We start from the raw sequence: 72,089 nt of genomic DNA, 5'->3' as shown, positions 1-72,089 counted from the left end.
AACAATAAACGTTGCGTGACCCAAAGTGCACGAGAAAACGACAATGCCGGGCAATTTGGATTGACTTATTTATACCTAATAAAGTTGACAGCAACTCGGATGTGGGTGTCGTTTCCATCCAAGAACCATCCTCTGCAGTCGTGTCTCTGGTGGTTTCGTCCGATGCTACACTGGATACCAATGATGCTGTAGTCATTTCGTCTGTGGTTAATACCGTACTCAGTAGCGGCAAAGTCGTGGAAGAATTACACATAAAATTACCTGTATATGTAAAGACAGCCTGATATTAATATTAAAAAATAGCTCGCTATTTTGTGCACTGCACTGCAATCATTCATTCTCTCTCTCTCTCTCTCTCTCTCTCTCTCTCTCTCTCTCTCTCTCTCTCTCTCTCTCTCTCTCTCTCTCTCTCTCTCTCAAAGTACACGTATGTAGATGTCCTCGTGGGAAATTACAGTCCTTGATGCCCAAAGCAGATCTTTATAAATAATAGCACAAACTACTTCATTCACAAAGTTATCTGGTAATTAGGTTTCATCCTCAGAAGGACAGCACAAAATTTCCTCGGGTCTTTACTCTCATTTATTTTTATATGGTTTGGACGTACATTATACTGTGTAATGAGGTGTTGAAATTCGGTTAACAATACTTGTCTTAGTGGCGTCACTATGAAAACAATTCAGAGTGCTCTGTCTGTCTTTCTCTCTGTCTCTCAATATAATATCAGGGCTCGAAATTAACTTCTTACCCTGGTAGTCCACTTCGGCTACCATTTTCTGAAGTTGGTAGCCAAGTGACAATGGCTGGTAGTCCATAAATATTTTAGTTTAGGGATACTGTACTCGTCCGAGTATAAGCCCCGGTTCAGCAACACAAAATAGCAGTAAAACTAGGGGCTTCCACTCGAGAAACCCCATGCTATGTGCCACGAGCGCTTAATTTATGCTAATTTATGTACATTTTAAACTCTTTCTATCACTTTCGAAATCGGCTTATACATCCAAAGAACTTGTAACTTGAGTAAACAAAAGCAAAAAAAATATTCTGATGATCTTTATGAACATTCCTTGTTACACCCGAGTCTCTCCATACAGACCGTAATACATTGATACTGATCGATAACTATAGATAAAAGACAGCGAAAGTCAGCCACGATTTCCGAGCTTAACTGACACAGTGTTTTATATCACTATTTCAAATCAAACTGATAACACAATCTCTGGATACAGAAGTGACAGTTTTGTGAAATTTCAGCATCTGGAAATACGTCTTGTATACTGCCGATCAACAGCACAGTGTGAACTGGCATGCAAAGACTGCACAGGGAAAAGCAACTCAGCATTCTAGTATCAAACGCTCTGCATCTTGTGAAAACAATAACATAGCAGTGAAAATTGTAATAGTCATCAGAAAAAAACTCTTCACAGATGAAAGGGTAATTGCTTCAAACAAATGAAACTGCATGTTGACTGCATTTGGCTCGTCCCTAAGTGACGGACATCGCACGCCAAGTATTTCATGTCTCAGGATTTGGTAGTCCGCATGGGCTACCATTTCATGGACTTTGGTAGCCCAGGGAAAAGTTGGTAGTCTGTGGACGCAGGACTACCGTTAATTTCGAGCTCTGAATATATATATATATATATATATATATATATACATACATATATACATACATACACATTTTATGTACATATGTACATACGTACATTATATATATATACGGTATATATATACGGTATATATATATATATATATATATATAAATACATACATATATATGCATATATACACATATTGTATGTATGTATGTATGTATGTATGTATGTATGTATGTATGTATGTATGTAAGTATGTATGTCTTCAAAACCGTTGCGATGAAATCACAAAAAAGCAGAGCAATGTGGTCATAAACTGGACACTTCTTACCAGTGTATGGTTGCATTTCACATATGTACGAAGAGTTTGCTGAACAAGACGTAAGAGTCCACTTCCAGCCACTACCACGATTCAGTTGCATGCACTCGGTATCGTTTCCAGACGGTATCCAGTTAACGTAACTTTCATTGGTTAGTTTCCCTCTATTTACCCAATAAAAACCCAGGCCTGTGTGTAGGAGACCAATCCAGTAGTTTCTACTATCAACCACACTTTCGATAAACTCTTGTTCTAATTGGTCGTCAATCTTCAAAAGCGACCAGTTTTCACGACCACAATCTACGTGGGCCTGGAACGCGGTTTTCATGTCATCATAGATGATGTAACAAGTGTCTCCGAAGGTGTACATTGACGGTTCGTTGCCTTGTGTAGATAAAGAAGAAATAAATCTTTTATTGCACATTAGAATTAAAGGTTGCTTAAATTTGAAAGGCAACCGTTTCGTATAACCGAACTGCAATTGTATATTACTCACCTAAACTAGAAATATGACTGATACAATTTCAGGTTGATTTGGTTCATTTATATTGTTTGAAATGGAAAATATTTTCTTAGGCAACGATAGTTGTTTATTTAGACAGTCCGGAGCAAGGGCATTTAAATAACTGAAAACTTGACAAAGTTTTTACTTTGTGTTGTTTACCAAGTGTGGTGAAAGAGGATAGGAACGTGCTAGCATGCTGGCACATACTATTATCCGATTCTTTTTTTTTCAATATGGTCTGTACATCTGTCTGCTTAATGCGGTAATTGTGCTAAAAGCATAAAAATTCCAGTGTTTTGACACAGTCGATAAAATCTACTCGTCGGGTTTGTATTCTGATGCGGCAGTTGCATCAAAATAGTTATTCTGTTTACGCGGGAGTATTTTTCTCGTATACAGTCGTCTTGACACCGTGGTTCCGAACAATGACCCTTTTGACACCATGCCGGCAAATATTCAACCCCAACTAGAAATCCGTGCGTAGAAAGCGAGTAACTTGATGAAATAAATGCATCGGGTTAAAAGTACAGTATCTTGCAAGAGTATTCCGATCGTCTCGGAAGTTTGCTGGTGAATATTGGCATTATTGAGTGAATTATAGAAAATCGTATTTACCTTGGTGCCCCGTAGAGTTTGTTTTGAAATTGAGGCAAGTGTTGTCAGGTATACATGGTGTATCTATGTGAAACGAGAAAACGAAAGTTATCGGTATTAATATCAAAATATAAAATACAATATGTTGTTGCTTTGAGGATTTTGTCGCATATACCAGGCCAAAAAGCTGCGCCGCAACTTTAATATAAGACACCCGGATATTATTGGCTTGTTCAAACTCGCTTATGCCCTTATGCTGACCTCGTCAGTGTTTTAAAGGGACAAAGTCGCTCTTTTTACGTTTTTGTGGTGTTAAGAATACATGTAATACTTGCATAAAGTCACTCAGTGTACAACATGATGTCAATGCATAAATTCAACATGAATTCACAGATTTTCTGACAAGCACACAACATGCTCTTCTCACACTCCAGCTCGGTTTCCTGTGACAATTATTCATTTCTGTAATGTAAGTGAAAGACACTATATAAAAGGTATCGCATGCATGGAGTCTTAACTCTATGTAACAATGTAAACTCTATGTAACAATGTAAAATCAGGCATGCATGGACTGGAATTCCTAAAATGTTTCAATGAATGTTTAATCGTATCTGAGAACTAGAGTGAGTGCAGCTGACAAGTATTTGAGAATGTTTCTAGTACCCAAACTGCACAAACATCTTTCCGTGTCAAACAAAATTCATGAAAACTAGTTAAAAAGGCGACTTTGTCCCCTTAATACATTTGTATTATTCACTGATTTAGTTTGAGTTTGAGAATGGAGAACATAGCGCAAAACAGTTGCAGTTGATGGATTTTTATTGAATTTCGAACTAGGTGACCTATGCCAGATAATTTAAAATGGGCTGTATCATAACTTTAATGTTAGGTTTCAGTGTTATGTCACATACCGTAGTACATAACTTTATCAAACTGTGAAAACGGAGGTAGGCATACTTTTGCCTAACCTACCTTGATATTCGCATATGAAGCCAATTTTGTAATAACAGGAACGGGCACCCCACTTCCTCAGGAAATGCCTCATGTCGACGCACCAGCCATAGTCATTCGGTTCTGGAGGGGATGATCCACCACCGTACCAGTTGCTCCAACCGTCCTCAACGGGGGAACCGCTTCCGCCCAACCACGCAAACCCGCCGTTGAACTTAAACAACCCTAGCCAGTAGTCTACACCAGTCATGGCATGCCCTTCGATGAACGTCTGTTCCTCTGGACTGGAAACTTCCAGCATTGTACCACCTGTGTCATGGCATATTTCATAAGCCTTGAAGGCATTGACCACGGGCCACTCCACGAACCAATAACAGGTGGCAGACTGATCAAGGTAAAGAGTGCCGTAAGGACATTCTGTTAAGACAAATGTCATGCCATTGATAATTTGCAGGGTTTTTTGCGAACATACAGTTGAACATTCAAACGCCAACTCGACCGTCAAAATTGAAAGCATTCTAAAGTCAACAAGAGTGGAAGAAAGGAACTCAGACAGACAAATGGCGTAATCCGCCAAAACCTTCTCCAAGAAATACAGCTCTCACGCAAGGAGTAACCATGAAATCTTACTTAATAAATCAGCTTTTTTGTTTTTACTCACCGCTAACGGTTGTATTTACACGTAAGATGTGCACAACTAGAATCAGCAATGAAGTATCCTTCCTGACGTCGATTTTTCTGAACATTTCTACTTTAGTAAACTGCTTTAATTCATCCGGCTATACCTAGCAACTTTGCAATGCTGAAAATGTTGTTTTGTCGTCTAATGACATCCTTTATCAAATCCTATACTTTTTTCTATTGGTCAAATGATCTATTGGCAGTATTGATCAAAGAGAGAAAAAACAGACAGAAAAAAGCGATATTGTATTATATTGTACAAATAAGGTTCGGAGATCGCTGATTCCTGGAACGCCGATCGACCGCGGCGCAGCGAATTCTTCGACTAGAATGACAGAGAGCGTGCGCAGTTTAATTGACCAACTTTTGGGAAAAGTGTGTCGAACACAATAAGAGCGAGATTCAAAAAAGTGAAACACACAAACAACCAGTTATTAATTAGTATACACTGTGTGCAATAAAAACTGGCACTCATGAAAGCAAAAGCACAGGTAGACAAAGTTTTATGCAGACAAACGGTTTATGATTGCGGTAGACAGAGAGAGAGAGACAGATGTGTGAAGCAGTGTACACACATACACATTTTATTAGACTTGGTTCAAGTCGGTGAATTTAAAAAAAATAAAATCATTTATAATAGTTTCTCTTGCGTCTCTCCTATTTTGTACAAACCTATCCGGAATTTGGCAGCTCACGCCAGGTTTTCCCGGCGATTGAATGCGTCAAGTTTGAGTCTGCGCAGTAGTGAGTTAGTTTCTGCCGGATTCAGGTGAAACTCCGCTGTATAGCGTTCACTCCACTCATCGCGTCCAAGCACGCGCGCGTTTCACATGAAAGCAGAATACTAATCATTGCGTTCACTCCACTCAAACATTCACAAATCACAGACTTGAACCAAGTCTAACATTTTATGTATGTATGTATGTATGTATGTATGTATGTATGTATGTATGTATGTATGTATGTATGTATGTACATGCATGTATGTATGTATGTATGTGTGTGTGTGTATGTATGTATGTATGTATGTATGTATGTATGTATGTATGTATGTATGTATGTATGTATGTATGTATGTATGTATGTATGTATGTATGTATGTATGCATGTATATGACTATCTATGTATGCATGTATCTATGTGTACCTATACCTACCTATACCCCTACCCACCTACCTGTCTGCCTGCCGTAAGTTCGTACGTACGTACGTACGTGCAATGATCTGACTGGGTTTTTTTTTCAGAGTTTTGTAGTTACCTGTACATTTTTAACTTTTCTTACGGTCTACTTTCCTTTTTCCATTATTCTATATACATACTCCACAAAATTTAAGAATTAATGAAACAGAAATTGATTGAAGCCCTGTGAACTACTTTATTTTTAACCAAAACCTGAGGGTGCATAATGTAATTGATTTGGCTGCCTTAAGATTCTCTTGTATATTGATTGAAGTGCAACGTCTTAATGGCTCTCCACAGTGTTTGTTCCTGTTATTTTCTTTTTGATTCGGATGCTATAATACAATCAGCAAACAGGTGGAAATTTTCGATTGCACCACTTTAAACGTGTCTAACCATTTCACCGAATCATTCGCATCCGTGTTTTTATGAATATCGATTCCGCTTTCTAGCCTGGCCATTCCTCGTCGGAGAAGACGTCTGGAGTAGATGCACGTGACCTGTCGGTGTTATGAAGAGAGATAGTGACCAATCAGTCCCCAGCACATTACTTTCACGACAATGTTAAAAGTAGGACAGATGGGCGTAACAAGTGACCCATGCATACGACAGCTGTAATGTAACGACAAAGAGATGATTTTGTAATGAACGGATGATGTTACAGACTAGCAACTGAGCAAAATTTTGCTACACAAATCAAATTACATTCATTTCACGATTTCACCATTCATCCATCCAGGGGCCTTCGGTAACGATTACGGACACGTTCGATATTGCCTCTTTCCTGCTCGATTCCATCAATAGTTGAGTGCTTTGGGTAATGATCTCGACAAAGTAACGTGGATCAAATCCGAGATACCACTACCACGTGACGGTTGCCTTTATTCATGAACGCAAGGTGGTAACTCCACCTTCTTTACCTACCCTACGTAAACTTGGTGCTTGGCGAAGTGGGTTCGGCACATCGTCCTGACGAACTTTATGTTTTTTATGTACACCAGTTTGACGTCACCATCTACCAATATCCGTACTACATCGTCGGGATCAAAGATATTCTTCTCCCTCTCGTCTAAATTGTCATATACTTTCACAATGTTAGTATCTTCGCGCCAATCTTCAGTCTATAAATTAGATACATTTAAAAAAAATCAAAACTCTTATTCTTATACCAAAAGAAAATGGCTACCAAATAAGTTACAGGAGATTTAATATGTAGCATCTAAAATTATAATATAATTCAACCCAAAGGACATTTTTATCGAGAAATGCAAATGTTTCTTCACAACAACCTTGACTTATAGCGCCACTCTGTAGTCTAAGCCCACACAAGTATGTGTCATTTTCAACGAAAGTTCCATGTATGAGAAAAAAAGTTTGCGAAATTTCTCAGACAAAGACGACTCCGTATCGTCAGGGAATTTGTCAGACTCAGTTTTTACTATAAACGAGAAAAATGCGCGCGCCTCTTGCAAGGCATTGTGGGATCGTGAGACAATCCTTCTGCACTATTCACCTTCCTAGAGTTGACGACATCTCTTCCTTCGGCCTTTCTAACTTTTCTGCGTCGTTTATGGTCGGAGACGATCTGAGGGTATGCGGTGAAGTTTCCGTCACTGTGATGGTTGCTCCATTTGCGTTTACGCTCAAACTCAGTCCCTCGTTCACTGTTAACTGAAGCACGAAGGCCTTGACTAGATGGGTATTTACCAACCTTTGATTCAGGTGCACGCTGTCGTGTTTGAAATAACATACCATATTATTATTTAAATTTAACCGGCATGTCTTTGAACTAAAAAAAACAATAAACAGCATAACAAAAGAAATTACTTCGGTTTCTGAGCATTGGTCGTCTTCTTTAGTCGTCATTTCATTATTGATGGCACTGTGCTTATTGACACAAGTGTGGACGTCAGAACGCCTGTCCAATCACGTGGAAAACAATGAATTTAAATTAATAAATCGTTTCCAAAACGAGAACCTTGGCCTAATTAAAAAAAAAAGCCTCGGAAAGATTATACTACAATATCTCAAAATCAAATTGCTAAGTTACAGAACGGAAATAGGGAATAAATGTTGCACATTGGAAGTTTGACCAACCGTATCAAATTTTTCATGCTGCGAAAATAGTTCTATCTTTTATTCGTATGTAAGCCAACATCATTAAACGATTCGATACAGATTTGACGTGAAATGTGTTGCGATTTGCCCTATCTACAATATCAATGTGATGAAAAGTATCATTAGAAACATAATATCGTCTGAATCATTTCAAATGATGCAATATCGCAAAAAAGTTAAATTACCGTTACTGCGCTATCTACTCACATGGCCCAAGAAAGGAGGCTTGATTTGGTTGTAACTGCGCACTCTTGGAGGAACCAGACTTTTGACAGTTGAGGCTTCGCGTGAACCCGCGACAGCTGTTGGACCAGTGCAATATGGTAGTGCTTCAACTTGGCGATGCTGTTGTCGGATTTGATGTTGGAAATTTTGTCCACTGGATCCTTGAAATAGTGCTGACCTGACCAGAGGGCGCTGTTCGTTTGATACAAGCGGAATCGATTTGGACTCCGTATGTCGTGCATGATACTGCTGTTGCTCTTTACTATACTTTGGTCCCGAATAATGACACATTTGTATCAAATTGTTCATTGTCTGACCTGATACAAGCTTTCTCAGTCGTCGTTCTTGAAGTTGCTGGTCGGAGGGCGCACCCATTTGCGCCATTTTCTGACCATTGGGAAGACGATGGCTTACAGTAAAGAGCGGAGCAGGATTCAGAGGTCGTTGCAGCATTTCATCCTTGCTATCTTGTCCATATCCTCGAATCTTAAAGACTTCTGAGCCAGGCACTTGCAAATTTGACGTTTCACTTGGCCACGCCTTTTGTTTCGGCCGATGCGAGGCGCAGTTGTTTTCCGGGATGATTACATAGTAATTATTGTCATACTGAATCTGTGAACATGTTATCTGTTGCCTCCAGTCGTGCCATTGAGCTTGGACATGGTTGCAATCTTGTGTGTGCTGCTGGTCAAAAAAGTGCCCGCTTTTTTCTTTATTCAGTCCATAGGGCAGTTGGGAGAGAGTATTACAGTGATTTGACTGAGGATCAACTTGAATTTCTCTTTGTTTTGGCCCACTGTCCCTCTGTTGTCGCAATTGAAGCTGATTTTGGTGATACTTTTTCAAAAGCCATAGATACTGCTGTTGATGTTGTCTTCCGTTATAGGCGGCAAAAGTCGGTCGATATTTTCTTTGTTGTTGCTGCTGTTGTTTTTGTAGCCGGTAATGGTTCAGTTGTTGTTGTTGGTGTTGTTGTTGTGTTTGTTGTTGTTGTTGTTGTTGTTGTTGTTGTTGTTGTTGATAGACTTGATGAAATATCGGTGCCTTGTTGGACCATTCCTCTGCGGAATGAACATTTCCTATTCTTGAGTCGTTGCGTTCATTTCTCGGATATTGTCGATACGGCATTTTCATCCTTCGAATGGGTCTCTCAATCACTTGCTTATTTATGACAAGACCTCTTGACAAAGTATGTATCCGTTGGGGATGCGTTCCATACGAACGGTTAGTTTGCTCTAGCCGATGTTCCCTGGCGTTATGTTGAAGCAGTTCGCCACCTTTGTCAACTTTTTTTACTACTTGCAGCGGCCGGCGACGCAAGAGCTTGGCCCTGGCTTCTTTCCTTTGCTTTCGTTTCAACTCCAGGTACTGCTGGGAGTCGGTCCACGACTGCGGTTTGCGATCCCGTGGGATCTCGAGACCATCTTCGACGTTGATGGCAACCGCCGGCTGCCGCTGACTCAGTCGAAGCCAGAACGTCTTCGGGCGCTTGCTGGGAGTGTATGCTTGTATTAGAGTGCCATTCTTTACTCTCTCGTACGGTTTCTTCTTGCGTCTGCGCACGATGACATTGATTTGATGGATACTTGCAGATTTTATGGGTTTTGGTGATTTTTTCTCAGTATCCGACTTAGTGAGGCTCTCTTGGTCTTTTCTCGTTTTAAGCTTTGGATCCAAAGGACTTGAAGGCGTCTCGTTTTCTCCAGACGACACTTTTTCTGAAGTTTTATTTTCCCCTACACTTCTATCATGTTCAGTCTCCAGTGGGTCGGCCTCGCCTACTCCCATTTTCGCGTCTCTCTGACACTTGGCTGTTCCGATGTTTTGACCTTCTCCTCGGCCTTGTCTATTTGTTTCGTTTGCCTTTGTTGAGCAGACCCACCGATGAGACCATGATACCCTCCGTCGAGCGAGGCTGGTCGGGAACGTCCTGATGAATTCGTAAGGCGTTGTCTTTTTCGGCAAGTCTCGGTACTTTGACGCCAACACCTTCAGTTCTGACAGAGCGTCTAGGTAAAACTGCAGATGGGCAGAGAAATTTGCAAAATGTGAGGTGATGCGAAGAACGTTTGTATCTTTGTTCGTATGCAGCTTCGAACGTAAACAAAGTTTGTGTTCATTAGAAAGTGGGAACATTGACGATTACTCAGCAGACACTAAATGAGCGAAACCAAAACAGATGAAGCATATTTTCTATAATTTTAACTTACACCCAGCCAATAGTGTGTAATAGAAAAGATACCAAAAATTATCCGAAGTATCTCATGACACTGATCTATACGCGACACAAGTGAGATTATTTTTGAAAACTTCTAAGGATATCGCCATGTTATATTATATGTAATTTATCACAAACATACCCGGCTTAAGAGAGGAAACAGTAAGCGCTGCTTTTGTGATGGTTCACGCAAGAAGGCGGCGTCGGGATTTTCCACGATGCACCATGACACAGCAATATTTTTGTTACGTCGATTGAGACCTTCAGCATGCGGTTGGTTCTCAGTGTTGGCTGCTGCCCCCTGCAAGACTATCGGCATGTTGCATTCTCCGTCGCCGCCGAAATTCTCTTTCGAGACGGCTATGTCGAGACTCTTCGTGAGGCTGCTCTGAGCTGGCATGGAGCATTGTTTCTGTGATGTAGACAGACATTGGAATTGAACTTTAAACTATGGGAGGCAAGAAAACCAGTTGGGGATAATTTTTCGAAGAAAATAAGTCACCCTGAGCTTGCTGATCATTTCGGTAAATCAGAGCTGTTTGCAGTAATTTCAAAATCAAAAGCAAGTAAGAAGTCAAGGATACCGCATAGGGCAATGTAAACTAATGTCACCGTAAAATTAAGTCGTTCTTCTTTAATGAAAACTTTAAAAATTTGCTGTCTTCTCTTAATGACAAAAGACGCTCAGGCATTTCCTTGAAACGCACTGACAGTCACCCGAGAAGTACACAGATTTTGTCTTTACTTCCATGAACCTACCACAGAGTGTTTGTGTAATCACCCTGACTATTCAGACAAGAAGTTAGAAACCACAGTGTTAAGACCCGGATGATAAAACTTGGTCTGGCTGCAGCAGCAATGTGGGGATGGTTGCTTCATGACTATATGGGTGTGACTAGAAACAGGGTGACATTACTCTGCCGCAGTAATTTTAACTGTTCATTTTTTTCAGGCGTTTGTCAATAAACAGTATCATCGTGACTTATTACTAGAAATAAAAATGTATGAGATCATGTTTCATCCGACTTCTAATGAATTCTCTGCCGTTAATATCAAAGGTTGAAGTTTCCAGTTAGAAAGCCTGCTTCGACACGTTTCTTTGCAATGAGAAAAAAAATCGACCCGGGTCTGCAATTATTGCGACTGATTTCTAACGAAATCAAATAAAAGAAATCACGATGTTTACGAGTTCTGTGATCGATCAGCATTATCCTGATATACTTACAGTGATATGACGCGAACTTGACGACAACAATGACGATTCGCCTTGACAAAGTGACGGCTGTCCATCGCCTTGACCGTCCGGAAGCAAACTACTGTTGATGCATGACATTGTCCTTCTTAAACTTCATCATTTAAGTTTCGTCGCTGCGGTTTTTCAGTCCAAACGCGCAAGTTATGGCATCTTCCGAACATGTTCGGCGCTCGAAAGATGCAGATGTCATGGCGACCGGAGACCAATACGCGACCTTCAAATACGCGACCTTAGCAACGTAAGAACACAGGACGCCCCTCTTTCTCTATAGAACATAATCCATTTAAGAATAGTCGTTCGAAATAACCAGGCCCTTTGTTCCAAAGGAGGCGATATACTCTAAAAATAAATTTTTATTAGAAGGAGTTTTATTCTGTACTTCAACCGTCTTTAGGGAGAGGAATAGGAAAATACTAAAATACCATCTTAAGCTAGAATGCGCTGCGGGGACAAATATTAGGATCATAAATTTTTGAAATATTTTCTACTCTACCACTTTTGGGGACTCATGTTGAAAATGAAATTTACTTTTCCTCAATAGAGTTGACAAAGGGGTGGCAGCCAGTTTGAATGTGAAATTAGCAATTACCTATTAATAGGTAGGGTGAATCGGTTTGCAATTCTCACCTCTTATTACGATCAGTCAAAATTGCATTCTTTCTCTTTCTGATAAACACTATTCAACTGATTACTTTCTCTATTAATTCGTGTGCACGTTTACTATGAATACGCTTTCTCACTATATACTGTCGTTACAGAAGCAGTTGTACTGTAAACTTCGATCGCAGCGTACGGTGCAATGTCCGGGCAGCTTAAAGTGAACAGGTTTACTGAATAAGTCAAGGTAGTGCAGTGCATTTTTGAACCCTGCTGTGAATCGAAAACTGTTGTTTCCAAATGCAATGTTCAAACATATACTTGCTGACATGATTACCTTGGTAAGGATGTTTTTGTTTATCTCCTTATCGCACCAATTTAGCGGCATTCATTCATTTTGCTTCATTTCGGCGATGGTCTTCACAGGCAGTGGTTAGGGTCGACTCGAATTATAATTCCAAGCCCAGAATTTGTGACAAGTCTATAAATAAAGAGAAGCTGCTTAGCGGACGATCAGTCACTTTTATCTTTTTATCTATTAAGGTAGTATGCGCCTCGAAAGTGAAAGGCTTAAACTTTTGCTCAAACTTTCCTTAAGGAATCTTTCAACCATTCTCTTTCAAAATTGAGAATAAAATTCGGGGTCACCTGGTGCCAGAGAAACAAGTAACCCAAGATTTACCGATATTTAGAATTCAAGATGGCCGCCACCCCTGTGTTAACTCGATGGAAAAAAATTCTAATTTTGAGAAACTAATTTTATAAAAAGTTTTCGTACACCAATAGCTTAAAAATGAACCCCTACAAGTGGTATATCAGAAAAGAATTGTAAAAGTTTGACAGTCCGAATATCTGTCACCGAGGCGCGTTCTGCCTTAAGGCCATTTGACCTTGGTAAGGCAAAGCTGGGACTCAAGCAGCCCATCATAAGATCAAGGTGAACGCTTGCGCAGTAGGGTTGCTAGCGGCCCGATGCAGGATATCGAGTATCATTCAGCCCCCTTCATCACATTTAAAATAGATACAAAGGCCTCGACAAAATTTCTAGCATGTACCAAAATATACCCGCCTATCAAATACGCATGACATTAAATTACACTTGGGTTACGTTTCACACTGTCATACTGTGAAGTCGGCATTATTATATTTTAATGCTAATTTTTTCAGAATTTTTGTCGCAATAATCTCAACATAAAAGCGTTACAAGAACGTTGACTGGTGAGGAAGCGCGCCAACCGTTTTTACCCATAGCATTGAACTTCAGAGAATTCAGAGGACTGATGGAGTATTTGCTGTTTCTGTGACACTAAAGTAAACATCTCCTAAGTTACTTACTACAGATCGCCTTCCCTGAACACACACGCGCGTATGCGCAGCACGTATACCCACATATCTAGGATACAGAGACATTGACGATGCCAATAGTGCTTTAACATCGATCAATTAGCATTACAGGGTTTGTCGCTCAAAAGCAAAAAAAAAAAATCAAAGGAAAATAATAGTTCGGTATGCTATCGTTGTAAAGGCTATTAGGATGTAGATATTTTAATTTTTTTCATTCCATTAGTAACTTTATGTTCGGAAAGCCGAAATAAAGCAGTTTTTTATGCTCTGTTTTAATTTTCACTTTGCTTTCATTTGACTTTAGCGATCATTGTTCACATCGATCGATATCCTTAAATGTGTTCAAATTAATCAGCGAAAGCGATACCAGCGATTTCCGAGTTTGAACGCGGTACTTGTCGAGAATAATCGTTTAGAATTTCTCTAATTCAATAAATTTCCAAGCTGCTATGGGGAAGTTGTTGTTAGTTAGTCGCATATCGAATGACATCGTGACTTTCTTTTATGTTTTATGAGACCAACGTTGCGACGACAAATTTAATAGTAAACGCAAAACGGAGGGATATCAAGGGGCTTCTAATTGGCGGTACGGGAGCATGAAATTGTCACTCAAACACCACACTTCCGTAGTTGTCGCGCAGGGCTTCGAAATTCGTTCACTATGTCACGAACACAGCGGTATATCGACGTCTGCTTGCTACTTTTTCTGTGTATACCACGGCTGTCTCATGTGCAGGCATTGGAAGGTGAGCTATTGGATAGGTCTCGTTTCTTGATCTCATAACTTTTGACTGTGATTTCGTAGCCGGAAAGCTATAATGTGTCGTGTAATACAAATTTGGCGCTGAGTATAATGTATTTTGCCATTTTTTGTGTGCACTGTTCGTGTCTTTATAATATATACACGACTTGACTACATTCATAATGGCAAGAAAATGCGCGGATGTCGCCACCACCTTCGCGAAAAGCAATCGTACACGATGATGTTAAACACAGGTAAACACCTTGGCATATTATATATATATATATATATATATATATATATATATATATATATATATATATATATATATATATATATATATATATATATATGACTCGATGTTTGAGATAACCACGTCAACCATGCAGTCAGAAAATGATGTTGATCCTTTTCAAAGGGTTTACAGAAAATACGAGAGAGAGAGAGAGAGAGAGAGAGAGAGAGAGAGAGAGAGAGAGAGGAGGAGAGGAGAGAGAGAGAGAGAGAGAGAGAGAGAGAGAGAGAGAGATGGTGCAACTCAATATGTGCATGAGATCAAGGTTATCGTTTGTTGGAGCCATCATATATGTTAATATCTTATTAACATTCAACTTGAATAATTAATCAATGCAAATTTCTTAGCTGGATGAATGAAATATAAATATTATATTCTGTTATTTTTGACAATTTTACAATCATGCAGCTTGTCCCACTGGAAGCGTTGTATTCTTTGATGGGTACATTTTACAAATCTTCGACGGGCAAAATTTTCATCTCTACGATGGACACTGCTATATGGTAATCAACAATAACCCTATTGAAGCATTACTGTGTCGCGGAGTCTGTGACGAGCTTGGTGGATATCTGCTGATACTTAATGACGGGGACGAAGAAGCGTACATAAGCTCGATTATCATTCCTGATGCCAACTACTGGCTCGGTATGTTCCGGGATACTAGTACGAATGAGTTTGTGTGGCTTGACGGCAGACAGGTCGATACCGGTTACACAAATTGGCACTCATTTTTGCTCTATAGTGAGCCAAGTGGTGACGGTGACTGCGTAGAGAAAAGACAATCGACTGCCATCTTTCAGAAGAGGTGGAATGATCAACCCTGCGAAGATACTCGTAACTACATATGTGAGTTCTCAGGTAAGTGTTCACAGAGGCATGAAGTTTGTGCCCGACTTATTTTGTTGATAACGTTGTCCGATAGAATAAGTGCTTTTATATACGACAGTTGACTTTGCGGTCGAAAACAACCATGTGATAGCATAGTATTGAACGAAATGTAAGGAAGAACATTTAAATAAAAGATAACGCAAATCTCATCTGCTGTCGGCCAAACGCGCGCGTGCGCACACGCGAAATTTAATAATTGACCGTTTCGTCGCTAACAGTCTTTCGCGCTATATCAATTGTTAAGCGCACAAACCTTCTATATGTCACGCCTTCGCCATGGAAACAGACTATAGGCTTGATTCGCAGTCATCGCTCAGATTTTGCAGTTGAAACTACCAAAAATCTATTTCACGAAATTACCTTGTCTTGGAGGGTTGAAATCACAATTTCCTTGTCTGAGTTTCCCCACAGACAAAGTTGCGCTTATGGGAGGTTGAGAGATTTTGGGGTCAAATTCATTTATAGTTCGGTTATGATTTGCCGCCAGCGTGTGTTAATTATCCACTGAGTTATGTGAGTTGACGAAAACACCAGGAAAGGCCCGGATTTCCCCTTGAAAACTTAGGGCACTATTTCCCTCGTCCTGGATATTTCAGTCGACGAGACTATACAAAATAATGATCCCTCCTCGGGCTGACTATTTTATACATCCAGTTAGTAAAGTTGTGTGTTGCCGATTATACTGAAGTTGTATTATTTAGTACAGCAACTTGTAATTTTAGCCTGGACAGACTTAGCATGACATTTCTGTGAACGTTGTTGGCCATGCTAAGCCATATTTAACTACTTTACGGTAATTTTATCACGTTAATGTCTGAAATTGTATTATATCGATCACGCCTGTATATTGATAGCGTAGTTTATTACACCTCACTCATTAAGCATGCACTGCCATTGGTTAAACATGGCTAACGTGACATGTAAAAGAACGTGATGATGCCCTCTGCAAACGTGATAATGCCCTCTGCGAACTTGATGATGCCCTCTGCATTTGATATTACATGGATGACGTCATTTTACTTACTGCGCGTCCTTTCTGCGCATACAAAATGGCGTTCGCTTGTATTAAGCAGTCAGCAACTATGGCTTCGAAACGTCATGCACAGCTGTCACCGGCACAGTTAGACGATATTTTGATGCAAGTAAACAGCAAACGAACGAAAATGGCAACAAGGAATGCAGTTTCTGTGTTCAGCGACTATGCAAACAACAAATGTGGATACGCCACCGAGGAGATCGGCAAATTTTCAGCGGCAACCCTAGACTCGGCACTGACAACATTTTACGCTGAGGTCTGGGGACTCAGAAAGGCGAACTGTACTCGAAGAAGTCCTTGTGTTTTTGTGTCTTTGCATGTTTGCTTGTTCGGTGTAATAAAATTAATAACACACGCCAGCACGGGCAAGATCGCGATTTGTTGCCTGCCCTCGGGCTGGTGCTCATGACGGTAATATTACTTTACTTTACTTTACTTTACTTTATTGCTCAACAACACACTCAAGGAGTGCGGTAAGGCAAAAATTACAAAACTCAGCAAATAATAATATTAATAATAATAATAATAATAATAATAATAATAATAATAAAAATATTGATGATACCCTCGCCTTCGGCTCGGGCATCATCAATATTACCGTCATGAGCACCATCCCTTGGGCGGGCAACAAATCGTGATCTTGCCCTTGCTGGCGTGTGTTATTATTTAAATATCACACATACATATTAAAGCGTAAATAAAGTGATCTGATCGGTCGAGATGTAAATATAACCGGGCTATATTCGCCATTAGCACGGTTGCAACACGCGCGGGCCCGTATCTAAGAGATTGTTTCCTTCTTGAACGTTTCACGCCGGAAGTTCAATATACTGTTATGATATAATAGCAATAACCCAGCCATGGGTGTACCACTAGGTTTATATGGATATCACGAACTGGTCAAAATCTCTTCATATACTGTCGCTCAGTGTGGTTTATCGCTTAATCATATCCTCTATTTTGTTGTTATCATTTCAGAAGATTCAACACTTTTATTGTATGTGATTCCTGAAGCAACAACTATGACACCTACCACCGCCCAGCCGACCACTACAGTAATAGCGACCACCGATCCTGAGACCATGGCCACTACACCTCAAACGACCCGAACGCCGAGCACAATGAGTCGTTCAACCTGGTTTCATTTGGCGGCAAACGGGAAAACGACCACGTCTGTCTCTCCGTTTCGTGTTGAGCTGAACACGACTATTCTCCGGTGTGCTATGGTTTGTGCCAGATATCCCGTATGTCAGGGTTATATTTACACTGATGACCCAGACGATAACAATACTGGCGTTTGCAAAACGTTTGACATTTCCTTGCCAAGTAGCGTCCTAATTGTTCAGCTTAATTCAAAATACTTTGCAGTTGACGCTCCATAATATTGTTTTAGACTTTCTGAGGTAGGGAGCCTTCAGTAATTACAGGGGGGGGGGGGGGGCCGGGGGAATGGGGGGGGGGGTCACTTTTTAGAAAACAGTTCAAGGGGGAGGGTCACTTTTTATAAACCTATCTTGGGGGGAGGGTCACTTTTTACAGAAGCTGATATTATGGCCAAAACTTTGATTGTCCTTGTGATATTTCCTGAATAGGAAATCAGCAACAAAATACGCACACACTTATAGACCGCCATGCATAGTGAATTGACATTTGGTGAGATTCCAAATCAAATTTCTTACACAACCATAGACTTGTAACCACTCTAGTCTAATCAAGAACAATAATCTTAATAATCAAGCATACATAAATGCACAGATTTATCTAACTTTGTACTGAAAAAAAATTATTCATAGTTTCATCATAGACCCCTGCATAGTGAATCGACATTTTGGTGAAATTCCAAAATCAAATTTCTTGCACAACCATAGACTTGTAACCACTCTAGTCTAATCAAGAAAATTAATATCAATAATCAAGTGTACACAAATGCAAAGATTTACCTATTTTTGTATTGGAAAAAACTATTCATAATTTCATCATAAACACCATGGATAGTGAACCAACTTTTTAGATGAAATTCAGAAATCAATTTCTTGTACACAAATGTTCATTTTACTTCCCTATTCAAGCAAAGTATATTTAAATACATTATCAAACATATATAAAATACAGATATAGCATGTTTTGTGGAGGTACATTGTAAATAATTTGCCTGACAGACTCCATGTATTATGATTTGATATTTTTGGATGAAGCACTAAATCAGCTACATCTTGCCTTCGTATAGTTGCACAAAATATGGTAACCCTCCCTAAACTGTATGAAATACCATATCTCTTCAAAAATTCTTGCGTGATAAATTGCGACTGTCCCTCCAAAAACACCAGCCCTCCCCTCTGTAATTTGTCCCTAACATAACAATTGAACCAATTGTTATGTAAATTAGCTGATACTGTTTTAGTTATTTCCGGGGAGAATACCGCAGTGGCTGGGGGGGGGAGGGTCAAGTTTTAGAATGTCGGACAAGGGGGAGGGTCACATTTTAGACAGGAGGATTGGGGGGAGGGTCACATTTTACGGTACAGGTGTTCGCGAAATTCTCCCGGCCCACCCCCTGTAATTACTGAAGGCTCCCTTATACAGTTTGTTTCCAGTTGGTTTGTATCCAGGTATACAAACATACAATTACACAATACGTAGGCCTAGTACATACATACATACATACATACATACATACATACATACATACATACATACATACATACATACATACATACATACATACATACATACATACATACATACATACATACATACATACATACATACATACATACATACATACATACATACATACATACATACATACATACATACATACATACATACATACATACATACATACATACATACATACGTACGTACGTACGTACATACGTACGTACATACATACATACATACATACATACATACATACATACATACATACATACATACATACAGACATATATACAGACATAAATACATACACACATACATACATACATACATACATACATACATACATACATACATACATACATACATACATACATACACATACATACATACATACATACATACATACATACATACATACATACATACATACATACATACATACATCAGAATTGAGTAGTTGCCTGTATATTTTAATCCTTCTCTACGGTATGTGTTCGTTTTTTCATTTATTTCATGTTCTTATTCAACAAATTAAGGAATTAACGCAATAGAGATTGATTGAAACCCTGCGAACTACTTTACTTATGACAAAAACCTAAGGGTGCATAATGTAATTGATGTCGATGCTTTAAGATTCTCTTGTATATGACTGAAGTGTGCTTCATGTATATTTATGTACACATAACATATTTATCTCTGGAACATATGAATCTTATCATAGATAAGTACTCATGGATGTGTGCGGCTACGTCCTTCATTAGAGAAAATATCATTTTACTGATATACCTAGTAATACGTACTGACGTACATGTATAAACACACTTAAACATGCAAACATATTCATGTACAAGACTAAGAGTTTATCGACGAAGATTCTTTTTGTACTGTAAAGCTTTCTTTGATAACCCGACTCCGTGTAGAGCCAATAGAACATAGATGAACTCATTGAACAATAAAGTTTGGAAACCCATCCTGTGGTTTGAATAACTCTACATTTGAATACGAACGATAGAACACAACCAGAAAACTATAATTACCGTTTTGTACATAAACATTGTAGACGAAAAAGTATTATTTTTCAAAATATCATATTATACGATTGATGTCGCGTGGAAACCTTGACTTTTGATAGTGTCCTGTCAACACTGTTGTCACGTGACTTCATTCCGACTGTCATCATCATTAATTGTCCAGAATACTTAAAGGTCATGTGCAGTTTGTGTTGACACTTTATTAACGAAAGCGGATTGCTGTACGCAGTTTGGCACTGTGAGTCTGCTATGAATTTGGCAATAAATAATATGAATGTGAGAAAGGTATGCCTGATTTCATGATTGAACAGTAAAACGGATGTAGATCAGAAATGGTGGACATCATTCCTTTTTCCCCAAATAAGACTCGGTATAATGTTTAAATAATAATAATTCTTTTATCGAATCGGCCACTTAAAGATCTTTTATTAAACTTAAGTGTCAGCCAAAGAATAACAAAAGGTATTTCGTTGGAAAAATCCCTTGTGAGATGTCAATAATCCTGGCTCCGGTAATCTTTTGCAGACGGGCTATCGCGGGTGTGCTTAATATCCTGTGTATATGATAAAAACACTACCTTATCCAATTTGTGCAGATTTACCCGTTTTTAGGGATTAGTTATGCAAATGAGTAGAACACATTGGTGGTATGACTGTGGTAGTATGAATCCATGATCAATATTACATGACTGCAATAATGACGAGTTCCTGATAGTAAAATAATAGGAAACAGCGCCAAGATGGTGTTTTTAACGGTCAGGTCGCGACGCCACGACGTGAAATGAATATTTAAAATTAAAAAAAAAAATCGTGTCTTTTACACCAGTTTTAGATATTTGCAAACAGCAGATTACGCACACATCGTCTTCCGTGGAAGCACAGAAGCCAAGGAAATATATTGTAATCCCAGTAAGGAACTATGAGCCCAAGGCCAGATGACCATTTGCCTAACGTCCCGTCAGGAGGGTAAATGGTCACAAGCCCTCTAGTTTCTCGTTTGGGCTATAATATTTTTATCATATGCCTCCCCCCACATTTGCAAATAAAATCGTTAGAATGATTTCAACGATAGAGGAGAATTTGTTAAAGAAAAATAAAAGCTTTTTCTTCATCAGCATCGAACGGCGAATGAATATATTGAATCACTGTTCTGCAGTTAATCGAATTTATTGTAGAATATTAAGGATCGCCTACGTCAATTAAAGGGAATAACGTTACGTGATGGCTTTCGTTCATGTAAAATTGTGTAATTTGATCATTTTATATTCCGAAATTATAGTTAACTTGAAAAAAGTTCCAGGTCAGTTTCATTCAGTGATGACTTTACTGCCTATACTACGTCATCATCAAGATACCATTGAATACTCTTTTGTTTGTGACGTTCGACATATAAGGAATGTTATAATTGCCGAGGCGGGGCCAATCGAGGTACAACTAGTCCCTATATAGGGCGGAGACTGATATCCACAAAATTAAAACTGTGAAGAATTTACTCACTCCAAAGGCTTCAAAATGAGCCTAAAACTATACTAGCGATAGACCTTAAAAATCTAAAATTTGAGACTCCGAATATGTGTCCCCCAGGGCGCATTCTACCTATGAACTTGAAAGCGTAAACATTACCAATTGTAGGTTTTACCGGCGTCAAACGCGACCGTTGCAATTGAGTTCATGAACTTTGTAGAATATTGATCAGACTGTTCCCTTATGGTGTTGTCATAGAATACATCTGAAACCCACGTACAGGTAACTGAGTTACCGCTTGACGCTACAGACAATCGTCGCAAGAACAATATTTCATTGTGGCTAGACAGCCCTATAGTTTTTGAACAGGACAGATGTGGCACGTCAGACCAATATTCTTACAACAAGTACTTAATGTATTTATGATCTTCCCTACTAATTAAAAGCACCAAGGGTAAAGGTATGATAAACGCCCTTTATCTAAGGGTGAAAGATGCGATTTTTTATGTATTGACCCCTAGTTTTGTCGAGGACACCACTAAGGCTCATGTGATCGCAAGCTGATTTGTTTATTTTTCATTTTCAACCACTTAATCCCCGCAACATACCTTGAGCAATAGCTTGTATACTTTATCGTATCATTATCTTTACGCCCCTTTAGTATATTAAAGCTACTATTTTATATGCATCTATGGAATATGCGTATTTGTGGTAAACTGAACAGCGATATTGATTTATTGTCACGTGTAGGAATTTGCTTGAAAGACAGTATTTCACTCAATCGTCACATCTTTGACCAGCCGTCTTCGCTCTCAATGTTTAAAAAGTATGAAGGGTTTATCTGTAGCAGATGAGATGACAGACAATGTTCATCATCTTCTATTGGCAAGATGTACTCAACTGCCATATCCTGAATATGCTGTTTATGCCGCTATAACATCACTCTGTATGATTAATGTCTTTATTGTATGTTTTCACTCTTTTTTCAGTGTTGTGTGTAATGTGCTTTCTTCTTCTAAAGGCTTATGGTCTTCAAGATCCGCATTTGCAACTCAATTCGGGCTTATCCTTGTCATTTACAGGATATTAAACATCGGTACAGTCATTGTTGGTTCGATTGAAATACCATTGTACTTGCCGAGTTATCAGGACAAGTTTTTTGAATTTCCTTGTTCTATTTGATATTGTATTGGTAAAGTTTGAATTAAAGTGGGTCTTATGTTTACCTCGTATACCATGATTACTTTACGTAATTGTTGTAGACACTGTACATCGATTCAATTTATTTGATGAATATAAAGTCAAAGAAATTAAAATTATGCAATTACACACATTTTTGTCTCGGAATAATCCAATCGATTATTAATCACCTATCATACGCTGCTCCTGAAACCTTTTTAATTTAAAAAAATACATTGCGTGATGTCGTCAATAAGCCAACCAGAAGACTACAAGACTCGTTATTTTGCGTTCATAACGAAAAGTGTTCACATTTTGGTCTAGTTGTAGCTATAGATCAGGTCCAATGCTGTCTTTCATCATGGCACTTTCACATAAGTACATCAAGCTGTGTTGGTCCATTTTTTTCTGTTTACCGATTCTAGCACGCGCTCAACTCTCAGGTAAGTTAGCTTTCTTGTTTCATCGCCGCACCTTGTTCGATGATCCTGTGCAGCCTTCTACTTCAAATTTACCGAGTATTCGATGGACCCTGCGAAAGGCCATTAGCACTCATTCGGGAACCCGACCAACCAGTATGTAGAAATAATGTCGTTTGGTATTTTAAAGTACTTAATTCCAGATTCGATTCGACAATGCTAAATCACATAATCTAGTTTGACTCAAATCGTCGATATTTTGAAACAGTGCCTTACATGTATATTCATGTTTTCGTTTATTTTGCAAATGACATATATATTACCAAATATATGAGTAGATTACAGTCATTGTTAGCTCATTCAACTGATTGGCATGATTTTGCCAAATGTCTTTGTACACTATTACAGCTTTGATATATCAACATCTTTACCAAGTTCATCATATTGGATTCAGTATTTCTTGCAAATAAGCACTAATTTTGCACGCATCTCATAAACGATTGCTTAGAGTTCGTCTTTTGAATTTAATTGTAACGACTGAAAATGACTCTGAATGACAGTAACCCTACACGTGATGCATAGTAAGAATTATCTCCGCTTGTTTAGTTTCCGGAACTCTGAATTAACCGTTCATCCTCCTTGGTGAATGAATTGTTTGAACAACTGCTTACGTCGTTAGCGATGACGACAGATCGTTTCATCATGTTTGACATTATACTTAGATGGGAAAGATGTTCCTTATGATAGATGCATATCAAAGTCATGACAATCTGTAGATTTGGAGACGAACTTTTTCTACAGAGGCACACTCTTTCTTTGCAGTCCACTTCTACGCACTTCACGCTTAACAGACTAAGAGAGATAGACGCTCTGGGACTTCGAATTACTGACTTCAGAGAGAAGGCCCAGTCTGTTTGACTGTGGTAGACCACGCCTTCGTAGATAGCTGACCTTTCTAGATATTAAGTATGTCGAAGTATCGTGATTAAACTATCTGATCATGGTGCACAACTCGCCTGTATGTAAGTTTTACCGGCCTTTATACGAGCAAGCGCGGGATAGCACGACCATCACGGACAATATACGTACCGAACCCCTTTATTTTTACATAAATATGAAACAAATGTGACATATAGTGAGGTGGACAGGAGAGCAGAGAGACCGAAAAAGAAATGAACTCATAGGGTAAGGTCCGATAAGTTTTAGACCATTTTAACAATATGTTACTGCTGTAAGGTGATCAATGTTATCTTCATTATATGGACATATCGTGTTAAACCGTTATTCTACTTTATTGCGATCACACAGACTGTCCCGTCGGAAACTTTCAATTCTTCATCGAAGGGAACGTGGTAATCTTCGAAGGACAGAACTTTCATCTGTACAATGAACACTGTTACATGGTTGTCAATTCTCACCCACTTGAAGGATTCGGATGTCGTGACGTCTGTGACATGCTTGGTGGATACCTGCTGATATTAGATGACGGGGATGAAGAGGCGTTCGTAAGTTCGATTATCATTCCCAGTGACGATTATTGGCTGGGCATGTTCCGCGATAATAGCACGGATAACTTCTTTTGGTTGGATGGGAGGCGTCAGGATACCGGCTACACAAACTGGAACGTATTCTTGTTAAACGTCGAGCCGAGTGGTGACGGTGACTGCGTCGAGAAGAGACAATCGGCGGGCACATTTCAAAGAAGGTGGAATGATCGAAGTTGTACATTCACGCATAAGTTTGTGTGTGAGTTCTCTGGTTAGTGTATCATATTCGTATCAATATCATTTTGCCTTGTTCTCTAAAGAGTGACAGTTTGCCGATCTTTGTCTAATATGTTTGCATATTTGGTATTAGTCCTTGTGAATGCTGCTTCGTTGCCAGAAATTGTTTGGCGGGACAATAAGTAGCTTTCATTTAATTTACCCTTGAAAGTGAACAATTCTCTCTGCGCTCATGTACGCGCGTTTTCAAACATTTGTGTCGTCAGAGGTGAAATTTGTTGACAGAAGCAAAGATTTTATGATTTTGTTTTAAACTTTAGGATGAAACGTTGTGGATATCCTTGTAGGTGTGGATCCAAAGATCAAAAGTGTTGCTCTGGTCATCCGTAGACCCGAGAAAGATTAAGCCACGCTGATTGCTGATTCCTGTCTATTCGGCTTGAACAAACGAACTATGATCTTAATGAGAGTGTTTGATGATTTTGCAAGTGACAATTTTTCACAATGTTTTGCATGATTTCATTTCAGATGTGTCTTCAATTTTGGGCTTTTTGATTCCTGGATCAACAACAACAGCGCCATCTACCACCACCCAGCCCGTAACAACTGTAATGGTGGCCAACACCCCAACAACCACACTACCACCAACAACCCAGACACTAATGACTGTTTCGACGACCACTACCCATGCAACAACCCTACAATCTGCTACAATTGCAGCCTCAACATCCAGGGTACCTTTGATAACCCCACTTTTCAGCGCTATGATTCGTTCAACCTGGTTTCACCTTGAGGCAAGCCACAAAACCACTACTTCTGTCGCGCCACTTCAAGTCAGAATAAGGATATCCAACATCGCTTGTGCAATGACTTGCGCTAGCCATCCATTATGTCAATCTTTCATATATGCTGTGAACGTAGCAAATAGCGACGACATCACCTGCAAAACTTTTGACATTTTTCTGTCAAACAATGAACTGATCGCCAACGATAATTCTGAGTACTTCGTTGTTAGATCTCTGTAAGCTGTTTTTCGCAAACGATTACTTGCAGCTTGGGTTCGTAGATTATTATCGTGGCTATGACGTGTTTATCACATACCTTGACTTCATATGTTTAAACCAATTTATATTTGATAATATGCTTGATTTCTATGATTTTCGTAGAGGAGAATCCGTGAAAGAAAAATAAAAGTTTTTTTAACATTGAACAGCGAATGAATATATTTGAATCGTTGTTATAATGTTTATAGATTTATGTTTCAAATTTTACTATTCCTATGTAATCAAGGTAGGTGACGTTACGCGATAGCTTTCATTCATGAAAAACTGTGTAATTTGATCAATTTTCACATTCATAAATAACTTTCAAGTTGAAAATAGTTCCGGTTCAGTTTAAGTCAGTGATGACTTCACTGCCCGCTACGTCATCAACAAATTAGAAATGAATACCCTGGGGCTCACGACATTCATTGTTTAAGGAATGTAATAAATACCAGAGCTGTGCCAGTCAGTGTACAACTATTCCCTATGGAGGGCACATACACAGTAAGTGAGATTACATAGAATGCTGCCGGATTTTTGCAGCCAAACATTTGCTGAAGGCTCATACAGTTTTATTCATTTTTGAACAATTTAAAACCTAAAATTTTATGTCATGGTAATTTGTTAAAGGTATACTCCTAAATAATCCATTATGTTACACATTCCCGAGTTAGGTGAATTGAAAGCCATATTTGTAGGTTAAAAATTATTCATTCTTCGAGGTACAGTTATCAGCAACTAAGATGATCTTATCATGCTACCTGCCCGGCATGTAAATTTTCCTCGTGAGAGAAAATTAAAAACAAAATCAATATCTGTTCTTTTGGAAACGTAGGTGCAGTTCATTATTCAAAATGGGGATTCAGACAGAAGACATTTGTATCAGTTCGAAATGAGTGATTTCAGTGTGTATGAATCAAAGGGAATTGTGGGTAACATCGCTTACTGTGAGATGTGGCTGATTAATGGTACAAGAGTGTCCATCTCGGTCCCTGTCATTTGCCGGAAGCATGTGGCTATAGTAAATTGTTGTTGAGGATGATGGCATGTAGAATTAATGCCGTCGACTTGGCGTGTTTGTACCCTATATTTCAGGCACATAGTTTCAAATTTGGTTTAAATGTATTAAGTCTGGCATTTGGAACATTCCAGTGCTGTACTGGTGTGAGTATCTTTTTAACAATATCCTTATTCAAGATGTTGATACTTTTCATATGCAATTTTTTGTCACTTTTCGCTTTTGTATTAAGCGCATTGAGATATTTTATCATGCAAAGCGCAACTGAAGTAATACAGATTAGGATATTATATAGAATATTTGATCATATATTTCATCATTATTTGCTTATGTTTTATAGATGTTTTACAGTATCCATTTGCAGTGATTTGATGGTGTTCTTTGTTATTATTTTTGTTTAAGTATTTTGAAACTTTCAAACAAACTATAATGTACATATTTTACAGTCATTTTGTACATTTTCATCATTATTCTTTGTTTCTTGTAATTTTGCAATGAATTCATTAATACCTATTTTTTCAAAATTGTGATGAAATAACGTAACACAATAAATGAATGATAAAAATGATAAAAATAATGATGAAATGGTATTTTTGGTGATCTGTTCTTATTAAATAGTCTGCTAGACTGTATTTTACTGCGAGTGATAGAAAGACGATTTTCCATCATATAGACATTAAAGTTATTCTAATTCCAATTCTAATTCCAGTCGTATATTGCAATGTCGCTAAAAAATTTCAAAGTTGCCTACATAGAGATGTGCCATTCCTTGAGAGGAAGCTGCGAAATAGGTTGATTCTTTGATTTAAGTTCCCGCACTTGTATGTCAATCATCATAGGCTAAGGATAGGGAATTCCAAATGTCTCGAACGACATTAAATTGGAATTTCTGCCGCTCAGAAATTTGCTGGCCACTATGTGAATCTTACAACCCCATTAAAGAATGTAGACATTCGTCGCGAGGGGCTCAATTTTTGCCACTCCCATATGTTCTAAACCTGCAGTTAGTACCTGCATGACTATCAAAAGGACTTTACTAAACATTACCAATTGTAAGTTTCTTGTGATCAACGCGACGGTTGCACACTTTGTAGAATACCATTCACTGGTTCACCGAATCGCATTATTATCAAATACAACTGAAACTCATGTTCAACAAGATGGGTTACCATTTGGCCGTACAGACAATCAAGCAAGAAAGAACCCTCTAGGTTTTGAACAGGACCGCTGCATCACATGTCAGGTTAACATCTTTACAGCAAGTTAGTGCTTAAAGTGTTTATGATCTGCCACATTAAGTAAAACTAACATGGGCGAATGCATAACATGCTTTTCATCTCTCTAAAGCTTAAGATTCTAGTTTATGATTAAATCAGCCCCAATTGTTTCGAGGAGACTACAAAGATTCATGTAAATTTTAATGATCAACTCTTCAATCTCAGCAATATTCCTTTATAAAATAGCTTGCTTACTCCATTTTTGTTCTTGTTTATGTCTGTTTATTATATTAACGTGATTATTATGTATTCACAATAGTCAATGGGTTTGTTCTCTGTAGTGGTCCAGATAATTTGCTGCGTTTCTTTTGCCAAAACTGCTCGACTGTACCATGACGATCCGAAACTTAGCCAGCATTTTGGAAGAGAAAGTAAACACCCTTGCCTTGTATCTTCCGATGCCGACGTCTGTCAGATAAGTCCCTTTTTGTACAACGGCCAAAATACTCATTGCCTTCAGCGACAATCATGTTGATTTTTAATCTGAAAAACTACCAAAAGTTGTTTGCATGGCAACATCAGGTCACCGAATGGATCGCACAGTACACAGTGAACATGGTCGCTTAAGGTACCATAATAATGAAACGTTTTCAATTCTGGCATTGAATTATCATTGTACTTGCTGACGTATTATGAAAAATGTTTTCAATATCCTTGTTCGATTTGATATCGTAGTAGTGAAACTTGGAATTAAAGCGGACTTCATGTTTACCTTGTACGCCACGGTTATTTCACTTGGATACTATACATCGATTTGCGTCTATTTTTCGAATAAAAAGAAACGAACTTGCCACCATGATTGTGCTCGATTTCGTTATTAAACGTAACCATTTTGTTGCCACAGTGACTGAATAATCTAATCGATAATGTATCAACTATCTTAAGTCGTTCTGGAGACCTCTTTGATGCAAAGTAAAACACGAATCAATGTTGCAATGTCGTGATGTATGTAAATCAACCAAATAGAGGACTTTGGAATCCATTGTACTGTGTGCTCAACTAAAGTGTACATGTTTGGGTATTGCTGTAGTTATAAGTCAGGTCTCTTGCTGTCGTTCATGATGGCAGTTTCGGGCAAGTACATCCAGCTCTGTTACATCCAGCTCTGTTGGTTCTTTTTAGGTTGTTTACCAATTCTATCCAGCGCTCAATTGTCAGGTAAGTTTGCTTTCTAATAAGTTACTCGCATAATCTTGTTTGATGATCCTACGCACATAACGTTGTAAACTGGGGAACATATTTTTCGCAGTAAAAATATGAATCATTTTATGTTGCCCAGTTTATCCTGTTGTTTTTTGCCTTGTCCATATCAGACTAAACTTATTAATTGCGTGTCTTCTGTGTGGCTTTTATATTCCAAAACTTCGATGAATCTGCAAAATGTTACAAGTCCTCATCTAATACCAGCATAAATATCGCTGCCGCCTGGTATGAGGAGATGCAAGCAGTAAGTGTGTATCTTACAATGGAAAATTAATTGACGGTGGTTCTTGGGAATTGTTAATTTAAAAGTACAAGAATCTAGATTCAGTTCGACGATATGACTTCACATAGACTAGTTTGAGTTAGGTCATTGATGTTTTGTTGTCTATTATTTTAAAAGCCTAAATGGGAAGCTCGTAGTCTTTTATTGAATAACGCATAAACTACAGCTTGACGTTGCCAAAGTATACACACAAAGTTAAACGCAAAGTCAATGCAGTTCTGCTACTTTTCCGGGAATGCTTCGATACCAATTACTGCTAATACTTATGCAAGGCACTTGACAAAATAAAAGGGTTCGTCATTTTGAAATAGCTCAACATGACATTTTCATGTAATGCAGAGGACGTTGATCACCTTAGGGCGTTACAATAAGTAAACATTATCTAAAAACAGCCGTCGTTATCCTTGGTGTGTCTGTTCCTGTTTTCGTCTATCTGTCCGCTCTCTCATCCCGCCAACCTACCTGTCTGTCTCTGTATCAAATCTGTTACATTTCGAAGTCAATAATACTGGGTTTTTGTGTCAAGAAACCTGGTATACACATACAATATGACTTTAACTTGCCAGCAGCCCGGTGTTCACATGCGATCGACGTTTATGTGTGCCAATGTTTGTCTGACTGCCTGTGTATATCTGATGAAATGAACTTGTACTGATAAAACCGGGTCTAAATTTTACATTCACATAAATATATCTAGTAAAGAAATATTTCCATGAAGTTTTCATAGTTGAAATTCACGTGCATGGATAGTAAATTGATCACCTTTCAAGGGTATCACATTTCAAAGGGCAAATTGACCACAGCGAATATGGAAACATATAATTTGCATACAGGCAAAACTTTAAAGATATGCGTGACAAGTTTTCTAGCCATTGGTTTCCACTAGATGTATGTGCTATCCATCAAATGATGACACAAGCGTCTCCAAAATGAAATGACAACCAGAAGGCACTGTATTTACTCACATGTTTGAAGTGTATATCTCACTTACGGCCTGTTGCATGCGATCAGCCACAGACTGTCCGCTGGAAACTTTCAATTCTTAATTGGAGAGAACGTGGTAATCTTCGAGGGACAGGACTTTCATCTGTACAATGAACACTGTTACATGGTTGTCAGTTCTCACCCACTCCATGGATTCGGATGTCGTGACGTCTGTGACATGCTTGGTGGATACCTGCTGATATTAGATAACGGGAATGAAGAGGCGTTCATAAGTTCGATTATCATTCCTAGTGACGATTATTGGCTGGGCATGTTCCGCGATACTGGCACGAATAAGTTCTTTTGGTTGGACGGGAGGCTTGTGGATGCCGGCTACAAAAACTGGCACAAATTTTTGGCTCACGTCGAGCCGAGTGGTGACGGTGACTGCGTTGAGAAGAGACAGTCGTCGGGCATATTTCAAAGAAGGTGGAATGATCGAAGTTGTTCATTCACGCATAAGTTTGTGTGTGAGTTCTCAGGTGTGTGGACCATATCTTATCAAAACCATTTTCCGTTATTATAAAAGCTGACAATCCGTGATCACATATCCTGGTTTAAAATCTTTGTAATGTTTGGCATTAACCCTTGTGAATGCTGCCAAGCTTTCACCGAACTTTCATTATTTCTCAAAACTGAACATACCTTTTCTCATTTTCACGGATGCCTGTTTGGAAACATTTTCGTCTTCAAAGACAAAGTTTGTTGTCAAAAGTCGAAGATTAGTGGTGATGACGGGGATTTAAGTAAAGAACTTTCATGTTTTTGTTCTTGCACGAGGAATAAATAAATAATAAGGAAGGGCAAATTTACTATGAAACTTAACACGCGCTAGAAATATAACGGGTGCACTTACGAACAACAATCGTCCTGCTGTAGTCGCCAAGATTTTCAAGAAAGATTAAACCAAACTAGCAACGACGGGAATAGAAGAACAGATATGTTCTTTCGAATAATTTGTTAAAGTGCCCACTTTCAAAGGCTGATTCTTGTTTATCCTGCTTAAACTAATGAATGAAATGAAGTGAATGGTTGCAAGGTAGTACGCATCTCTTTTAGAAGAGAATTAATCATTTGCCAAAACTTTCCTTGGAAGATTAAAGTCACTACTTTTCAAAATCAGGAATAAAATCAGGGGTCACCGCGCAAATTCGCTACGAGTAAAACATATCACCAGATATTCATTTGAAATTCAAAGTAGCCGCCATCCTTGAATTAAAATTTGAGGGAAAATAAAACCTCCAATTTTCTAGAATATAAAGCCGGTGAATATTGTATTTACTCCTTGAGCTCAAAAATGAGCACAAGTGTTAAACCAAAATGTAAAAAGTTTTGGAGTCCGAATATCTTTCTCCGAGGAGCATTCTGCCTATGCGAAGATTTTCCGCTTGACAATGTGCAAACTTTTTTTGATAATTTTGCGTCAGATGTGTCTACACTTGTGGGCTTTCTTATTCCTGGAACAACAACCGCGCCCCCTACCACCACACAGTCGACGACAACTGTCTTGGCGACCACTACCCCAAGGACGTCACAACCTGCAACAACTCAGTCCACACCAACTATGCCGGTGACCACGACCCAGACAACCACACAACTTCCGACAACCCAGACACCAACGACCGTTCCGGGGACTTCAATCCAGACAACAACCCAGCAATCTACTACGATGAAAGCCTCCACATCCACAGTACCCTCAACAACCCAACTGTTCAGCACGCTGAGTCGTTCAACATTGTTCCATCTCGAAGCAAGCCACAAAACGACTACTTCTGTCGCTCCACTTCAAGTCAGGACAAGTATATCCAACATCGCATGTGCGATAACTTGTGCTAGCCATCCATTATGTCAATCTTTTATCTATGCCATGGACGTACCAAATAACGACGACATCACGTGCAAAACATTTGACAGTTTTCTTTCGAATAACGACCTTATCGTAAATTATAACTCGGAATACTTCGTTGTTGGGTCTGTGTAAACGTTTTTAGGCAAACAGCAGTGACCTGAAGCTCAGTTTATTGATGGGCTATAACGTCTTTATCTCATGCCTTGCCTTCATAGTTTTGAAAAAGAAATTTTTAGTTTTTTCTCATATGCTTGATTTCAATTACGGAGGAGAATCCGTTGGAAGAAAAGTAAACGAGCCTTCATCATCGAACGGCGAATGAATATATTTGAATCACTGTCAAGACGTATACCTATTTTTCTTGCTGAACTTTAGTACTTCCTATATTAATCAAGGCTGATGATGTGTCAGAGTGGCTTTCATTCAAGAAACAATGTGTAATTTGATCATCATCATAACTTAGCTTCAATTATAATCTGTAGTTGCCGGCAAATTTAAGTCAGTGATGACTACTGTCCATTACGTCATCAATAAGGGTTTATGACGCTTGATAAACAATTTGAAAGGATACCACACTTGGGAAATCGAGGTACAACTATTCCTCATGCATGGAGAGCGGAGATGGCTGATTACCAGGACAGAAGCGCCTATTGCTCTATGCATTGTGTTCATGAAAAATCTGCCCACCGTAAAATTTGGTCAGAGTGGGCTTGTAGACTTAATGTAATAGACATGGCGTGGTTGAACACGGTATTTCGGGCAAATAGTTTCATAGTTGATTAAGATCACTCGAATCTTTACTTCCTGAAATCTTTGAGAAACCCAACTGTTCAGTTTGCGCTGGCGAAATTTTGTCCCATCTTGTTATGTAGCAGGTTCCGCGAAACTTTTGTCATTCTGTGGGAATAGAAAACACACAAAGACAGAAATTCCAACTGTATCATAGTAGTCGTATTCCATGCAACGCGAGTCCTACCTATCCTTGTAGCTTTGCCTGACATATGCGGCGTGTAAAAGTAGGAAAATGCAGTTAAATGCATTGAGATGGGAAAAACGATACAGGCTTGATTGAATGCAAGGTTTTTGAATTTTCCTTTCATCAACAGGAATGAATTAAATACAAGTCTATAAATCTAATAATGGGTCGGAATTAGTGTGACATCACTGCAAAATATCACTTTAGTCGTTATTCGGGTTGAGTTTAATAATTTGTATGATTATTTAGATTACATATTTTACAATGATTTAAGGATTATTTAGAATGTTTTAATTTTATTATTATTTGCATATTTTACAGTGATCTTGTGTTTACGTTATCATTATTGCCTTAGTTTGTCATGATTATGTATCAATTTAATTTCGTCGTGACTTATTTTAGAATCAGTTTTAAGAAAAGACATTACAAATAAAAGAACCGCTATTACAGATTTTATAAGATAACAAATTAGAATTGAAATACGGTGGTATTAAATGATAAAATATTCATGATAAAAAATATTAAAACGAAATTACATTTTTGTAATCTTATCTCATCTAATCATCTGAGACTCATATATTTAAATCTCGCTCAAATAAACGCCAAAGTAGCCTTACTCCAGATTAGCCATTCTAAGACTGAGTCAAGATGGGAAGTCTGGAAATAGGACGTCGAATCCGGTGATCACAATGTATTTTTACTTGTCAGTTATCATCGTAAACTAGGGACACGAGAAATATAAATGGCGTCATATGACTTAAGTTGGGTTCACTACTCGTATAAACACAATCTGGTCATTTTCTTACTCTTAAAAACCAATTCATCTCATGAATTAAGGGTTTACAACAGTTGTCGTAAGGGGCTCATGTTTCATCCCTTAATTTTATGTTACCATCATTATTGCCTTAGTTTGTCATGATTTCGTATCAATTTTATTTCGTCGTCCCTGAACTTACGACTAAACTACTGAAGGTAGTACTTGCCTCGACACTGAAAGATTTAAACCTTTTCTCAAACTATCCCTAAAAATCATTTTATTTACATACTACCAGAATAAAGATAAAACATTGGTAACCGTGCAAATGTCGGTACTAGAGAAACAAATTATTTAAAATTAACGATCGATGTTTGAAATTCAAAATGAGCACATCCGTGTGTTAAATCTATGAGAAAAAAAATCAAATGTCTTATTTCTACAAAACTAAGGCAGTAAAGACTTTACTTGATCAACGAACTTCAAAAGAAGCATCCATAATGCACGTATAAACCAGAAAAATATGAAAAGTTTGAGAGTCCGAATATCTGTTCCCGAGGCACATTCTACCTTATCAAGAAACGACTTAAACATTACCAATTTGCAGTTTGACTTGGGTCCAATGCGATGTTTGAAATCGAGTTCGTGAACTTTGTAGAATTACCGATCAGACTCAATTTTCCAAATGGCAATGATTATGTGTCTTTAATCTATCTAAGGTTATGATTTATTCAGCCTTAGTTGTATGAGGAGATTTCAAAGGCACATGTGATCGCAAGCTATTTGTTCATGTTTTAGTTTTTAATACATTTATTCTCCGCAACAAACTTCAGCAAAGAGCTGGCCTACTTTATATTTTTCAATTATCTGTTTGTCCATTTAGTATGTTAAAGTGACAATTGTGTTTATAGGATTCGTCAAGTTCTCTGTGCTGGTGCTGATGATTTGCCGTGCTTCTATTGCCAAAAGGTTTGCCCAAAATGCTCCTGACACTCCAAAACTTTACCTGTATTTTTGACAAGAAAGTCAACGCCTCGCCTTTCATCTTTCAGTTTCGCTGTATGAGTCATAGGTATCCCTCTAATCATACGATCGGCCAAAGTAGCCATTGCTTTCAGCGACATCGTCGTTTTGTTTTCATAAATAGCCAACGCAGAAACATTTAACACACTGAGAAACTTCAGAAAATAATTTGCATAGCAACATCAGATGCAAATCATTCCAAACAAGGTCGCCGAAGGGACCATATAGCACACGGTGAACATGGTCACTTGAGGTACCACGAATCAATGCATCGTTTTCAATTCGGGAATATCCTATTTTGTCTGCAGGATATTGCACTTCGATACGGTTATGGTTCGATGGTATTACCATTGTACTTTCTGACAAATTAGGGCACGCTTTTGAATTTTCTTGTTCGATTTGATATTGTAATGGTAAAAATTCGAATTCAAGCGGGTCTTATATTTAGGTTTTGTGCCATGATTACCCTACTTAATCGTTGTGGACACTATACGTCGATTCAACAAATTTATTGAATACAAAGAGATTTCCTCATTAAACATATCCTTTTTTTCTTGAATAATACGATCGGTCACGTATTACCTATCATAAGTCATTCTGGAAACCATTTGTTGTAAAAGAAACAAAAATCAATTTAGGATGACGTGATATATGCCGATCAGCCAACCAGAACAGTCTAGGATGCATTATGTTGTGTTTTCAACTAAACGTGTAGTAGATAATACACATTTCGGTCTCGCTGCAGTTATAGGTCAGGTCTATTGCTGTCCTTCATAATGGCAGTTTCACTTAAGCACACCAAGCTCTGTTGGTTCGTTGTAGTTTGTTTACCGATTTTAGCACGCACTCAATTGTCAGGTAAGTTAGCTTTCTTGTTTACTCGCCTATTATCTTGTGTAATGAACCTGCATAGTTAAGGTATAAACAGACAAACGCAACATATTACATATTTTTGTGTCGCCCTGCTTTTGGTCAGTCCTGACCGATCTTACGTATTCCTATCAATTGCGTGTATCCCGGTGACTTATAAATCCAAAGTATTCGATGGTCCTGCAAAATGTTATAGATTCTCAGAAATACTTGTATAAATAAAGGATTTGACATGCTATCAGGAGTTCAGACTAGTCAGTGTGTATTCTTTAATGAAAACTGAAGTAACCATGCTAAGTCGACATTTCAAAAGTACTAGAATCTAGATTTGGTTCTAAAATGTGGAATCGCATGGTCTTATTTGACGTAATCGATATTTTCCGGTCCAATATTTTTAAAACAAATAATCGGAAACCTGTAGCCTAATTGGATACTGTTTAAGTTTTAAACACATGTGGTGTTAACATCCCAATGTGGCAAAACATACGCAATTAGATTGAATAATATAATAATTCTCTAGGAATAAATCATTATCAACGAATACTTACACCCATGCAAGCTATGATGTAAGAGGGAGGGTTCGTCACTTTGAAATAGGGACTCCTGTCGATTTTTAATGTTTTTGCAAACGATATATTATTACTAAATACGTGAGTAAATAAATGCATTGGTTGCGCATTGCAATTTGTGTATATTTCAACTTGACATACTTTTTCAACACATATTAGTAATACGCAAGTATTCAAAACCGATCGAAAGTATGTCAGATGCATTTTATCGCCTTGAATGCCCACTCAATAAGTTTTTTAAAAATTGTCAAGTAATTCTGAAGTATTGGGATTTTAAGCAAACCTTCAAAGCTTTCCCTAAATGCAATACATAATACTTATATAACTATTCATGGATTTCATAACGTTTTGATCAGCCGTTGCATTGAAGAACTGTTTGTAAAATGGAAAACTTATTAGCTACTGAAACTTCTCGTCAAAATTGTTTGTTTGCTGTATATATGTATGTCTGTCTGATCAGTGTAGCTTTAGTTAATCTGATGTACACAGACAATCAGACAGACATGTACATTTGTACGCGAACATCAAGCTGCCATCAAGGTTAAAGACATTGTATGTAATGTACTTTCTTGGCATATAACCCAGCATTTGGCACATCGAAGTGTACCAGACTTGACACAGACAAACAGGGAGGTGGACAGGAGGACAAATAGATACACGGTAACAGAAACAGACGGATAGAGTTGAACGACCGATGTATTTAAATTTAGATCATGTTTACCAACTTAAAGGCCAAAAGCTTAGCGTGATCAATGTTCTCTTCATTACATGAACGTATCGTGTTAAACCCTTATTCCGTTGTATTGCGATCACACAGACTGTCCCGTTGGAACCTTTCAATTTCTGATTGGAGAGAACGTGGTTAGCTTCGAGGGACAGGACTTTCATCTGTACAATGGACACTGTTACATGGTTGTCAATTCTCACCCACTCCATGGATTCGGATGTCGTGACGTCTGTGACATGCTCGGTGGATACCTGCTGATATTAGATAACGGGAATGAAGAGGCGTTCATAAGTTCGATTATCATTCCTAGTGACGATTATTGGCTTGGCATGTTCCGCGATACTGCCACGAATAAGTTCTTTTGGTTGGATGGGAGGCGTCAGGATACCGGCTACACAAACTGGCACGTATTCTTGTTCAACGTCGAGCCCAATGGTGACGGTGACTGCGTCGAGAAGAGACAATCGACGGGCATATTTCAAAGAAGGTGGAATGATCGAAGTTGTTCATTCACGCATAAGTTTGTGTGTGAATTCTCAGGTGTGTGTGTCATATTCGTATCAATATCATTTCGCGTTCATTTCTTAAGCATCATAATCCGTTGAACTCCTATCTGTTGTAAAATCATTGCAGTATCCAGTATTACTCCCTGTGAATATTGCTTCATTACCATACAAGGCTCTACGGGAAAATAAGTAGCTTTCATTAAGGTAGTGTGCGCCTGGAAACTGATACACTTTTAATTAGCCTTTTCTCAAACTCTCCGTAATGAAACTTTCAACAATACGCTTACCAAATCAAGAGTAGAAATCAGATGTCACGATACAAATTTTGGTACTACAGAAATGAAATGTTAGAAATCGGCGAAATCTCTGTGTTAGCTTTGTCTGGAGAAATAATATTTTCGATTTTCACAATGATGTAGCAAACGAGTAGCAAACCTTCGATTTTTTGGTTTGTTTTGATAAATCTAAAACAAGGTTAATTATACTTTGAAATTAAAATGAACATATCCAAGTCTATTGTAGATTGCGTGTATGCAAATATTAATAGTGCTACTGAAGTTGTCTTCAGGCTCGAGAAATATTAAATAACGCCAGCAACGATGAAAAAAAGCAAAACAGAACAAGCATATCCTTAGAAGGCGCCGAAGTGTGTTTTGCTAATTCTTTTTATTCTGCTAGAACAATGAAATTAATGGTCTTTATTATAGTTTGCGACGATTTGCCACTTTACAGTTTTGTTCATCATTTCCTTCAGATGTGTCAACACTTTTGGGCTTTCTGATTCCTGGCACAACGACAGCGCCACCTACCACCACCGATCCAACATCAACTGCATTGGTGACCACTACCCGGACAACCATACAACCTACGACAACCGACTTTATAACAACTGTGACAGCGACCACTACCCAGACAACCACACAACCTCCGACGACTCAACCAACAACAGTGACAGCGGTTACTACCCAGAAAACCACACAACCACCGACAACTCAGCCTACAACAGTGACAGTGACCACTACCCAGACAATCACACAACCTCCGACAACTCAGCCTACAACAACTGTGCCGGGAACACCCAGGCAACAACAACTGTTCCGGAGACCACTATGCAGACAACAACCCTGCAATCTACTACAATCGAAGGTTCCACTTCTACAGTACCCTCAACAACCCAACAATTCAGCGCTATGCGTCGTTCAACCTGGTTTCATCTTGATGCGAGCCACAAAACGACTACTTCTGTCGCTCCACTTCAAATCAGGACAAGCATATCCAATGTTGCATGTGCAATATTTTGCGCTAGTCACCAAATATGTCAATCTTTTATATACGCTACGAATTTAGCAAATAGCGATGATGGCACTTGCAAAACGTTTGACACTTTGCTCATTAACAACGACCTCATCGACAATGATGGTTCAGACTATTTCGAGATTGAATAATTGTAATTGTGTAGTTATCTATATATTTATCTATATATTTAAATACACACTGGCACAATGATATATATAGATAATTATTATATGTACATATATACACACTTGAAGTATTTGTGCATTTTTGTAACGCTCTTCACGAGGACACTGTATACTTCGATCGATATATATATATATATATATATATATATATATATATATATATATATATATATATACACACACACATATATTATAATACATATATATATATATATATATATATATATATATATATATATATATATATATATATATATATATATATATATCTCGAAGTATACAGGTGTCTCGTGCAGAGCGTTACAAATAATGCACAAATACTTCAACTATATATATATATATATATATATATATATATATATATATATATATATATATATATATATATATATATATATATATATATATATATCCTGACTGTCTCTCTAAAGAGTGCAGGATGCAATACTTAAGTAACAGATATTTATACTTTGTGCTTGAAGTTATTTGTGTTAATATATATATGATACAAGTGTTAATATGACATATGACACCTAAATCAATGATCGTAGGAGTACTTTAATGACAATACACAATTCGTGATTGCATTAAAACCCGATATGATACTTCGTTCTTCCACGTGCTTTGAACATCGTTGTTTATCGTACAGGCTATGCCTGACCACGTGACAACTTGCTGAGATTCCGTTTCCTAAATTTTGATAAATAAGCGACGATCATCAAACGTTACATAATCATCCTAGGCAATAAGACATTATATTATTATATTCAAACTTTCAGTTCATATAACCAGTTTGGTTGCAAGAGGTCTTATTTTGTAGAACGTTGCCTAACAAAGCCGAAAGGTAAATATTTGTTCGACTGGGGCACTCGGCTGTCCAGTACAACCATTACAGCCTTATTAATGGCTGTGCGCAATTTTAGGGAGTGTATTTAAGTAGGAACCGTTTCATAGAAAACATCAAAATGTGTCATTTATGTCTCGTAAGAACCAGTTTTATACCTCATTCATTCATACATATATATATATATATATATATATATATATATATATATATATATATATATATATATATATATATATATATATATATATATATATATATATATATATGAAGTTAGTGTCTCAACAAGACACAACAAATTGCTTTTCACCGTGACTAGCTTCCGCCCTATTTAAAAGGCATCATCAGTTGCCGCTGAAGAACACAAAGTACATGTACTTGTGCCATGATGCCATGATGTAAGGCTTTAAAGTGCTAAAGTAAAAAAAATAGTTTAAAAAATAGTTTTATACGATATGCTCTATAATACAACTACCAATGAGGTCTTGATTTGTATGATAGTACTAGCAATTCTGTATTTAGCTGCCTGTCTTCTTACGAACGTGATTTTAATGTTTTGTATATAGTTTAAGCATTTTTGTATTTTAACTGCTTGTTTGTGTATGACGCGATTTTAATATGTACCTATTCAATCACCAACTTTTTGTAGGTTGGTTGCAAAATTTCAATAAATATTAAATATTAAATAAGTATGCAAAATCAATAATGTTAGACCATATTCCGTGTTTGACCACTTTACATTAGTCGACTTTTTCTGTAAACAATCGAGTAAATCACCCATGATGACGTACGCGTTAGGCTGTGTCTCACTTTGAATTGTTCTCCTGTCACTTCGCTAGAAAAGGTATTGAGGATAGCATGTACTTACAATTAACGCCACGAGTAGCATTGCAAGGGTGAGATAGATTTGATGTTCCTAGTTGTGTGATTTATTGTGGACAAGGATGTCTCCCAAATTCTTGCAGCGACGATATGCTAATAGCGGAAGTGATGGCATAACTTTGTTCATTGTAGCCAATTTTATGATTATCTCGTGGTGTTGTGCACTTGACTTTCCCATGTTCACTAGCCTTGAAAGTCCTTTTTTACACTGATACTTACTTTAAAAACTATTTTACCATTTTACCGGGCACATATCCCAACTCCATATGCTAACTGATTAAAGAATAAACATTGCTGTGAAAACCGCTGAAAACACTTTTTCTTTCATATACCTCGTTCGCCCAGTATAGCTTTGAATGTAAAAACGTTTTTTTTCTTGTGAAGTTATTCGTGGAGCCGCTGAATGCATGCAGTAAGGTGGTTATAAACTTGTGGTCCATCTGCCACGCTTTTCGACAGAAAAGTCAGAGAACAATGAAAGTAAAAGTCCCACGGCAAAATACGATATACGATACAATCAATGACAGTCAGTGAAGCTTAATTCGTTAGCTGCTCGTACAGTTAGAAAATAGGTTTAATTGCCAACTCAATAATCCACATATCCATAGGGTACAGGGATGTTAGAATTCAAAGTTCTTTGTCAGAGTTTGTTAACTGTCCGATGTTTCTTCCTCAACGAGATTGATTACTTTTCACTTTGGGTATTTTTCGACTTCTCTCTGGCAAACATATTTTCAAAATGTACGTCAACATTAATGTATCAAATGAATCATTATATAAGCAGTCCATATCTTTTTACATCCATTTTGTCAATGGAATCGACTAAAGACTTTAGTATTGCATTGCGATAGTTGAACGTAGTCCGAACAGTTTTTGAAATGGGCGGTGTTCTTGGAAGATTTCCCTCGTTTTACAGACGTTCCTGCGCTTACTTGTGTTATCAAAAACACAATTGACAGGTAGGTTGATTTTTTGATTTGGCCGAGTGGCTCTGTCTGTTGCTTCTCCGCTAGGTGACCGTAGATTGTGGGTTCGAACCCGATGGAAAACATCGTATTTTCAGCATACGATAAGTTTACCTTGTCCACAGAGTAATATATAGACAGAGGGGCACAACATTGCATGCCTTTTGTTCCATGGTCGTTTCGGTAGACTATTGGCTTTTCATATTAAAATGAGCTTAAAAGGTGTTAAACTTTTTGGAGGCTTGGTTTGTGGTTGATAATTACACGAGATTATGCGAAACATACGACGAGATGGCATAGTACTGCCAGTCGCGTAGCAACCATAGTTACTTTGTGAGCTCTCAGGCCAGAAACACTGCCTCACGCCAATCAAAACATAACACGCCAGCAGTTTCATAAACATGTCCTTTCTTGGCGCACGTGTAAAGGAGGGTATGACTGACCGTAAACCATTGAGTAAAACCAGACAGTATCGATAAAAGACTTTCAAATTTGGTTCAAACACACTCATTATATATTCATGAAAATATGAGAGGAATTTTTAAAACGGTAAAACCCACTTTCCTGAAGCTCAAAACACTCCCGTTTTCGCCAGCACATCAATTCCGATCAGCACCACACGACAACAACAACACAAGCTTTGTCGAACATACTTTCGCTTAGCAATTGGTGAAAATCCGAAAATTACCGAAGGGTGCATGGTCGGCACTCTTCGGAAAAGAGAGCCAAGAGCTTCGTGAGGCGAGGCAAACATGGATTGCTTACGTAACCGCTTCACGCCTCAAACAATAGCTGTTGCCACTCTGTCTATGATATTACTCTGTGCCTTGTCCGAGCAGAGGTAGTGGCAGTATTACTACTTTATAGCGAGCCAATGTTTTGTTATGTGTTCTCATTTTTCCTGAACTTCTGCACCTTCATAATTAGTCTGTCATAGCGAGATAGTTTTTTAGAGTCCGGAAGATTGTAAAGCTAATATCTTACAAGGATCGACGGAAAAACTTAACGCAAATAATACAAGATATATTGTGGCATAGAATAAGCAATATTAACTGTCAGAGGACATCATTTAATGCTATTGCCGTACAGCAGTACTCGAAATTACTACTTTGAGCAACTTTTCTCAGGAAAAATATCGATATCGAAATGTAAAAAAGTAAGATGTAACTAAACATTATTTTACATTTGCACACAAGGAATGAGATGCAAAGTCAAAATTTCTGTGGCTGCATTTTGTTTAACTAGCTTGATTGAATGAAATAGTCTGTTGACTCTACCAAATCGGATGACATAGAAAGATAATCCAAATCTTCATTCCTTGCAAATGCTACAAGTATTGACATTATTTATCAACAACGATAATAATAATAATAATAATAACAGGCAGTATTGCTTAAGGCAATGAGTACTTGGGCCGTGATAGAGTAATTTTGAGGACAATATATGCAACTATTCAAATATGGTCTTGAATTTCCTCCTGTCAATTAGGCATTTGATTAACTGGTTATTAAACGAAGCAATGGCATGACAACGGCAAAATATGTCTAGCAACTTTTGTGGAGTTTGAGGCAGGGGTTCTTTATTTTTAGTGGAAATTGCTTAAACTCCTTAAATATTCAAATTACAGCAAATTTCTTTTGTTCTCGATGGTACATGTCTAATATTTAGATGGGCATATTTAGATTTTTACCCTATAGTTATCCCTATATACCAAAATCGGACATCCAGCTCTATTGGCTTGCTCAGAATTAGATATGCGCATAATTGATGAGGTACAATATGTGGTGTCATAAGGTGTCCCATCATACCAAATATGAAGGGTGTAGCACTTGTGGTTACTGAGTTGTGGACAAATATATATATTTGAGGTCAAAGGTCATTGAGGTCACGTGACATTTTGTCAAAATAATTGTATTGCTAAGTTATTCCTATATACCAAAAATCAGACCTCTAGCTCTATTGGCTCGCTCAAAATTAGATATGCGCATAATTAATGAGGTACAATATGTGGTGTCATAAGGTGTCTTATCATACCAAATATGAAGAATGTAGCACTTGTGGTTACTGAGTTGGGGACAAATATATATATTTGAGGTCAAAGGTCATTGAGGTCACGTCACATTTTGTCATAATAATTGTATTGCTAAGTTATTCCTATATACCAAAAATCAGACCTCTAGCTCTATTTTGTCGATCAAATTTCAGTAAATTTACCTTACCTAGATGAAATTTTTTCTATAGGCTGAAATTTCGCGAAGTTTGACAAAATTTTTGAGGTTCATATCCGACATTTTGAGTTTTGAGTGCAGACAGAAATAAGTTTTGAGGCAACATGGCTGCGACCCCATGTTGACCCCTACCTGCGTACGATGCTATGTGCTACAGCTAACACACAGCATCGCACGCAGGGCTAGCGAGAGAGTTGCCGACATCGACGGTTATTTACCAGAAGTGAATAAAAGACTCATTTTTGGAAGCGATCGAGTAGCTGAGGTAGGCTTGGATACGACTAGCTTATGCCCAAGAACGCTGAATTTCGGCAGTAATTTGGCTTTTTACGTCAAGTCCCAAAATGGATTTGAAGTCACCGACCCTACGTACGGGTCTTTGCAGGGCTGTGGTGAGCGGGGCGATTAGCTGTAGCGGAACACACAGCATCGTACGCAGGGCTAGTTGACCCCAAGTGAAAATGTGTTCGCGATCAAAATTTCCTATATTTTTTTCAGAATTTTCGACGAAATCATTGCTTCTTAAATCTTTTGAAAATATAAAATACTAAAATAAAAATGCGATGTGCCATGTCTCCAGATTTCTAAAATATCGTTCGTTGACCGTTCGACGGAATACTCATTTCGCAAACTTGTGACGCAGTTGAAATTCAATACTGACCGCCAAATAATCTTAATGAGACGAGATCATTCTAGACATCCTCCAAATTATCCAACCATTCGCGGTAGAGTTCAGCTCGCTTAGAGTATCATAACATTCTTCGGCCTTCGTTTAGATCGACCCTAATCTCTCCCATTTAGGAAATAAATACACAAGCTACCTTGACAAAACTTCGTGCACCATCGATCCAGGACCAAACGCACTACAAATCTGTCACGGTCTTGACGTCATCATCTCCTTACATGGTAATCGGCATACCGTATTTTTTAGCAAAGGAGACACAGAATACGTCGGAGTATTCAGTTTCAAAACGTATTACATTGTGTGATGTTGTCAAAAAAAGGTAATGTTACTGCAGTGGTATAAATTACAAAACACAAAAGTTCAAATCAGTTTATTTTGGACTGGCTTTACCCAACATTTCATATTGTTTCTTATGCCAAATTTGACCACGTGCTTACTGGCGACCCCTTTACATGCAAATTTTGTGTCAAATGGTGTGTTCTCCTGGAAAAACAAACGTACGATTTCTATATGAAGGAGGCGAAATTTGCCCTCAAAACTCGAAACCACCCCTTTATATGGGGGTGTACCTAGCTATTTTGAACGAGCTTCTCGAATCTGCAGCTCTATTTCGAAATGATGGTCTGGTTTTCTCAGCTCAAGGATAAGTGTTCTCCATCGCTGTGGGCATTACTATTCTCAACTGGGGTACAGTTTCCAGTCGTAATGTTTTTCATTGTATCCGGGATATAAAACCTTTCCTTTTCACAATTTTAGTTTGATCAAAACTAGTCCACATCTTGTCAGTGATTAAACATGTTTCAAGTTTAAATGTTAAATTCTGGTCTCGAGCCCTCTTGTTCGACCAAACTGAAATTACTCCTCCCACTTTGGCTCGTCCAGTGGGTGTAGCAAGGGTCGTGCCATCGCATAGGAAACGGAGGGTGCATTAATTGTTGCATTTCGATGCACATTTTGATTATATTCAGAAGATTTTGTGGCAAAAACTCAGATAGAGAAGCATTAATATTCACATCTCACTTATTCAAGACTGGCTGAGAGCAGCACTTCCATTCAGTTAACATCATTACGCCATTTATTATGCCAAGAAAGATGAAGCCAAGACATTTTGCCCTCCCTGGTCTCAGCCAGAAATGGTTATACCTTACAGAGTTTTTTCCCACGGAATGAAAACAAATGTACTTGGGCTGAGGCCCAAGTACAATAATAATAATAATAATAATAATAATAATAATAATAATAATAATAATAGTCACAATGATAACAATAACAATGAAAAGGGATAACCAAATATACAGAAAAGGAAGACTAATAGAATCTCACACTCCCAAGGACCTGGGATCAGATTTCTCACACGAGTTGGGGATATTTTGTCTCACACGAGCCGCAGGCGAGTGTGAGACAAAATATCCCCAACGAGTGTGAGAAATCTGATCCCAGGTCCTTGGTGTGTGAGATTCTTTTTCTCACATGACCACAAAATGCGTTAAATTCACATTGGACACGTACAACATTATCCAAAATCGTGAAAACTCTGTCGTCTGCCACTGTACTCTGACCTGCTTACTTTGTAGTTCCGGCCCGTGTGTTACTCGTCGTGCCATTGGATAACATTTTGCGCGTGGAACGAAACAGACTGTTTATCATCCAATCAGAACTCGTGTAATATTTACTGCATAGTGTAAATATTCCTTTTGTGTATTGTTATTGGTACTTCCATAGCTAGCAAAAAATACGATTTCTATGGGATGCACTGCTTCAGAGAAAGACAATTGAAGAATATTGAGCAAAAACGAGAAAAGGTTTTCGCAATTGTTTTGATTAAAATTAATGGGCATTTTACAAGCTCCACCTTATCCATTTCAAAGATGAAAAACCAGCGGTATCCGAGGAAACAATGTTCTAACCTCACGTAGGCCGAAAGAATGGATATGCTAATCTGATTTGTCCCAGGTCGTTCTTGGGAAGTTGCAAACCAAGTTGGATTGCTATTGAACAAAAAAAGTTGAAGGAAATAAAATCAAAATTAATAACTTATATAAACGTAAATATGCAAAAATCATCCTATTTTTGTGTGATGAAGGTATCTATAGAAAACTACGTAAATATGCAAAAAATATCTATTCTTGTGTGATGAAGGTATCCATAGAAAACTACAAACAATGCTTAAAGCTATCTGATCGCGGTGTCTATAGGCGATGTTTGGCCATAGATAAAAATTACAAAAATGACAAAAAATCTGCATACGTAAATTTCATTCAATCTAAGCAAAACAAATTAAGTCATCCCTAGATACCTACAAAGAAAATTTGATTGCTTTGTGGCAAGACGTTTTAGAGAACATTTTTTGAAAAAAAGGAAATAACATATTCAAAAAAATTTGAATATGCAATTTTTTGACTAATTTTCGGAGCATTTATAAGGTCTATCTAGAAAGCTGCATAGCAAATTTGAAAGCAATTTGATCATTTGGTATCAGAAAAATAATAAGATTTCACAAAAACAAGGAAATTATCTTCCTAAATCGCATATGCAAAATCCTCATCATGTTACATAAAACAATGTACAGTAGTCCTAAGTGATTTTGACATAAACTGCCTCAGAAGAAGAAAGCAACTTTGACGGGGGACGTAGGACAACAGATTGCGGACGACACAATCAACCACCGACCCCAATAGCTCCGCGTCTCCGACCGTGGAGCTTGATAGTGTGTTGTGTTGTTTAGGATACTCAATAATGTTCAATAACAGAAGATGGTGTTTCTCTTAGATTAAATTATTGACATACCAATCTGCAGTCTAGGGGATGATGGCGCTCAAAGGGTCAAATTTTTCGCAGTGATTGCTTTATATACATGCAGTTCATCTATTTCCTGATGTCTTGACGAAAACATCCAAAAACTTCAAAAAATCCAACCCCAAAATAACCCCATGTTACAGACTAAATTTTCTTTGGCTTATTGATATTGTTTTCGTAATTTGGGAATCTGTACAAAGGTCATTGAACGAGACGGCTGAACTTTCCAAGTCTGTGTAAGGGTGAATAATCATTATGAATTTTCCTTCATCTTGGTTATTGTCAAGGTAGTAGAGTGAATTCGTCAATACCTAAATTCCAGACAGGACCTGGGAAGATTACATAAGGGAAATGTTGTATAACGATGATGTCACTTATGCAGATTATGTAAAATTTTATATGATCGATGCCCAATCAGAGAAAGTTTAGTAATGTATTTCTTGAAGGAAATAATATTTTAATTATTTGAACCAACCAAGAAATACTAGTCGATTAGCGATTTGAGGCTTAACTAATTTAATCTAATTAGGATGCTACAATTTCTTTTAAATAAGGGATAATCACCCACTATCTTCAGTCGAAGATAGCTGGGCATATGATGTGTAAACTTTACACTTCAGTAATAACCACCATCATTGATACCCAACAACTCTGTGAGATCTGTCAAAGATCTCAAAGTACCTCTCAGCAGTGAGTACGCTCCCCAGACCGACGAGATACGACTATAACACCCATAATAAACACAGGGAAACCTCACTTACCAACAACTGCAACGTGTGCCTGAGTTATCAGTAGTGTTGAATTCCAGCACGACTCGCACATGACACTTAGAGAAAAAGAATATTAATCGTACATGCATGAAATCTCCTTTTCGGTTGCATTTTGCAACCGTTCATTTGCGTAAATTCGAACCAAACAAAACATACAATTGTCAGCTTGCTATCTTTTTAGACGTGGTCGAAAGGTTGATTAAGTTTGTAGGGAGTGCTGTAATAGAGTTTTGTTTTTGCCTTAGCCTCATAAATCCTTTTCTCACAGATTGTCCGTCCGCTAGTTACATGTTCTTCGGTGGACACTGCTACATGGTGGTAAATACTCACCCACATCCCGCAAACCTCGTCCGTAACACCTGCGATAACCTCGGCGGTGTTGTGTTGAAAATAGACAGCGCCGATGAAGAAGTGTTCATAAGATCAGTCACCTTGTCCAACGCCGACTATTGGCTGGGTATGTTTCGCCAAAGTGAAACGAATAAATTTGTGTGGTTGGACGGCTCACTGGTCGAAAACGGCTACTCAAACTGGTTTACCTCTATTGCGGTGACTGAGCCGAACGGAGAAGGCGATTGCGCGGAGATAAGAAGATCTGTCCCCGACTATTTCAATATGTGGAATGATTGTGATTGTACAGTAGCTCGTAACTTCGTGTGTGAATTCTCAGGTGTGTATCATCATCGAGTGTGACCAGCTCTCGATCTTTGTTCGCATACTGCATCCTAAACTACTTTCTTCGAAAATGTGATTTCACTTAGAGGCACTAACTGTGTTTTTATATTCCTTTCATTCTGTAAAATAATCTCATTTTGTTATCATTGTCATGACGTATGTTAACATACCAATTAACAAAACGCATTGTATACAGAATGGAATATTATTCTCAAATTTTCAGTCGTCAACAATCAGATTTGATATTTCACACATAATGGTTGCGGTTCGAAGTTGAAGTCTAGACGTTTTAACTAGAACAAACCTAAAAAACAGTGTATTCTACAAAACGGAGCAGATCGACTGAAAAAATATGTCGTTGTGAGCTTGGACGATACATGTTCTTAAAGTCTTCTATCAATCCCAAAAAATGATTCAAAGGATTCATGGAATCCCTAACCAACGCTATGATAAGACTGTATTTGTAAATGGGGACAAAATTTCAACGCAGATTCAGTATTACCAAACCTATATCGATGCGCTTCCACGAATTTACAACAGACTTAGTGTAAATAGTCGTATACAGTATCAAGCGCCATGTTACATTCAGCCTAAGAGTAATCATTCAAAGGGCAATTTTCTTCATAAACATCTTTCCTTCACAGACTTTCCATCGACGTCCACTGTTTTATCCAATGTCAGAACAACTGATCTGTTCACGACGACAACAACAACGGCGTCGACAGCAGCTGTAACAACAACAATAACAACAACTCCGGAGCCTACTTCCACGCCAACGAGCCAACCGTCAAGTGCGATGGACCGCTCCGCCCAATTTCATGTCGCAGCAGCATGGAAAAGGCCCGTCTCTGTCTCTCCTTTCCATGTGGTGTGTGGCATCTCGAACATTAACTGCGCTTTACTATGCGCCAAACTACCGCTTTGTGAAAGTTTTGCATACAAAACAACCTCTATGTGCTGCAAGACTTACATCGTCACTGTATCAAACAACAACCTCGCTGACGAAGCTAGCTCTTTTTACTTTATAACCACACCTCAATAACTTGGGCGGCAAAAACAACTGAGCATGTAAAATTTGTCATATCGACTATATTTTGGCGGGAATTTCGTTTTCCGTTGCTCAGGCATTCATTCCTATGCTCAATGGGCATTTTTTAAAAGGCCCAAAAGATGAGCGGGTAATATGATATAGTTTTTGAGGAATATGCCGATGGGAAAGTGGAAGGGAATTTGGTAAGGAGATTGCAGTGGGAACTGTTGTACGTGGAAGAGTACAGTCGGAAGATTTGTATTTGGGAGAGGCAAAACAGTGGAAATTTCATATTTTGGAGTTGGGGTAGGAAAATTCGACATCAAAATAGTTTAAAGAATCAGTATCATTTAAGGCAAATAAATAATTTACCAGGTAAAAGAAAACAAATAGAAAGTGACAAGAAAAGTAGGGTCATCCTGAAGCACTGTTTCCTGGTGGTACCAGGTGTCCTGAATTGGTAAGCGTGCCCTTAATGGACCAGAGGAATGTTTCTGATCATAGGGGAGGACAGTTACCGACAGGTATTACTTCCCCTCAAATTTTTAATTTAGCCTTAATACAATAGCAAATCATATTTACATACAAATTACCTTTAGTTAAAATTTCAAAATATCAGCTGATTTTCTTTTTTCCTAATACCTGTGACCGAATATCATGTTCATTTTACATAATTCTTGTTTTTGTTGGAACAAGACATCATTCAATATAAACAACGCACCTCTTATCCGAAGATAACTCAAACTAAAGGAATGTGCTTGTTACAAATCCACTGAAATCGTACATTGTCTTGAAATATTTTATTACTTAAGCATTTCCAAAAGCCATTCTATCTTCAAACCATGTCTATACCCAAATGAAAGTAGAGCCGCGGAACCATTTTTCTCGCCATATATATTTTTTAAATGAATATGTAATTGAAATTATTCAGAAGTTTGGTCCGCCAATATTGTGCTCTATTTTTTTCTGCCACACAAGCGTTTAGCAAATGCACCAAAGAAACATTGTCCTCGAGTCTTGGTTTCTAAATGAAGTGGTATTCCTGAATGAAGAGAATACAAGTGTAGAAGACTGCGACATGTATCATTTTACAGAAAAATTAACGAAAACAAGCTGTTTCCAGGACACTTTATTTGCAAATATATGTGCATCATATCAAAGGGCGAAAAAAGGCGCCACTCCTGCGAGTCCTGGCAGCAGTGACATTACCATATTTGACTTGGCAATAGACATTTTCCCGGTTATCCCACAATGCATCATTGTGGCTTTAAGTCTCAAACATAGTGTACACACTCAAAAAATATAAGTATACTGATTTTTTGTTGTACAACGGTTTGCTATACAAGAATGACACAAATATGCAACGCCAAAATATGTCTCGAGCACTTTCATGCATCAGCGACGAAAATGCAGGGCAGGGTGTAACCTAACATACCCTGCGTGTATCCTACGGCTAAAAAGGTTTTATGAGTAATACACGCTTTGTATACCCTAACGCGCACTGTATCATGGAACAGGTAAAAGAACTATTGAAGTTTAATTCATTTACGGAAGTCGCCAATATATACTCGAATAGATAAGCGATTATTATTATCATCATCATTATTATTATTATTATTATTATTATTATTATTATTATTACAAGTTTAGGGGCTATAAGTATTATATAGAATTCTGATAACAGTTCATTGCAGCTGTGGGAATTCTGAAAAAGAGGTGTTCGAATGAAGGCCCATCGTGGCAGTCGTGGGCGCGCACAAAACAAGGCACAGCGACTCTGGAGAGTGTATGCCAGTGTATTTGCTGCAAATATACCTTCACGCATGCGCACTCGTTTGCCAGTGTAGTCTGCCAATAAGAGCATGCGCAATTGAGTTTACTGGCGCGTGAATGTGTAGTCCGTACACTACTTCTCGTGCTATAATCTTGTAGTTGAGCTTTGCATGTTGACAGAAACTGGAATTACTGCAGAGAATACTTTTCAGGACATCACGAGTGAGTCCCTAAGGTAACTAGTAGGACTTTAGGAAATCCTTTCAGAAAGTTGACGCTGCCTGTGGCCATTTTGTGGAGTATAAGCTTATACGTACCTGGAGCGACGGTATACAGTATTTCTACTGTACATATTGCCAGATAATATGCGATGGAATTTTGCGTTTCACGTCGTTCAATCATTTCAGATGGAAATGCCGGCCTTCTCCAAACTTTGAAAAAAATCAGGGTGACAGACTTTGGAATGCTAACTCTTGTATAACAATTACGTAATTTAATGAGAAGACATTTGTATTCGAGCTCGGCAACATTTTTTGATTCGAGAACTCTCATCATGGCGGAGTCAATGAAACAGTGAGTATTCGACAACTTTTTCCTTTGTCCATGTAGCACTTGTGCAAAAATAAGCGAGTCCACAGGCCTTTGGCGAATCAATTAATGCGTTTTTCACCAAGGTGAAAGGTTGAAAGATGCGTCCGTCACTTTGGGACGAGCTAGATAAATGCAGTCAAACCCAGCTGGGCATAGAAATTTGCCATAGTATGACTTTGTTCTGGAGACGAACGGCCGTGCGGTGGAACTTTGCAACAAAGTTTCCATATCTGAGCTGACGTACTTGAATGACAGGCACAGAAGGGCGATGGTCTATTTTTAGCCCTGCTACAGAATGTATCAGTGCTGAAAAGGCCATATTGTTGTCTTGTTGTCATGGCGACTTTTAAAATTTGCATACAACTGTGAGAGTGAAACGGGTTATTTATAGGTCACAAAACTTTTTAGTCCCACTGTCATGCATTACACCTATTTCCTTGAGCATTAAAGGTGTGCAAGTATACACATCAAAAGACTAAAACATTCACTTCATGGGCAGAACCTTGTAAAATAGCCCTTTCTTGTCTGTTTAACGAAAAAAGATACCCCTGATCTAAAATATGCATGGGCTACCAGCCAGTGTCACCGGGCTACCAACTTCAGAATATGGTTGCCCAAGTGGACTACCAGGGAAAAAAGTTAATTTCGAGCCCAGGGCAATATTAAACATGAAACATTTAACTTGTAATATTTCCCCTTGTCTTGGCCTGCTGGGTTTAAAAAATGTTTAAAGGTATACAGGGACAATGTTCAAATTTAGCCATTGCTACCGTGGCAGGGGGAGATCTAGCTAGTCATCAGAATCATAGAGTTTATTGGGTCACGCCAGGTCACACAAAAAATAATACACAATTACATGGCCATAATTTTACTTAAGTTAAACAATCAGAAATAATTTGTCTTCAGAAATCAAAATAAATCATTATAAAATGAACATTATCATACGTCATTTATTATAAATCCATAAAATAAATAAGAACCAGTGAATTATGTTTTAAATAAAACAAAAAATAACTGTGCACTACTGTTACTGCTTGTGATAAATATAATGGTACATTGGGTGATAAGGATGATTGGGTTCGATACTAGTAGAATTAAGTTCAGCGCATAAAATTAATTTGAAGGCATAAACTTAATTCGATAAATGCATAATAAGTTAGTAACATACTATATAACACTGACTTGGGATGACTGCATGAAACACAATTAAAAATGCTTGAAAAATTATTTGCTTGAAAAATTATTTCTGGTCTATGTAAAATTAATTCTAACACACTAAAATTAAAGGAAACATAATTTTGACCAAAATGGCCCCAATATACATTATCTTTATTATTCTTTCTAGAATGAAGGCAAAGAAATTACAATTATTATTATTATTATTATTATTGTTATTATTATTATTATTATTATTATTATTATTATTATAGAACAAATGTTAAAGTTGTTACTTAGAAATCCATAAAATAAATAAAAAACAATGAATTATGTTTTAATATAGACCCTCTCGAGGGTCTATGGTTTTAAATAAAAAAACTGTGGTTACCGAAATGGTTGCTCTGGCAACATAAAACAAATATGAACATGGAGTTCATGCTGTTATAAATACACTTAGGAGAGCATTTGCATAGTAACTGGGATAACTTTTAATGGACTTAGGAAAAAAATTGAAATTTTAAAACGCAAATAGGTTACTATGGAAACACAGGGCAGTAAAAATGGATATCATATTTTGTCTTTCTAACTCGAAATAACCCTTTGGTATAATATTTCTGTTGATTACTGGATTTTTACACTTGATATTTGGTCTTTCTAACTCAAAATATCCCTTTGATATAACACATTCTGTTGATTCCTGGATTTTAGATGGAATCTTTGAAAAACTGGTAATTTTTACTCCTGAATGGTTGCCATGGAAACATCTCACATTAAAATGAGTGTGATTTGTTTTTGGTGTGCTAACCAGAAAAACCCTAATTATCAATTTTTACATCAATCAATAGTTCTTTAATAGGAATTAGGGAAAAAGTAACATTTTCAATCCCATAATAGTTACCATGGCAACTCAAAATGTTAAAATAAGTCTGGTTTTTGTGTTCTCTGACCCGAACTCCCCGCGCTAAATAATTTTCATATCAATAAAAGTAACTTTTCATTTGATATTAGAAAAACTGAAATTTTCAACCCTTAAAATGGTTACCATGGAAACATGGGGCAGTGAAATCGATATCATATTTGGTCTTTTCGACCCAAAATACCCTTATTATTATTCGCGTTATTATTTCTATATAATACTTATATAATAATAATAATAATTATTATTATTATACTTTATTTAACACTTTCACCGCGGGAGGGCGCATTCTGCGCCAACGGCCAGACTGCGGGAGGCGCGTAAACGCGCCAAGAACGTACGCGTTTATATGCGTTCGATATACGTTGGCTTTGTCTGATCTACATCATGTTTGTTGACTATTTCCTCAAGCCTAGTGTAGCGTACGAGGTAGAGGTCAAACCTAAATGAGCATGCGCGCCAAATTTGTAAACAAATGCCGCTATACTCGGTCATTTCTCCGCCGTAATTTGTAAGGATCGTGTGATCATTGTTGTTTTTTCTGTCAGGTGGTATTTAAAAATGGCGACGCGGGCACATTTTAACACTGACTAAGCCCTTGAGCATGTTTTTCTAGACAGTGATAGTGGAATTGTCACAGATCGTGAAACTGAACTCTACGGAGATAGCGGAAGTCAAATTTCAAATAATAACTCTAATACCGAACTTGAGTATGTTCCCGAACCAGTTGAGCAAAGACGGAGATTGCAAGCAAGACAGAACCTGAAAGGTAGGCCAGCTGAGCATGCTGAGAGAAAAGTGCTACAAAGAGTCGGTGACCGATGTCAAAAATGTCGATGGGGTATCCTGGTGGATGTTGTATGACATCAATCTATCAGCGTACACATCGGACTAGCTACAAGTATATTAGCATATACCCTATATAATATATATCTCTTTTGAATGTCAGATGATACCTGTTGTTCGAAGATGAACTTGTAATAAATATGCACATTTACCTCCTTTATGTTGAATATGTTTTACAGTATGTGTTTCCCCTGCTTATTTTGAGTTAATATAATGTAAGTAGTAATTTTTTAAGTGTTACGCTGAAAAAAATACATTTATATATTGAAATAACAAAAAATGCAACATTTTTTGAATTTTTTCTGTCAAATCCAATATGGCCGCCATTATCACGTGACCTTCCAGATGAGTCACGTGACATTTTGTTCATTTTTATGATGCTCTGTCATATTGCAATACTCACTGAAAAAATTGTCCCGAATACTCGTATAGTTACAAAGATACAACTCATGCATGTAAATCAATATTTATAAGGCCATATATCCATAGAAAACTACGCACAGGAATGCACGTATAAAATTAATTACGCAGTGAAAGTGTTAAGAGGGTAATCTGAGTTACAAATCAATTGTAATTTACATAAGAGCCCTCTAAAAGCTCGAAAAAAGTACATGCGTATAGATGGCAAATACAATGTACACGTAGATACAGCAAATGTTCAAAATAAGGATGAGTAACATCTTCATTGCAACGAAAGAAAATAAATTAATCTAAATCTGAACCTTCATTTTTAAACTTTGTCATAAGATAATAAACGCAACTTTACTTTGAAAGTGGGTAAAGTTGAGCTATACAAGGTATTTCTTGATTTCATCAAGTGCATAGCCCATCCTGGTATGTGCTTCACCAGGCAAAGCATAGACTTCAACCATCACATGTAAATCCTCATTCAAATGAGCATACTTGGATGAACTGTCTTTCCGGAGTTCCTCCTCTTTGTTCTTGTCCCTCATAGAACCTTTACCCAAAATAGTAATTCTTGATCCAGTATCTTCTTGTAACCTTTCCAGTGAGTTTCCTCTTGGACCAAGAATCTTTCCTACAAAGTTAAACTTAGGATGGTCTTTGACAGGAAGCAAGATCTTTCCAACAAGTTTCATTGGCTTGTCTTTATCCAACTCCAAAAACTTTGATTTTGCCTTCTCTGGGTCTCTTGCACTCCACTCATTTCTTCTGTGACTAGATTTGACGCATTTGCGTAACCTGCTTTGTCTAATTCCTCCTTCTTTTTTGAACAACTCTTCCAGATACTTTGAATCGTCTGCCATTCTTGTAATTATGTGAATTTCTCCCTTATAAGACGATATATTACAGACGGTTACCGTAGTACAGTAAGCTATCCACGCGTTTGGATTTGATAGGTAGTCCTGCACGCACAACTAAGCTCACAAGCCGGATGGAGATAAGCACATTACTTTTGTTGCTTTATTCTTACGTATGTTCGCGAATGTTTACATTTGTGTCCATCTCTATACAAACCACACGTTCATACATGTCATGGAAGTGCGTGGGGAATTGTGTGCGGTACTAGAGTCATTCGCCTCCTCAAAGTAAAGTTTAATCATGACAATTGCAAGTTTATACATGTAATAATATACAAGCTGCACACATGTAAATATAAGTTAAATTTTTTCTACTTTAATGGATACTTAAAACGGAAGGATGATTGTATACCTACCAGGAGTAGTGGAGCTCAATTTTTGTTGTTCGATAGAAGGGCTTTGATTTGGACCAAGTTCGCATCAACAATCATTTCGTATGCCACAAATTGGTTATTAAAAAAGTCTTTATGGACTTATACTTTTTATAATGAGTAGCAACTTAAAATTCAATGCCATCGATTTCTTTGTTTCCCGTCCTGCTTTTCGAAGGTGACCTTCAAACGTCGCCGTACAATACTTGATCCTTGTCGGTTTATCGATCGATGATTCGATCACAAATGGTACATGTGTTACATCCTTGCTTGTCTATGATGAACTGTTGTCTCAGCTGGCCGATCGGTCGGACATACCTCATGGCAGGCTTGTAACCGCACTGCATGTGACCTAGTGACGTCGTCGCGTCATAGCTATATACTTTTAATCATACATGGCATTTGTAAATATTTTATCATGTAGGAAATGAAAATTGATTTCAAATAGTGTAAGAACGCGAAACGCGAGTGAATTAATGGTCATGGGTATTATGATAAAACCTAGCATCAATAAATGTGTTTGAATTTAATACCACGAACTGTAAAATTTATCACTAACGTTTTGTCCGCTAAAGGGGTTCGTGTGCATCAATGCGCATTTGGCAGAGCAGTTTCATTAAACTTCCATTTAGTTCACGCAGTTTGCTTCTCTCAAATCAACATAATTATGCGATCGAAATAGGTAAACCACGTATTTAGATAAATAACCACTAACTTCCGTCGTTTCACACTCGAGGAAAAGGACCATCATATCAATAACCTGAAGTCAGCGCTACGTGTTGTCATCTCTAAAACTGAATTAGCTCTGCGCACGCTGATGTTACTGTGAAAATAAATGAAGGTAGACGACCAAACTGGCCCGGCCTCAACAGTCTACATTAAACCAGATGATTCCTGATGTAGTATGACACAATGAACCCGCTTAATTTTTTTTCGTTTACTTCTTAACTTTTCACTACGCTAAAAATAGTTGTTATGAAAATTTCCAGTAAAGTTTATATGCATTCTCTTCTAGAACAATCATTAGTCCAAACTCCAAATAAGCTGTTATCTGATAGGTATCACTAGCATTCCCCTCTTTGGTAAGCCCCCTCGGATGGAGTTCAAACCGTTCAAAGCGAGTGACCGAACAGTTAGATAATTTACCATTCGTCATGGTAACCATATGATTACGTCAATAGACTCAGAGCTTGTTGTGGAGACTGATTTTCGATTAATTAATTGAATCTATATTTCCACGATTCGACAGTAAAGCTCAGCAAACACAGATTGAACCTTCAAAGGTAAAGCGAAAGCGCCCCTCCAAATACCTCTGCATACGGATTCTCGCGGGCATGCCGCATAAAGTGATAATGATCGGCGGTATTGATCGTAATTCCATCTACCGACTACGATTACAATGCAGTGAGCCGAACAAGAGAGACTTCCATTATCCAGGTAATTGTTTCCCCCAGGGACTCAAAGCGCTACAACACGTTTAAGGAATCATTTTGCTGCGACGACTTCAAAGGAATGTCACTCCCATCGTGTGCCAGCATGCAAATCTTGAAGAACTTGTGTTCTCTCTTCGCTGTTTTTCTCTCAGCATCGGCAGGTATGTACAAACCTTACCTATGATTCTCGTGGGATGATTTCAACATGACCTTGCATACTCAAGAGCTTCGGTTAGCAATTACATTTTTTCTAGTCTTACATGATCTTTATCATTCAAAAACATTTGGTGCCATCATTTATTGTCTGTCATTTAACATTCGTTGCTATTTCTTGTCTCCTCGATTTACTGGAAAGCTTAATCATACTGAAATCCCAGTTTACTTTGTTCATCGGATAATACCGCCAGTCAATATCCCCATGTGTAGTATATGCAGCGAGTAAGGTACATATGTTACAATGTAACTCAGAAACCACTTCTGTTTTAGTACTCTGTTCAGTTCAAATTAATGTTCATCTTAGTTCTGTGTTACAAGGTGGAACCCTGCTCATGCTTGGCATGATGTTACAGTCATCGTGCCCTCGACAGGGGTGTTTAAATAAGCGTGTGTCCATAATGTTACCTTCAAGTTCAATATGTTGACGTTAAGTACGAGCTAAAAAATTTGCGTTGTATATCGTGCCTGGAACTTGCCTGAAACGTAAGTTTTCTGCAATGTATATCTCTGCCAACATATCATTATAGCTTCTGATATATACGCATAACATCATTATATTCCGTAAATTATTTTATATAGTAGAGTAATTGAGTTCACATAGTTTCTTTGCGACTGCGTTTACAACAAAATACAACTGTAAGCTGTTGATTTAAATATTTTTGTTTCGTCTGGTGGAATGTGTCTCAATGTAAAGGTCTAGTGTTTCCAGACACGACCGACCATTCAGACTCCCCTTTTCATTATTTTGTGTAGTTACCGAGACGTGCCCATGACTGAGCCATGAAGGTAAATAGAGAATAAGTACAGAAAAAAAACTATTGTGAGTGGCAAACTGCAAAAATGGTATAATATTCCTGAAATTTAATTATGCGCTTGAAATAACAAATTACCTAAATTTTGATATAACAAGAACCCAGAGAAACTGAGTGAACTACAATATGAGCGCAGCCGACGCGAATGGGATAAAAACCATCAAAGCACTCGAAAGGAAATTGTTACAACATGTAGCCGACCACTGCGCGCACTGTGCTCAAAGTTGATGTCATATTGGCAGTGACGTAAAATAATTAATGTACACGGTAAATATAACTTTCATGGGATGAGGCATTACTAAAATTAAAAAAAAACGCATACAGAAAATTCCTGGTAACTTACCAGATATTTTGCACCAATTTTAAATATACGTAAACGAGCATTCAAACCACGTAATAGCAAACAGCTGAATGGCACTAACTGGCAGGTGCGCGTGGCACATGGCCAAGACAACAATTACTGTCTTGCTTCACATCTGAGAAATATAATTGTGAAATTTATCATAACGTACCCCTTTATACCTGCACACTTACCTACCTACATGTACCTGTCCCCTCCGTCCCTTTGCTCTATGAATTGTTAACAAAGGTGGACAAAACCAATATTTTAACAGATTGCGACCCAGGACTGGATACATACCCAAACAGTGAAAGCTGCTATTACATATCAAGTAATAGTAAATCATGGAGTAATGCCGATGATACTTGTCGAGAATCTGGAGGCTGGCTTGTGATCGTTGATGATTACGAGGAGAACCAGTTTTTTAGTGGACTTGGACACGACCTACTGGCTTGGCATGTCCAATCACGGCGGAAGCTTCAAGTGGGTTGATGGCGAACCTATAGAAAATCGAATCACTGACTGGTCGACGAACATGCAGATCTCACCATACTGCCCGGACCAACCGGATGAAGACGGAACCGCCTGCGTAAGGCTATCAGGATACGTACACCGTTGGTTTGACGAACCATGCTACGAACAACATAGATATGTGTGCGAGTACTCGGGTAGGCGTTAGATAACTACATTTTTCAACGGGTAGATCAAGTGAAGAGTGCTTTGCAAGAAAATTTGTGTGGACTAGCTTACAACTTATCACCCAAAATACCATATCATATAACAGTTTGTTAATGTACCTCTGCAATGAAAACTCGTCTGTACATAATCATTGACCCGACGAAATCAGTAAATATAGATGGATTTTGTCAAAGGTGACCATACATTAGTTTTAGAGAATGTCCGTATGGGAGTCACCCTAATTGGTTGACTACGAACAGGCCAATTAGGGGCCCAGTGTGTTGGTCTTCTGTCGGATCATTTTTAGTATTTGTTCAGAACTATTCTACACCTCCTGTCTTGTATCTTTTGCAGGTTCGGGCACAACAATAATTCCGACCACATCCGTGCAAACAACGTCTGAGATCAGTACGAGCACGCCAATCATAACAACTGCGCGCCAGACCACTGACGAAACAACCAGCGCTCTGCCAAGTACGCCAATCATTACGATCCTGTTACGAACCACTAACCAGATAACTAGCGAGTCCATCACGACTGCTACGGCGACTGAAACTCAATCATCCTCAACTGGCCCTTTAACTGTCGACACGACGACCCAGTCATCGCCAACTGTTGGATCGGAAGGCGCCGCCCAACATTCAATCACGAGAAGTACTGATGTTCAGATGACAACGTCTAGACCATTGGACACCCTCGAAACGACAACGAGCGAAACCTCTCCACAAAATCAAAGCAATGCAGAGCTAACCGAAACACCAGGCATATTGTCACGAAACGAGTCAAATAACTCTCTAACGACTGTTGAGTCAGATTCAAACTCAACAACAGGCTTTAATGACAGCAATGAAACGTCTTCGGAGTATTGGCTTAACAGTACATCGCTCAGTTACGTAACAACCGATCATACAAGCGATCGTACAACCGAATCTGCCGGAAATCATAATTTTGCTGAGTTTCTCGGAATGAAAGAAGATGCCCTGATCATATTTTCACTGTGGCTAGGTGTTTCAGTCGTCATGGTCGGCGCTTGTGTCGTTATCGACTGCTTTTATCTTGGCGCTAAACTTTGTCATTCTGGAAAATATACAACATAGCATCAACATGTTACTGTCTCATCTACGTAATAATGGACAATTTTCCTTAGAAAACTCGAGGGGTTTATGAAATTGGCGTGGTAAAAGGGTCAACTAAACAATATGACACGCAACTGCTACTTATATTCAAATAAATGATTTTCTGCTTTATTTAATTCTGTATCATACAACTGTAAGATGGCTCAGTATTCTTACTGCTGTACACAATGCTCAGTCCGAGACTCGACATTATTGACATTTTCGAGCGACGTCTTCTGGTGTCTTGCATTCTTAGAAAATTAATTTTAGCATACTTTCATATTTTGACCAAAATAAGATGGTTACCCTAAATGTGTCTTCTTTCGGTTAACGTATATTTAGTTATATACTGACGTAGGCGAAATTTATTTCGTACAGTCAGACCAAGATCCTCCACTTACCAAATACACCACTTACACCAAATACACCACTTACACCAACTTTGGCTTTAAGATAGGATTGAAGGCGCACGAACAAATATTAAGGTAAACGAAATACGCAAATGTATTTTCAAATTGTCTACCCACAACTCACATCATGTATCACAGATTAAAGATTTTATACACACTTGTTTTAATCTGAAAATCAGCATTTACGACATTATCTGAATACATATGCCCTTATTGCTATTGATTTTCCCCGCTTCAATTTGGTTTGAAGTACCTGAACGCATTCAAGTCTGGTCATAACTGGTGTTTTGATTTTTTTTGCAAGTGTCATAGAAATGCAGGAATTAGCGAAGATCAATACCTTTAATCGTGGGAAGAGGCGGAGGAAAACAGAAATAACATGATAGCAAATAGAAGGTTTAGTGTAAACTACATTGGTTTGAAGCAAGGGAGTTTAACGGTGCAGTGGTAGAGGACCACAAAGAAAGCAATTCTGGCACAGAAAATGCCCTTCGGAAATGCTGTTGCATAAACATTGTAAATATTTAGCAATAAAGAACAGATGGTTCGGAAATAGACCGGCAGTCAGGTAGGGAAGAGAGCCGGTAAATGGATTGGCGAAATTTCGAAAATAAAACATGCTTGATTCTGACAACTTTGACTGCAGAAAAATGTAAATTGAAAGAATAAGAAACGAAGAAGTGGGTATAAATTTTGAATATACTTATAGATACATTAGCTAGCGTTTTCTCAGATGTATAGCTGTTCTGTTTTAAATGTGAAGTTTGTTATGTCGTCTAACCGATCTTGATATAATCAAAGATCGTGCCTTTTACAACTTTTTTTGCCGAGCTTGTTCAGTTGTTCCTGAAAACGATGTGTATTCATAGAAGCTCTTTATTAACACGACGTGGTTTAGATGCCAAAGTCTTGTTATTAGTTTGTTAAAATGTAATTGACTTACATAAGGTTTAATGTTATCTTTTAAGAAACTATGCCGCTATTGCTTTTCGTATACGTTGAATGTTGCTGGAAGGATCCATATGCATCTTCGCTAGAGAGCTTTATTTGTAGGAGTTAGTGAAATAATTTCTATCTGTTTGATATGTTGTACCGGTTTGAGTTTTCTTATTAAATTCTGTATTTTTGCTGTATTAAGCAGATTACATTCCGCATTAAATTTACATAACAACAATGTAGCCTCTGTGTTTCTCTCTGTCTCAAATGATGTACCCTCAGTGAGGGTGTATGATCGTGAACTGTCCAAAATCTTCAGTATTAGTTATGACTTTACATTGTGGACATGACACCACTGGTGCGATACATTAGGTGCAATATTATATATATGAAAATCCATCATCTCAATTTAGAAAACAAAGCAAAACACAACAACACATAGAAGATTGATAAGAATTAGTATCTTCAATTCCCATCAACGGCCTACCAGAGGAATATATTTACTGTGACAGATTCCAAGATGAGAAATGCGCGACAAAAGGTCAAAGTACAGAAATGCAAAAAACGACGTTAATTGACTAATCGTCATGGTTGCTTACCAGAAATATAAAACCCTAGTCTTCATCACAGATGAGAAACAGTCATGAAATACGGACAGTAGGCTAGCTCAGTCCATGGTATCCTTCGAGCAGCGAAGCTTGTGTCTGTAATAGATATAATTCACAAATGAAATAGATAGGAGATGCTTAAAGCAAGGGAATGTTATTTTCGGCATCACTTCTCGAAATTCAATACAAAAAAACTGAATGAAAATACTAACAGTTTTTATACCTGTATCTATTTAAAACATATATTTCCTTAGGACGATTGAATATTGTTGTTCTTTACAACAAGCACATGCTATAAACTTTAATATATAAAGTGATATAAAGAACCAAGGTTATCAAATATTTCCCTTTTCATTGCTTTCGACATAAATTATCACCTAAATGAAACGGCTCTGGTTTTATAGTAACGTTACAATCATTGTTTGGTAGCCTTTTATTCATTGTTTTCATTAAACAGTCTCGACGTTGGTAGTCTTTAAAACTAACTGACTGAGCATTAGGTAGGGACATAGGAAGATATGGACGGTTTTCTTTGAATAAATACACAGTGAGGGTAGCTACAATAGGCATACATTGACACTGTTTAAGCTTGTGTTCAAGTATAGGATAAAGCCCGAGTACGAGGGCTCTTCTGGTATATAAAGTCCAACCCAACGATAAAATTTCGAGGCCGCAGGCCGAGACATTTTATCGTAGGGTTGGACTTTATGTACCAGAAGAGCCCGAGTACGAGGGTTTTATCCGACTTAAAAACTATCGCCCCTAACTGATATATTTTCGTTTTCAATGTGTTTACGTCAACCGTCCACTTTGTCAATGTAACATGTTTAGGATATGAATTAAAACTTTTATTTGTGAAATAGCCTTAAAATGTAATGGAACATCCTATAAATGCCCTAGGGCACATTACTTTATGTTTGTACCACCGCAGACTTTGTGTTGCAGCTGGTTTCCGCTGTGTTACCAAATTTGAATATTAGGGAAAAAACGTACCAGATGTCTACAGAATATGACATGTTCACTTTTGATTGGACAGTACTTTACTACGGCGCAGTCATTCGTTTCTGGAATTTGGTGACTAAGGCTTTACGAGTAAATAAAACACCCTGAATTGAGCATTCTGATTGGTCAATCAACAGTAGATAGTTTTTAAAATATCGTAACGTACAGTAATTTTTTGTAATCTTTACTATTTGAATATATTGCCCGGTATCCACTTTGATGTGGCTGAAGATCTTCTAGAATTGTTGTATAATCATCACTTAATCATAAATCTTTCTAAAAAGGTTGTTTTAACCATAAATACAGCATGGCATGGTAAGGTAGAATACATTTTGGAATTTCTATCTGGAGAGACATAGGACTGAAATGTTTGAATTTGAATCTAGCAGCTGGTCAGAGTTGGACGGATCTTCTGCCGCTTAGGATGATCAGTGTCAGTCTCGACTTTGTGAATCAACTGGCGTCATTTGGAGAGTGAAGTTACTTAAATGCCATGCTCAGTTATGTACCATAATCGTCACACTGTTTGTAACATCAACATTATTAGTTTTAGATATTAGTTTTTAATAAATTTGCTTTACAAAAAGGAAATCGCTGATTTCACATCCCTTTTGTGTCATAGGTTGTAAATGATGCACGATCCGCAAAAGGTTTATGAATCAGGGATGAATTCAGACTCATGAGAATAAAAAATACCGATAAAAGATCGAGTTACCTTGATTGATATGTTTACAAAACTACCATGAAAAGTCATTTGCTTTCACATTCTGAAAACCGATATAACAGGCAATTTTATATCAAGTCCATACAAAGAATACATTTCACTCTCTCTCGTACCATAATACAATATCAAACTTTGAACACTGAGAGCACTAAACATTCTTAGTTTCAAAGAAAACAATTGTGAATTATTATCTATTCACCAAGTTTGCCATTATCATACCAACAATTTCGGGGAATTAAAATTCTCTTTGATAAAAATATTACATTCCCTGAATCTTGTATCCTTTTGTCAAACCATTATAAATGATAGGCATTGTCTTATACTTCTCAAAACAAAACATTTTGGGGGTAGGTCCTGGCAAAATGTTGCCAGGAACTTACAAAAAGTATATCCTCTAACTATAGCCTTCGGGACGCACTTCAGCTGACTTCATTGACCAAGACGGCTTTGGCCCAATGCTTGTGGGTTTAAACGGATAAATATGATCCAAGTGACAAAAAAGCCTAAAAGCTCGATAGAATAGACATCTCTTTTTTTTTACTCTGATGTTGATGATTTGACTGAAGAGTTCACTCACATCTTAACTCAGAAGGATAAACTACATCCATGGAATATATTTCTAGTACTTTTACTTCCCCCTGCACTCCCCAAGTGCGTTGCTGGGCAACACGCATGTCTGAAAGTGTATCAGAACATTGCCTGACGTTTTTTAGATTTTCTGAGTGTTCATTCCGAATAGGGTATTGTAGCGCGACATAGGGCAATCAAGACTGCTTCCGGCCGGCCGGCCGGATGCTTAAAGTCACAAACAATATTGAATTGTACGCACAACACTGTCATTCAAACTTTACTCTGGTCGTTATTCTAGTTGGACAGTCCTCACTGTTAAAGATGGCTCATTGCCAAGGGACGATTATTTATTGACGCAACTCCAGGCGTTTTTCTGCTTCTTGGTACACCACTTATGTACACCACTTTAACAGCATTACACAATGGAGACGCGATGTTTATAAGTTGGAGATGTTTGATAAAGGTGTACTACATTACAAAGCAATTTTTCATGTGTACATTTATTGTACTTTCTATTGATGCACACACTCACTAAATACACTTTCTCGATATAACACCAGAACGTTCATTCATTGATTATTGTGTATTCGACAACGTGGTGTGTGACTAGAGATGTTAAATGCTCAAGCTCCAATAAAGTGTGCTCTCTGGCTTTATGAAGTGATGCTTACATAAAAATATCTCATTCCAAGCTCCAATTATTTCTAAACTACGTCACCTACTGTAATTGCTTAGAAAATACTGAAGAGACACGTATTAGACATTGAGTGAGACCAGTGTTACAGTTTATCCAGTTTCATGGCTAGATTTCAAAGTTACGGAAAAGATGGGATGGGTAGATTCGTCACCATATCCGATTCGAGAATTGGTAATTTTTTCGAAGTTGTAGTTATTGATAGGTATCTCGGCCTTCAGCCCTTGGTAAGTGAAAAGTAACGACACCAATGGCGACAGATAGTTTTGAGGTTGACCAGGCGTGAATTAAAGGACTGCATACACTGGCGGTTGCCGTTCATTGTGCCATGGGCTAATCACTGCGTGTTCTAAAGAACAACAAGGATTTTTCAAATATATTGGCAATATTTTAGAAGAGAGAATAGAGCGAAATCATGGAAAGATTATTCTGTGTTGATTTCCCATAAAATGAAGCAAAAGTAATTTGATTCAGAAAGAAAACACAAAATATTTTACAAAATTGCATTGACGGAAGCCACAATAGCATATCGATTCTTTTCAATTTAACCAATATCCTATCATTCGCCAAGGCTTACAACCATTCTTAACATACTCGATTATCCGTTTTCCCCGTTTGGTCATTATTTGAGGATCTAAGTTTTTAACAATCGATTTTTGAGTTTCCTTACGTAGCAGGGTACAGTTATCAGTGAGAGCACTATTTGAGTTGAGATTAAAATGTGCCATGACAAGCGTTCTGTCACACACATGGTGGTTCACAAGATGTCAAACTTTGGTAATTAATTCATCAGCAACAAACAATTAAGTATACGTCTTTCGATGCACTTGAAATGTATGTCAACCCGTATATTGTCAATAGTAATGTTTAACCTTCAACAAGTGTACCTGGTCCGACCACCCTTCCAAGGTCGCTGTCGTTCACTATGAAGTATTGTATGTAGTTTGTAGTTGCTTTTCCAGCCTATGTGTACATAACCATGGCCAGCCAGGCACAGTCGTAGTTCCTCCCGATGTACGTTCGTGATACCTTGCAAAGTCCAGACTATTGCCGAATCAAACATGATTTTTTATGATATCTTTCAGTTAGGGAAGGTCAAGATTGCCGTGTAATTAGTTAAATTTGAGTAGAATTGGGCACCTCCACTTCTAACTTTTTTACCATAAACCAAGGTCTTAAAAAGCCGTATCTGACCACTTATCTGACGACAGAAATGGCTACTGTACAGTGATTTTCAAAGGTTTCGAGAAGTCTGTACCTATAAATGCTTTCCCGTTTTTTGAGAAACTTCAGACGACTCTCCATGTGGTCAGATACCACCACTTACGCTTATACTGTCGTTTTTTTTATCAAAGACAAGAAGTCAGTGAACTGAGACTGCGGTACAGTCGTTTCTGCAGTGGTCGTATATCAATTTAAAGTAATTCTCTCCATGAAAGATTTTTATCAGTTCAAGACATATATGCATGAACTATAGCGAGTAGCATACCCGTTGATAAGGTTGTTTATAACTATTATATCATAAAAGCATATTGAAATTGCAGTTTGAAACGTCAAATAAGAATTTCTTTTGTAGCGGATAGCGAGGCATATTTCAACCGTGCTAAATCGCGAATATAACACGGTCAAATTCATACCTCGAACGATTAGATTGCTTTATTTGCGCTATCAATACAGGTATGCCTAATGCGACATATCGAACAGCTTCACGTATTGATACGAATTGTAATATTCACTTTCTTTCTCCTGACGCAGTTATTGATTGTTAGATTGATTAATAAGATATCGATATAGGACAGTAGTATGTATAATAACATTGTGTTAGCTTTAGAAAGTTTGAGACAGAGTTTGAGATCGGGAGTAAGAGAGAGTATACGTCAGAGAGACAGAGAGAAAGTTGCAATTTGCATTTTGACTGAAACTGTCCCACTTGTCAAATTTCATTAGTATGACGTGAAGGTCCTTGATATTGATTTTCTATCATTGAGATCCTTACCTGGAGTTGCATCATACTGCAAAAGGTGAGGGGCTCAACGGGCAAATGAAGTACTCAAATGTTTCTCACGTGATAAAACGGAACACTGCTTGAGCGTCTATTAAAGCCACTATAGCTACCAAAGTGTAATGACCCGACCTAAAAATATTCTCAATTTTCCAAGAGTTTTCTTTGACTAAGACCCATTAAAGACTGAAAAAAGTGTATAACACTGCCAAAAGTGTCGAAAGTGGCATGTAAATTCAAATGTTGTAACATAATTTTAGATATTCTGCAACTTCCAAAACCTAGTCACATGACAGACAAAATAAAGATAACGACAACAAAATGTCGGCCATAGTGTGTAGTGCATTCAAATAAATGGCACGATGCTTGTTTCTTTGATGATCACGATGTGTATGAGCACGAAATACTGCACCTTTGTACTTTTCTGTGGGGCGCCATATTATGAGTGCGGGACCCGTATATAAATTAACCTATTAAACATGTAGGCATAGTCCAAATCAGCGAGCAGTTATATTTCTATACACGTCCTTCAGTTAGCACATTTACACAAACCAACTTTCGTTTGAAAATAAAATCATGAAAATAATGCATACAATTCACAGCTACTGAGGCTTTTAATGACGATATTCAACATATCGCGCTTACGCCTTTTTCACATTCTCGCGAGCCAGAGCAATAATTTCCGCTCCGCTGACCTACGCAAAAATAAAGGAAAAAATATCTTGACGGATATCGCTGAGCCGTTGCCGTAAAGAGGCGCGTGGTTTACGAAGATGCTTTTTCAGTGTCATCTAACCGATCTCACAATGCTATAGGAGTCAAAGAAAAATGATTTCCAAACCATTCGAAGAAGTTTGTAGTTTGCTTTAGCAAGAGTTATGTCATCAGTGCATATTTCCGTTAGATACCATAATTTGGATAAAGTGGGATAAAGGATACATTTCAGGGTTTGTGACTAGCATGATCAAGGTCCATATAATTAATCTTGTACCTCGGGTAACAATCGCCATGGTGCTTTCATTCTGATGACAAGCAAGTGACAGACTAGGACACATGTAAATTGTTGTTCGTCACTGCGAGGACGTAATGACATCAGGCGCTTTTGAGCTTGTTTTCGGTAATGGGCTCCAATTGATTACCTGAATTGATATTTCCATGAGCTCACTGTCAACCGAAGCAAACACAGACTCGACCTTACAAAGTCAAAGCTGAAAGATTTCATTGTTCCTATATATGAATGGATTAATGGGGGCAGGCAAAACAAAGAGATAATGATCGGCGCGATCGATCATCTATAAAACTTGCAACTCGCAACTATAGTTGATAAAGAAGTGGAACTTTTATTTAAAATCCAGCAACAAGTCTTACTGACCGTTCTGCTGAAATTCTTTGGGGTGTACCAACAGCACCTTGTGGAAACATGGATATCGTAAAGAATGTGTGTATTCTATTGTCTTTCATAGCATTATCGAAGGCAGGTAAGTGAAAGCAACATTCATTTCGCCCTTGTTGAAGCACGCTTCTTCCGGAGAATTTTGTATTTCTCTACTCTTATTGACGAAGACAGGTAGGGAAAAACAAGATTCCCTTTCTAGGATGTCAATTCACGTTTTCCGATAGCTTTCCTAACATTTCAAATACTCACAAAGCACAATGTTATTTTGGAAATGACATCCTCCCCAGTCTTATTTGCCATGTATCACGCACAGATTTGAGTAGTTGTAGAGTTCGTCTTAGCTCCTGAACAATAATATTATTTAGACTTCTTATGCCTCCATATCAGGCTAAAAACACGCAGACGTTTCGGGTGCAACCCTTCGTCAGTACGTACTGACGAAAGGTTGCACCCGAAATGTCTGTGTTTTTAGTCTCTGCGATTTGCAAGTGTTTTATTTCCCGCTGGTCTGTCAGTATTTTACTGTATTTGTTTTAACTTTTTGCAGTTTTTATCCTCTGCCTTTTAACAAGTATTGTATCTCCCGCTGGTCGGCCAATATTTCACTATATTCATTTTCATTTGCTGCAGTTTTATTCCTCTTTTGAGGTCGTTTGTATATTTTCATAGGGCAGTACATACCAGTTGTCTAAAGATAAACTATATGAATTTTAATGTATTCCTATGCAACATCAGACAAGTGCACGCGATTCTAAATACAGAAGGTCCAATCTTTTGTCTCTCGAATAAGGTTATTTTTCACAATAAATTTTCATAACCTGCGATCAGCTGAATTTTTTTCGGTGTGTGTAATCATGCAGTTCTGTAAAACTGCTGAAATATTTCTTTAGCTCAAGCACTGATTTGAAGGTACAAATGAGAAAGTACAATTGTAACCTACAAGATGATTTTATGTCCTCATGCAAACTCTGCCAAGGGCAATATCTAAATCTCTGAGAATACTGAAATATAAACAGCCTACAATGTCTTTGCTGAAAGTCGATGTTTAGCGACGCAAAAAACACTAAAATCGAAACATGGACTTTCTTCACTTTATTGTTGAACTTTCATTACAGCATGTGGACCTGACGAACATGCTTACAACTCGCTCTGCATCAAAGTGGTTGACAGGGAATCTTTGTCGTTCGACGCTGTTTACCTGGCAGCATGCTATTCACACGGACCATTTCCTTTCGGTGCCAACATGGTAGAGGTAGCGGATCCTCAAAAACAGATGTTCCTTGAAGGAATACTGGATTCCTACTCTGGTGATTTCTGGATTGACTTTAAATACGAGTTTGGGTTTTGGTGGAATGGTTTTCTAGTTTGGAACATTCAGAATGATTACACACATTTCGATGTAAACAGACCAGATGGTACAGGAAACTGTGTCGTCATGGTGCGGGATAAGTCGTTCAAGTGGCAGGATAGAGCCTGTGGCGAACGCTATGGATATATCTGTGAATATGTGGACACAGGTAACTAATGGTTTACAATACCTCAGTTGTTTTTTTTAATAACACAAAACAAAACACTGATAGCGTTGTGTAGTATTGTATTCATGCCGAGCTATGACGACTATTTCTCAACCTTATCAATTTTGTCGCTGTATGAAGTATGTAGTTTGATCAAACCGTGAATGAGGGTGAAATATGGCTTGTCTAAAAGCGCTAAGAC

General features: G+C 37.9%; 2 protein-coding genes and 1 pseudogene across 2 annotated transcripts in view; 1 reads left to right on the top strand and 2 right to left on the bottom strand.

Annotated features, from left to right (window-relative positions):
• The window catches only part of LOC139146096 (secretory phospholipase A2 receptor-like), a 6,811-nt gene extending 2,035 nt beyond the window's left edge, over window positions 1-4,776 (bottom strand). The window contains exons 1-5 of the mRNA XM_070717535.1: window positions 4,629-4,776; window positions 3,989-4,384; window positions 3,038-3,100; window positions 1,930-2,301; window positions 76-261 (exon numbers count right to left, since the gene is read on the bottom strand). Of these exons, the coding sequence (XP_070573636.1) occupies window positions 76-261; window positions 1,930-2,301; window positions 3,038-3,100; window positions 3,989-4,384; window positions 4,629-4,713 (1,102 nt within the window). The 5' untranslated portion in view covers window positions 4,714-4,776. The remainder of the gene's footprint in view (window positions 1-75; window positions 262-1,929; window positions 2,302-3,037; window positions 3,101-3,988; window positions 4,385-4,628) is intronic.
• Window positions 4,777-56,532: 51,756 nt separating this feature from the next.
• LOC139146032 (KH domain-containing, RNA-binding, signal transduction-associated protein 2 pseudogene) lies at window positions 56,533-57,012 on the bottom strand (annotated as a pseudogene).
• A 3,683-nt stretch (window positions 57,013-60,695) lies between these two features.
• LOC139146031 (uncharacterized) lies at window positions 60,696-62,013 on the top strand. Its single transcript, XM_070717479.1, has 2 exons — window positions 60,696-60,906; window positions 61,271-62,013. The coding sequence occupies exons 1-2, from the start codon at window positions 60,696-60,698 to the stop codon at window positions 62,011-62,013; spliced, it is 954 nt and encodes a 317-aa protein (XP_070573580.1).
• Window positions 62,014-72,089: the final 10,076 nt, after the last annotated feature.

Source organism: Ptychodera flava, chromosome 12 (assembly GCF_041260155.1).
Source record: "Ptychodera flava strain L36383 chromosome 12, AS_Pfla_20210202, whole genome shotgun sequence".
NCBI classification, from domain to species: domain Eukaryota; kingdom Metazoa; phylum Hemichordata; class Enteropneusta; family Ptychoderidae; genus Ptychodera; species Ptychodera flava.
Note: the sequence above shows the minus strand (reverse complement) of the source record. Positions and strands in the feature narration are given on the sequence as shown.

Bases quoted from the DNA above. Each gene is read 5' to 3' on its own strand.
- LOC139146031 (XM_070717479.1), top strand. From the start codon at position 60,696: ATGTCCAATCACGGCGGAAGCTTCAAGTGGGTTGATGGCGAACCTATA. The intron at 60,907-61,270 runs GTAGGCGTTAGA...TATCTTTTGCAG, and splicing joins ATATGTGTGCGAGTACTCGG to GTTCGGGCACAACAATAATT.